At 33.4% G+C, this 60948-nt stretch overlaps 3 protein-coding genes across 5 annotated transcripts; 1 reads left to right on the forward strand and 2 right to left on the reverse strand.

Annotated features, from left to right (window-relative positions):
• Positions 1-12162: 12162 nt before the first annotated feature.
• LOC133677858 (uncharacterized) lies at positions 12163-23552 on the forward strand. Of its 2 annotated transcripts, XR_009835852.1 has the most exons (20): positions 12163-12545; positions 13515-13616; positions 15092-15174; positions 15317-15401; positions 15481-15567; positions 15694-15755; positions 16004-16194; positions 16285-16345; positions 17133-17310; positions 18497-18535; positions 18640-18701; positions 18830-18866; positions 19613-19662; positions 19780-19846; positions 20335-20410; positions 21681-21760; positions 21842-21910; positions 22712-22777; positions 22932-22986; positions 23084-23552. XR_009835852.1 is itself a non-coding variant. In XM_062099993.1 (18 exons), exons 1-18 carry the CDS (start codon positions 12471-12473, stop codon positions 22769-22771), a joined length of 1464 nt encoding a protein of 487 aa, XP_061955977.1. In that variant the 5' UTR covers positions 12163-12470; the 3' UTR covers positions 22772-22924. The 2 variants fall into 2 exon arrangements, 1 of the variants encoding a protein (XP_061955977.1); XM_062099993.1 differs by lacking the exons at positions 22932-22986; positions 23084-23552 and having other exon boundaries at positions 22712-22924.
• Positions 23553-50158: 26606 nt separating this feature from the next.
• LOC133677883 (probable xyloglucan 6-xylosyltransferase 5) lies at positions 50159-54326 on the reverse strand. 2 transcript variants are annotated; one of them, XM_062100017.1, is made up of 2 exons: positions 52566-54326; positions 50159-50631 (listed from the first exon to the last, which is right to left on the reverse strand). In XM_062100017.1, exon 1 carries the CDS (start codon positions 53956-53958, stop codon positions 52600-52602), a length of 1359 nt encoding a protein of 452 aa, XP_061956001.1. In that variant the 5' UTR covers positions 53959-54326; the 3' UTR covers positions 50159-50631; positions 52566-52599. The 2 variants fall into 2 exon arrangements, with proteins under 2 accessions (XP_061956001.1, XP_061956000.1); XM_062100016.1 differs by having other exon boundaries at positions 50159-50657.
• Positions 54327-57856: 3530 nt separating this feature from the next.
• Positions 57857-60208, reverse strand: LOC133678475 (pentatricopeptide repeat-containing protein At5g61370, mitochondrial). The gene has a single exon (XM_062100780.1). It carries the CDS (start codon positions 59963-59965, stop codon positions 58499-58501), a length of 1467 nt encoding a protein of 488 aa, XP_061956764.1. The 5' UTR covers positions 59966-60208; the 3' UTR covers positions 57857-58498.
• Positions 60209-60948: the final 740 nt, after the last annotated feature.

Here is a 60948-nt window from a genome sequence, read left to right on the forward strand (position 1 = left end):
GGGATAAAGGTAGTGATGCCTTTTAAAGTATAAATTTCATCACTAAAAGTCATATTGGAATCTGAGTTAGAAAAATCTTAATGGGCCAATATACAATACGAACAACTAAACATGATTAGTAAAAAGATATTGGCTATGATTTGCCACCATCAAATGTATCAAAAAATGATGGTCAAGGCATATGATAGAAAGTTATGACCAATGACATTCAAAGAAAATGACTTTGTGCTATAAAAGATTTTGCCTCATTAATTGAAGACTAGAGCAATTGGGCACCAAATTATAAAGGTCTATATGGTGACAAAAGCCTTCTTACAAAGGGTGTTGATTTTAACTAGGATGGATGAAATGGGTTTGGTTAGGCTTGTGAATTCTAATTTTGTAAAGAAATACCTCGATTATAACATTAAATTTTGCTGAAAAAAATTCAATGTTTCCTCTAAACAACATCTCAACATCTTGTTTAAAGGATTACAAACAAATTAAAGAATTAATCAAGCAATTACCTCTTTAAGGTAACCACACTAAGTTGAAAGACAAATAAAATCATACAATCTTATATTAACCATACATATCATGCCTCCCAAGTTGTGTTTAGGCAGTACGAATAATGGTGTTAGTGGATTCAAAAGTCATAGACTTATAAAAGGTAGTCTTATACAAGTTTAGACAAGCTACACTATATGAGGTCTAAACTTATTAGCCTTAATTGCTTGTGCTTGAAATGAAAAAAAGATCATCTTTGTTATCCATTTCATATAAAAAAAAATTAAATTGTATCCCTTTTAGTTCTTTTTTTTTTCAGTCTGAAAGAATTTTCTTCATGAGAACCCTGACTAAGATCACACTACACACTAGGGGCAAGTGAAAATATAAAAATTGAGAAGAATATCATGATAAATTCAAAAACAAATAGAGCCAAAGGAATCTAAACACTAGGGGGCATGCCCAAATCAAAGACAAACGACAAAGTTAAAGAAAAATAGTAGGCCTTATTAAGAAAATTGAAAGAGGAAAACAAGAAAATATGAAAAACAAAGGAGATAAAAAGATGCAATAATTTAAGTAAAGGACGATGATCCTATGAATTCATTTCTTTCATAGCAAAAGAACCTTAGCATACATTATATGCCTTTATGAAGTCCTTTTTAATGAAGTAAGTAAGCAAGCAATCATGACCAATAAATGGTGCTCTCAAACAAGGCAAATGACTTTTTCATAAGAGTTGTGACTTTATAGACATTCTGCACATTATTATTCATGCCAATAAAATTAATGCTCAAATAAAGGCAAACATTTTTAACAAATCTCAAGAATTTTTATGAGCCTCTTGAAATATAAACCAACATGAAGTAGAAGAACACCTCACTATATACCTCTATTGATTCCAAACTCGGGTCATACAAAATATCAAGTCACCATTCCCCTGACACTACCTAGGGAATTACAAGAAACTCAAAACAAAATTTGTTTTGAGTTTATATAAAAATACTTTATGTTTTTACAACTTGAGATAGTCAAAATTGAGAAAAAAAAACATCATCTTAAGCAAATGATTCCTTGGTAAATAAAAAAACAAAGGAGATAAGGAAAGACATGCTGAAAGCCACATTTCCTTGAGCCACTGTCATAGTATATTTAAGGGTATGATCAAACTAGGGCAAAGTCATGATCAAAAAGCAACTAGTACTTTTAAATGGCCAGCAGAACAAATAACTTCATGTAGTCAACACAAAGAAAGAGTAATTGCTACAAAAATACTAGGTTATGTAACTCATAAACACTTGAACAAATGACCAATATAGGAAAACTAGGGTAGGACGATGGGTTAAGCGAGGCCAAATTAGAAATCGCAACCCCATTATAAAAAAAAAGATAAATTACAAAAGAAGATGGCCTATATTTCATATTAGGTAAAGATATATGCATGTCATCTAACCCTAAAAATGTTTAGTATTTCACAATGTCTTTAATGAAGTCCAACAAGGCTCTAATGAATCCGAATAAGTAAAATGTTAAACAAGGTCTACCATAACTAGAAGCTATCCTTAGTAATGGTACCAAAGGAAATTGATCTTGTGTTGATGGACTACTAACCATCACTAAAAGTTATCCTTGAGTGATAATACTAAGAAAAGTTGATTTTGCATCACCAAAAGATATCTTTAAGTCATGGTACCAAGAAAAGTTGATCCTACATCGGTGGTACTAACCATCATTATAAATTATAGTTATGGTTCCAAAATAGTACCCTCTCATGTCGACTGTGTTGCTGAAGATCAGAGGGGTAAAAGGGAGATGAAGGGTTTAGAGGACTTATCATAAATCGATGGTTATGATTTTATCAAATCAGACACCCTTAAAACCTCTTAGTGCTTGCCTATAAAATAGACCCATAACCTACATAATGAAGGGGAAAAAAAGAAAAAAATAGAGGAGGGAAGAGAGTTGTTGGGGAGAGTAACTAAAAAAAAATGGAGAGAGGGTAGTGTGGGGAAGAGAAAAGGAAAACAAAAGGGAAAAAAAGAAGCCCAATCATGGCAGCTCAATCCCTAAGCTTTCTAGCCTTTTTTAAAGACAATCACAACTTAAAACGCCTTCATAAAGATCTAACAATAGTTCAACATTATTGCAACCACTCTAGAAGGTGTCAATAATGGCCATACAAGTGAGTGACAACTTGGTTTTGTGAAAAAACAATAAGAATGGAGGTGCAACAACTAAAAGTGGTGGTATGTGAATCCCTGACTTTGTTTTTTGGGTTTGAGAAGCCTTGGTAGACGTGGTGCAACTTAAAAAGGAGTAGAAGATTAGTGGCAATAACAGTAACTCCAACAACTCAAGTCCAGGTGAGTATATTCTTAATTGTTAAGGGAATAAAATCTACAAAGTGAAAAATGATGACTCATAGATTTTACATGTTCTTCTAGTTTCAGTTATAGTGTGTGAAGTCTTTAAAGCTTAACATGAATGACTTGCTTGTATGCCCATATAATGAAATGATAAGCATTTAAAATTACTCAAGACACTTTGAAAGTTAATGGGAAAAAAGAATTCTAAACTTGGTTGGCTCATTTGGGGTTTTGGAGGTGTATCAAATTGCTTTATTTAGCATTATAAGCTTTAGTAGTCTTTGTATGTTTTACCCTTTCTTTAACCTTAAAGCCTCATATAAAAATTCTTTTTTTTTTTATGATTACAACATGCATTCCTTGTTATATTGATGAACATGTGAGCTATAGTTGTTAAGAAAAACTAAAGGTAATATCTATGAGTGGAGTCATATTGTTAACCTATAAACATATATATGTTTTCTATGTATTTAAAGCATGTGCTGGTGAGTAGGCTGTCTTTCAAAATTTTAGTTATGTTACAAAGAATAAATTAGATTTACCATTATTTTATGACATTAACTTTTTTTTTTGTTAAAGTTCCTTTAATTTTTTTCACACACCCAAGCCTCTCAAACAAAAAAACTAAAAAAATAATAAATTCTTGCATTCTTTTTTAATTTACACATGCTTGGCTACTTATTGATAACATTTTAGCGTCTTTATGTTTTGATTTTAAAAAGAAAAAGGCAAAAATATTTTTCATATTGCATACATCCATTTTGAGTTTCATAACTTGTTTATAAAATCCATCAAGGCTGGCCCCAAAATAAAAGGCCTTTAAAAGGTAAACATTCCAAAACCCTTAAAAAATATCATCTTTTTTAAAATCATAAAAGCAAATACTTTGTTATTGACCCATGATATTCTATATAAATAGACTTATAGTCAGCTATTATTTTTAATATTAATGTGAAGTAGCCCTTCCTTTGGTTTTCAAAACATGCTTTCATTTTGAGTTTATACAGTTTAATATTCACCGATGACATTTAAGTATAAAATGGAAGTATTGAATTTCTTTTCAATTTAATATTCATTTGTGACACCTAAGTGTTAAACTAGAGTATTGATTTTCTTCTTTAGTCTAATATTCATTGATGATACCTGAGTATTAATCGGGAGTATTAATATCCCTTTTTAGTCTAATATTCATTAATGAAAATCAAAAGCATCAATTTTAGGAACTTTTGAATGTCATTGCTACTATATCCTACCTTGAGTAGATTAATCGAATAAAGGTACTAGTTGGATATTCTAGGACTATGGTACAAAAATCCTTATTCAGCAAAATATTTTGAGTGAACCCTGTTACTTTACGTTAAATAAACATTAACTAGGAATTATCCATGGACCACCATTGCATAAATAAAATATTTAGCAACACCTTCTTCTAAGATTTGGGCTAGGTTGAATGAGTCTAATAAAAGCCCACCCAATTATTTACTAACATGGCTTGATAAACTATCTATAGTCACAGGTCATGATCTAGAGTAAATGGGCATAGAAATGTCAATTCACCAAACAAATTAGGAGTGAAGAAAACAAACAAGATTTGAGAATGGATAAGCATAAAACTTAGCTTGTGTTTAACTCATTGCAATAAACCCAATAGATAGACCATTGATAGATTAAACACAATACATACCATTAGGAATAAAGACAAGTGGTAATACAACTAATTACCTTAGGTAGGATGCTTTAGAGTAATAATATCTTTCTTTTAGTATTACTAGTCCTTTACCTAATATCTCTAAAAACCAGTTAGAGATCTTAGTGACCATTTATTAGATGACGACTTCTCTTTCAATTTTTAACCTAAACATAACCAAGCTTTTGTTTATATAAGCTCATCATGATGTTAGGTGCGACAACATACAAAACTAATTTTTCAAGTTTCACCAAGATTAGAGATATGATATTAATGTTTGTAAATATTTTTACAAGTTGATCAAGACTTTGTTAATGCTTAATGTCCTCAAATTTGAAAAGGGAAAAGAAGTGCAAGAAGTTAGTATAATAGCCACCAGGAAAGCTACATTTCTTGCTTACAAGTACTAGTCCAATGATAATGGACCACCCAGTTTCATCCTAAAGTAACCTATCACCTTGGTTCCAAACAATTACCAAGCAATGGATTATAATTACGAGTATTATCCCTATGTTGAAAAATCACTTACAATCATTTAAACTACCATGGATGAAATGCAAGAAGTGGATGGTTTAACCCATAGTGAATGATGTTATACCCAATAAGAGTTTGAAAAGCGAAAAGAATGAGGGAAAGGGTTGATCAATTAACCAGTAGCATCGAATATGAAAAAGGCTAGTAGACGAGGAGGAGGCTGTAGACTTCTTTAAGCATCAAAGATGAAAAGGTTGTTCTAATTTTTCATGACTGAGAAATTCTTACCAATGCATTACAACCATAACACATATCTTATTTATATATTTCAAGTACAAATAATATTTGGTGTTTAAATTGTAATTGATAACTTCAAGAAAAAAGTTGGCATTGTTTCAAACATTTAGGAAATTGGTTGAGGATGACTTTATGGAAGAGGAATTAAGGTTTTTAAATCTACTATTATTACCACCACCACCACTACTACTAATTTTACCCAATTTTAGTGGGTTGAAAACAAAAAGAGAGGGATCTTTTAAAAGGAAGGGATGTGGCCGGGCAAATTAGTTTATAAGGAAGGTGGGACTAGGAGGGAATAATCACTCACATAATACCTAATAACATCTCATGGATGGAAGCCTAAAGGACCTTAACATAGGTAATGTATTGCCTTGATGTGCTAGTGTAAGGGAATAAAATAAAAGATAAGAAATTTGGTTGGATTCGTCTATAAGTACAAAAGGTATCTTAACTAATTAGCCTATTTATGATATGCGTGTGTCTACAAGTAATTAAGAACATAGATAAGAATGGATGACAATTTAATCTAAGCTAATAGCAACCCGAATGGATGAGTTTTTTTTCTAGATAGTTACCTTGCATGATTAGTAATGGATAAGGTATGGGTATTGTCAAATTCGATTATAAAATCAATTCAAACTTGACCCAACCCAATACACACACACACACATAATAAATAATTAATATATATATATATATATATATATATATATATATATAAGAGCTTATTTTTTCATTGTAAACTAAGACGATCACTGTGGATTAGAATAGTGAAATTATTATTTTACCCTTTTAAAAAATCATTAATGTTGTTAGGGGTAATACAATTTTTTTCTTAGGACCTATTAGTCATTATTTAATTGATATGGGGTAGATATATCTTTTAACATTTTTAAGCACAATGCAATGACTAAATTACCCTAAAAGAAAAGAAAAATTAAATGGTATCTAGAGGCTTTTTGTATTTAGCTTTTTTACATATAGTAAAATGACTCAATTACATTTAAAAGAAAATTTATTTGAACTAGTTTACTGTGTTTATTTGTATTTTCATCCTAGTATTTTTAGTTATAATCAAGTTGACTAAGAAACAATTTGATATTTTCATCATTATTTAAGAAACAAAAGTGGTTAGCGAATGTTGCACATGAGTGCCACGTGAGAGGGTATGAGGTTGCCAAACAGTGGCTTCTAAGGCAATGCTAGAATTGTCTCGATTACCCTTTCATTTTTAAGTGGCGCGTGTATCCAACAGATCTTTAGTTTGACACTGACAACCTTTTCTTTTTTTCTTCCCTCTCCCACTTGATTTCTACATCTGGCCCTCTAAATTCTCAAAACAACCCTTCAATTTATTTTTCCTTCATATTTGGTGCCTTTTCTTTTAATTATTATTTGTTTTATTTGAAATAATTTATAAAATTAGAATTTTTCTTCAATTTCATCCTCATTTAATTTTTTCATCCTCCACATTTGGTCCTCATTATTTTGATTGCTATTTATTTTATTTGAGATATTTTTAAATTTTAATTTTTTAATGATTTCATGTTCCTTTATTTTTTTACTTTATAAAACCCAACATGAAGCCACATTAAAGAGTTTAACACAAAAATTATTTGCATAAGATTTTTACCAAGTACAAATAACATAATATGAAAGTGTAAAATGTTAGTAAGAGTCAAATGAATAAACTTTAGAGAGGAGCATGTAGGGAAGAAATTGACTTGATTATCTACTCGAAATAAATATGAAGAACTAGCCATTTTACAGCACAAAAACACTACAGCATGAACTAAGCACATCCAAACAAGACCTAACTTCATTTATGAGGAAGTATAAATAGTTTATTAGAAAAGAGGGTGACTTTTCCTGTCACATTACTCCCGGCCAAAATAACACCTAGCAATCCTTTTTTTTTTGTGCAAATTTTCCACCAAAGTATTCTTTTGCATGTCACCCCTACATGATGTCAAAGTAAATAAAGAGTGAGTATGAGGAGAAAAGCCACAAAACAGAGATATTGAGAGAGAGAGAGAGAGAGAGAGAGAGAGAGAGAGAGAGAATCACGGCTAGGGCAGAAGGAAGAGGAGAAGAATCAACCATAGAGAAAACAAGAAGAAAAAAAAAGAAAAAGTTGTAAAAAAAACCCTTTAATCTTTGTTTAATTCGAGTTGTAAGAACAACTCTTCACTTTCCATTGTTATTTTAAGTAAGTTATGTTGCAAGGGATGAAAACCCCAAATAAAAACTTAGGGTTCTTATACATGATAATGTTTTGGAAACTAATGTTGTAAACAATAATTATTTAACAAGAAAAGAAAAAATTTTAAAATGGACATTAAAAACAAATTGATGTATACTAAGGTGAGAACCTTAAACTAAAGCTAGCCATAAGAGGACTTGAATGGGGAGGGAGAGAACTAAAAATAAACTTAAAAAAAGTACTGAATTTGAAGTGTTAGAACATGTATTTAAAGAAAACATAGGTTGGAACAGAAATTTAAAGTGTTGATATTCTTAGAATTTGTATGAATAAATGTTGAATCCTTTCTTAATTCTTGCTTTAGAGATTAGTACATGTTTTATGAATGTTAGAATATGTTTGTAATAAAGAAAATGAAGTAATTTAAATAAATAAACTTGTGAGAAAATGAAGTATGAGTTTTGGCCAAGAGAAGAAACTCTTGTTTGATGAAAGTTGCTTGAAAAAATAGAAATGATTATATTGAATAACCTTATATGAGGAGTAGAAATTATCATTGATGATGATTTAAAAAGAAGTGTTAATATTACCTTAATATGCATTGTTTAATGAAAAGAGTATGTTATGTTTGTGAGTGTGAGTGTGTGTGTGTGTATCATAGATATTAAATCTTATGATATATTAAATGAGATAATTGTTATCATCCTAACATATATTAAATCATGAATGTATACATATAAAAATGTTTATGGGATTTGAAAGTGATATTGCTTAGAGTGGATGATAGAAGGAATTGAAGAGAATTATCATGCTTCACCTATAGCATGTTTCGACTAACAAGAAAATAATTTGAGGGAACAAGGTTTAATGTATTTGTTAGGCTTGACAATTCATGATATTAACTAAAGAAATTAACATGAGTGTTTAGAGAGATTTCATAAAAGAATGGTCTTAATGTATAGGCACTTATTAAGAAAGAAGAACGAATCAACTATATGGAAGTATGGAACAATAGGAACCTTTTTATGGAATTAGATTAATTAAAGAGATATTATGTGGCTTATAGCATGAATGTGTAAGAAGAAAATAAGATACGAGAAAAAAAATATTTTTTCCTTCCTAGGATGGGTCACGATCAAATGAATAAAAAGGAAAATAAATGAGTTTTATGTTTTATTACCAAGAACTGAAAATTTAAAATGGTTCATTAGATGATGAATGAGATCCCTGTAAAAATCGAGTTTTTTAGTATTGTCATAGGAGATATCGTAGGATCTGCACAACAACTAGGAGTTTCTACTTGAGCACCTATGTCAGGTAGGCCTCCTAATCATATTTAAACAAACTACTTAAATTGTTAAGGTTACAATTAGTATAAAAGGCTTATTCTTTGTTATTAAGTTGCAAACAATAGAAATTAATTATAAAAGATAGTTAAAATAACCAATTTCTAAGATGAAGAAATATGTGATGTCAAAATGTTGATGATCAAAATATTAAATTGGTCGATTTTAAAAATGGAATTGATGGTGTCAAAACATTGACAACCATAATATTAAATTGATCGATTCTGAAGATGGAACTAATAACGTCAAAATGTTGATGATAAAATGATGACCAGAGTGTTAACATGATTAATTCCCAACATAGAATTAATGGTGTCAAAATATTGATGACTAGAGTATTGAAATAATTAATTCCTATTAATAGTGTCAAATTAGTGTCGACCAAGAATTGAAATGTGTCTAAATTGACTCGAGGATCTAGAATATCTAATAATTGATTATTTTGTCATAGACAATTGTATGATAAATTTGATGATTGTCTTATATATTAATTCAATTAACTCATTCCATGTATTACAATTATGATTCAGGTGCATCATAACTTCCCATGAAGTAATATATTAATTGTAATATGTCTTTTGACATGTAATATAAATCATATCCTAGCTATATTAAAAGTTATGTAATGAAGGCTTCACTTTTGGTTGTCATTAAGTAGAAGAAAGAGGAGAAGAATCAACCAAAGAGAAAACAAGAAGAAGAAAAAATAGAAAGTTGTAAAAAAAACCATTTAATCCTTGCTTATTTTGTTTGGTAAGAACAACTCTTCACTCTTCATTGTTGTTTTAAGTAAGTTATGTTGCAAGAGATGAAAACACCAAATAAGAACTTAGGGTTCTTATACATGATAATGTTTTGGAAACTAATGTTGTAAATAAAAATTATTAACAAGAAAAGAACAAATTTTAGAATGCATATTAAAAATAAAGTGATGTATACTAAGGTGAGAACCCTAAGCTAAGGCTAGCCATAAGAGGACTTGAAGAGGGATGAAGAGAATTAAATATAAACTTCAAAAAATGTTGAATTTGAAGTGTTGGAACAAGTATTTCAAGAAAACATGGGTTGAAATAGAAATTTGAAGTGTTGATATTCTTAGAATTTGTGGCTTAGCATGAATGTGTAAGAAGGAAATAAGATATGAGAAAAGAACATTTTTTCCTCTCTAGGATGGGTCACGGTCAAATGGATATAGAAGAAAATAAATAAGTGTTATGTCTTATTACTAAGGACTGAAAATTTAAAATGATTCATTAGATGAATGAGATCCTTATAAGAATCAAGTCGTGTGTAACGATTATCCTTATTGTATAGGAGAGACTGTAGGATCCGCACAATAACTAGGAGTTTCTACTTGAGGATCGACGTCAGGTAGGCGTCCTAATCATATATATTTAAATAAACTACTTAAATTGTTGAGGTTACAATTAGTGTAAAAGACTTATTCTTTGTTATTAAGTTGCAAACAATAGAAATATATTGTAAAAGAGAGTTAAAATGACCAATTCCTAAGATGAAATTAGTGGCGTTAAAATGTTGACGACTGAAATATTAAATTGATCGATTTTGAAGATGGAATTGATGGTATCAAAATATTGACAACCATAATATTAAATTGATTGATTTTGAAGATGGAATTGATGGCGTCAAAATCTTGATGATCAAAATGTTAAAATAATTAAATCCTAAAACAGAATTAATGATGTTAAAATATTGACGACCAGAGTGTCAACATGATTAATTCCTAACACAGAATTAATGGTATTAAAATATTAATGACTAGAGTGTTAAAATGATTAATTCCTATTAATAGTGTCAAATTAGTGTCAATTAAGAATTAAAATGTGTCTAAATTCACTCGAAAATCTAGAATATCTACTAATTGATTATTTTGTCAGACAGTTGTATGATATACGAGAATTAATGTGTTGTATGTTAAAAAATCTAAATTTTGGATGCATATAAAATTAATGATTGTCTTACATATTAATTCAATTACCTTGATGTTAACTAATTCCATGTATTACAATTGTAATTCAGGTGGATCACAACTTCCTATGAACTAATGTATTAATTGTAATATGTCTTTTGACATATAATATAAATCCTATCGTAGCTATATTAGGAGTTATGTAAAGAAGGCTTTATTTTTGGTTGTCATTAAGTAATCTTGTAATTAAATATATGATATATTAAATTAGGATTTATTGTGATGTTATCTCATCTCTTATGCCAATAATATTCCTTCTTATCATGCTAAACATGCATAAATTTATACACATGAGCATTTATATGTGCGTTTATTCCCGTATCATGTACCAAATTAATTGTTAGAAACTTATGTAAAGTATTGATGAAAAGAAAATTATATCATTAAAAGGAATTATGTTTTGTAGAATTTGAGAGTGTTTATATTTTTTTCTATCAGATTTGATTCTTATTTTTTTTTGTTATTTTTTTTAACTTTGATAATTTTTTTAAATTAATATTTTTTTTATTTCATCATTCAACATTAAATTAGTTATGAATAAACTTCTTAATTGATCTTAAATCCCAGATTTCATTAATTACGAGTTTGAAAGAGTAATCTAGATTTAGAAGATTCATATTGGTTTGCCAAGTAAGTTTTTTTAATTGATAATTTTTTTCTTCTAATTTCATATTTTCACATTAAACTAGCTAAAATCCTTTAACATTTATTTAATTTGAAATTGAGCTCCTTTATTTTTTATTTGATTTCTATAATGTTTTATTATTAATTTTGAAAATAACTTGAGTTATCTCAAGTTATTTTATTTGATAATCGTGATATTTTATTTGATTTACTTTAAGGGCTGTGACTCTAATGATGCGTATATTATTTTTAGTTTTGTCGTGTAGCGTTTCATAGTGTCATTGAAATGTTTTTAGTAAACTCTTTATAATAGTAGAGTAGTGTTCACAATAGAGATTGTAACAATCTTTTTTTTTTCTTTTGAATATAATATTAAAAACACATAATTAATTATTGCTGGTTTGTTTTTGTTCACTCAATTTACTATCAATGTATTTTTTAAAATTATATTATTAAATTAACTGAACTTATTAAATTCAACCAACTTAATAAATGTTTTGAATTTTCATGTTTTTTTTTAACAGTACCACCATATAAATATTTTTTTACATTTACAAAAATTTGGATCGATTTACAGTATAGTATATAGTATAATGCGGGCCAACTAACTACACATGTGAATGAATATAAATATTCTAAAATTATATTTTATAAATAACAGGAAGAATATAGATATAATAGATAGCTTGCTAATGACTTATGGGCGCCAATTGCCGTCCCTAGAGCCAGGAAAGACGTAGTCGAATTTGGTCCGTGCGTGAAACGAAGGATATAGAGAAGAACACGATGCTCTTCTTCGTTCAATCATCTTTATGACTACTTCTTCTTTACTTCCGTTCATTCAATTTCTTTTCAATTTTGCCCCTGCTCCTCATCCTCTTCCTACTACTGCTCCTCCTATTAAATTTCTGAAGAATAACAGCCAATCAATCAATCAGTATTAACTAAAAAAATAGCTCTCTCTCGCTCTGAAGAAGAATTGATTGCTAAACAAATGTCAGGTGAAGCGGCGGCGTCGTCTTCTGGAGTGGTTTTACAAGGACTCGACGATGTTGAGGAATTCATTTGGGTCTGTCCGTCTGTCTTCCTATTTTCTTCTTCTTTTTACAAAAAGAGAAAAAAGAAATATAATTGTTGTACTGTAATTTTGCAAGAATAATTAGTTTCTGCCAAAATGTGAATAACATAACATTAGATATCTTATATATATTTGAGATTTCTTGTTTTTGATAGACTACTGTGATTTTCCTTTTCCCACGCGTTTTTGACTGATTGCCTGCTGAGAAAATGTGAAAAAGAAAAAGGAGAAAATTGAAGTATAGTTGTTGATTTAATTTATTTTTTTTTTAGTTTTTTAGCTGAGAAAACAAGAATTCTGACCTGATCAAATATATCTGTATACTACAACTGTTGGTCTGTTTTTAAAGTGTTGTTTCTTTTCTTTTCTTTTTTATTTGTGGCAACAACGTAGCACGTGAATAATATAATATTTTCTTGGAAACCAAACATGTTATTTTGATTGTTTCCTCACTTAAATTTTCTTTTGTTTCTTTTCTTCGATAAGTGTTTGATAGTTTAGTAGAATCTGTGAAAGGACAATAAGTGTTTATATTGCTGAGAAATCCAATGATAAAAAATACATGAAGCAAATTTGATGTCTCTATTTTTCTAGGAAAAAAAAAGCTTGATAGAAAACTGGAAAATAATCTGCCTTCATTACTTACTCAAGTAAGGAATGGACATTTTTATTAATACAAGTTTCTGCTATTTTTTAGAGACAAATTACAGTTTCCAAACAGCTGTTCCTATGATTTTCTTCTTCTTCTGTGTGTGTATTGTGAAATCTGTTAGATAAAGGTTCTAGAATCTAGTTGCTGTCGGGCCTAAACTTTGCATCCAATTGGAGAGATAGGATTTTGTTTCATTGATTTGCTGCTCTTTCTACAAAATTATCTTTACATCATGGAGTCTGTATTTTCTTGTTGAATATGTAATACACTGTATTTTTGGATCTGAATGAGAGAATGTTAAAATGCAGGTAAATGAAGGAGAGGGTTCGTTGCCATGGGACCGATTCAGTCATGTTTTTGATCTTGTGCAAAATGGAAACAAGGCATTCCGGGAGAATCGTTTTGAGGAGGTGATTTTTTTTCCTCTAACTGTCTGTGCCTGTTCTCCACTTCCATTGTATCTCTTGAAGTTTCTTGGGGGTGTACTTTGCTCAAATGCTTCTAATGCTATGGAAAAATTGTCGAAGGTTTTTTTTAAATGATAAATGAAAAGGAAAGATGAGAAGGGGCAAGGTAAGGTAATGGGTGGGTTAAGTTAATTACCTTGTAATCAAAGGTAAGCTTTACTTATAGTGCAAAGAATAGTTGAATACTGATGGTTGAACAGTAATCCAAGGCATAGCAACAGTATTCTTTTTCAATTTATGCAAGCTTGTTTTGCGAGTAAATATGAATGTGTAATCAGTACAGAGAGATGACTTGTGAGTTTTGTGAGAATTGCATATGGAATTGTGAAACAATCACTTCAACTGAGACTACAGTGGTTTGCCATGGCAGCACTAACCCCTTATTCCAGGTTGCATTTTCTACATACATCTTTCCCAGTCCAAGTTGCCTTTTTTTTATGTTGCTCTTTTGTTACCAAACCTCAGCAGAAATGTTAGTCGAACTCCAGAGCTGCACTCAATAATGATATGATTAACCAGTGTGGTTTGCTGATGAAATGAAAGGAAAAATGAATTTTCTTTTCTTTTAAAAATAGTACAGTCAACAACATCCAAATTACCATTAGATTATTTAAGCATGTGGAGGATTTTTTCTGTTGTGGTTCTTATCTTTTCCCCCCATTGAAATTAAAACATTATCGTAGTCCTTAGTCCCAAAGGAAGAGGTACCAGGAACCATATATATGGAGTTATTTGGTATCTTATTCATTGGTTCTAAGGCTTTAGTAATGCTAGCAAATGGTGCTCGTTGTCAGGGAGATGGTGATTTGAGATTCTTAGTGGAGTAGAAGTGCAGGCAACAGTTTTTGTTATGTTTACCCTTTAAAGGGTAATACTAACTCAAATACACCCTGATGTTCATAGAAATTCTAAATATTGTTTTTGAAAAGAAAATTTTCAATTCTCTCTTTCATCATGTATATAGTTATGGTCATCAATACTAACTCAAATACTCACTGAACCTATTTTTCCTTTAGTTTCTATTCCTCTGTAGTGGAAACTAGAATTGTAAGAAATCATCCAAAGCTTGCTGCTTTTGTTTTGTCATATTTGGTGTATAAGGATGTACAAGGGTTAAGAGTTTGAGTGCATGATGATTTTGAACATTTGCAATTATGCATCTCCAAAGAGAATGAATCTGTCAGTATGGTATGCTCTTTTAAGAAATGCAGCCAGTTTACCTTAATCTGGAAAAAAAAAAGAACTAAAAAAAAGAGACAAACGTTAACTACTGAAAGAGGTTCATTTATTACTGATTTATCAGCTCTACTTGAAAATTAAATATTTCAAAAATAGGCAAATAAAATTTATATCTCGTGTCATAATGCTGTGTTAATGTACTACAAATACATTGCTGATAATTCCAGTCTCTTGCTCAGGCAATCAATTATTACTCAAGAGCCAATAACATTAAACCCGGTGATCCTATTATTCTTGGCAACCGTAGTGCTGCTTATAGCAGGTTTGCTTTTACTGATAAATTATTTCCTTTAATTATTTATTTGGTTGGTTCCATTTTTTGTGAAGGTGGTCATTCAACTATCTTCTTGAAGAATTTTGCTCTAAATTTTAATTACTGCCACAACAACCTTTTGTTTAACCAGGGTCAGCCATTTCCTGAAACAGAGACCTGCATCCACGTCTGAGGACACACCATTAAATGGGCTGGATCCTACTATACATGCTGAAGTACGTACCAGATGTTTCTGATCTAAATTTCTGCGCTATTCAATGTTCTGACTGCGAAAGCATGTTTAATATATTTCAGCTTGCATTGAAGGATGCCGAGAAGGTAATAAACCTCAGAAACAATTCAGTGAATCCATGCATCTTAAAGGCCAATGCTCTTATATTGGTAAGTGCAGTTTGTTCTTTATCTTTTCTGTTTTGAAGCGAGCCTAGCCTAGTTCTCTAGGACTCATTCTCTGCATATGCTTTCTCTCATTTTTGTGATTAACATTCAAACTTGGTGAATGGGCAGCTGGAAAAGTATGAGTTGGCTCAGGATGTTGTTCTTTCAGGTCTTCAGGTTGATCCTTTCAGGTATTATGTTTTTTACTTTCACCATCCCTTTTCTCTTCTTCTTTTGGTTCTCTTAGCACTCATGGTTTTCGCAGATAGGATACAGAGCCCTAATTTTCTTTATTAACTCTCAGAAAGTGGTGGAGATGTTGAGTAAAGAGTTTATAAATACTTAATTGGCTGTAGATTGGTCACATTATTATCTTTTCACCTATTTGATACAACATATACCTTTTATTATTCATGCTAAGTGTTCTGGTAATATGTAGCAATCCTCTTCGTGTTTCCTTACGGAATTTGGAGAGAATGCTGGGCAGTATGATGAGTAAAAGTCTTGGGAAACCAGAACGTAGTGATGAATTTGATTGCACTCTCTGCCTGAAGTTACTATTTGAACCTATTACAACTCCCTGTGGGCATTCCTTTTGCCGCTCATGTCTTTTCCAGTCAATGGATCGTGGTCAGTGTTTTGCTGTTTTATCTTTGTATTTTCAGCCGTGGCAATGCATCTATTTACTAATTTTTTTGCTAATGCTTTTTTAAATGCTAGGTAACAAATGCCCATTGTGTCGAACAGTTCTCTTTATCAGCCCTAGAACATGTTCAATCAGGTGAGTTTAGTCTCGGGTTATAATTGCTAGAAAATATATAATAGAGAACCATTCCCAAGTCATTTAATGGCTTAAACTTTTAGGTTTTGTGGTTCTTTGGCCTAGTAGTCATGACTCGTTACTTACCATGTCTATCCTCTATTCTAATCAAAATTAAATTAGCTCATGCTAGTGGTGTGCCTATGCAAGTTTAAAGCACATATGTTTTTCACTCCAGGGGATGTGTTAAAATATATGATGTTAAACCATTCTTGAACCTCACTTAAGCTTAAACCTTCATTTTGAGTGGTTCTTTATCAATAATAATTAATTACAAATATGAAAAATGGGAGAGGTTGGCCTGTGGAGCCAAAAAGCTTTAAACACTAACCCTCAATCCCAAACACACACATGGGTAATAGGATAATGAAGATCATCACTATTTGCATGACCATGTCCAAAACAATTTGTTGGAAAGTAGGTTCTTTCTCAAACTGTGGGAAAACCAGTTACTCTTTTCATTAATGGTACAGCTCTTAAAGAATTGCAACACATTTTCCAGACTTGAGTGATTGATTGTTTGAGAAATTGTTTTAGTGGTCTTATTTTCTGTTTGTCTTCTAAATATTGGAATACCAACACTTTCAATATTGTATTGTTTTATGCATATTAATATATTTGTATCATTTTCTCTTCATATTTAAATAATTGGGAACAACATTTTTGATGTTATATTGTTTTATTCTGATCAATATGTGGTGTGTTGTATTATGATTTCCACTTTTTATAACAATTAAACTTTTATCAGTGTGACCCTAAACAACATTATACAGAAGAACTTCCCAGAGGAATACGCTGAAAGGAAGTCCGAGCATGATTGTTTGACAAACTTTGGTGTTGATTTGATCCCTCTTTTTGTCATGGATGCTGTTATCCCGTGTCAGAAGTTTCCACTCCACATATTTGAACCACGATACAGACTGATGGTAATTTGGTTGTTCCTTTGCTTAGATAACACAAGATACCTGATCCTACCTGATATTATGCAGGATTTCAGTGCTCTTTTATTTTGATTTCTGATACTGGTTCTACTTTATAGTTTGAAGGATATTTTGTTCTCACACCTGAGTTTGGTTAAGTTTTTCATAAATTCTCAAGTTCCTAGCACAGTTGGACTTGAGTCATGTGCTTCTACCTTCTAAACAGTATCCTCTATGGAGCATATTTCTAATGGATAGAGTAGAGCATGGAGGGACAGCTGCTTTATGGCATCATCAAGCTGTAGGGACTATTGTGTAGATTTTAGAGGCACTAGGACTAAAGTCCAACAGCAGTAAAACCTCAAGCAGTTTAAATAATTTAACCATTGATTCTGCACATTATTTTCTGTTTTATAATGTATTTTGTTTCCAACCTGATAAAAAAGAATAGAGAATATGACCCTTATTTGACTGCAATTTTTTTTTTGCTTGACTATCACACATGTAATTTATGAACTCTTCGTTTGATTGCAATAGCACATGCAAACTAGAACTAGTTAACCATATTTTAAGCTGAACCTAACATCTGGAAAAAGTTAGGAACATCATGAGTAACAAGAGAATTGAAGCAAGAAATTTTCAGGTAATTGGCTATGTAAAATATCCTAGTGGTTTAAGTTACGTGGATAAAGATCTACCCCTGCTGTGCTGTTGCATTTCATTGTAGAGCTTATGTTTCATAATAAATGATGATTTTAGCATGAACCGTTCCATTATTTTGGAAGCTTTACATTTTTAGCTGCTTTTCAATGGACTTGGCTAGATTTGTAAAGATATATTCTTTGAAGAACTCATGCATCTTGTAACTTATGAATAATTTTATGTCTTTAAAAACCCCAATTTAGTTAGTTCATGCATGCATTTTGTTGGCACATTCTAAATGCAGTAAGCTATGTAGTTAGGCAGCGAGATACATAAAGATGGACTGTAATAAGACCTGCATCTTGGTAATAAGATTGATATATATGACTAGAAGTCCATATTAGTTGGTGTAAAATGATTTGAAGTGTTGTGTTGCTTTTCTTTATTTATTTTTTTCTTCTCTTCTAAAATAACTTGAAGCTGAAAAACTTTTGCATCTCTTTTTCTATTTTGGCCTGTATATAATGATGGTCATTGTTCTTTCTTTCAGGTCAGGAGGATCATGGAAGGAAATCATCGGATGGGAATGGTAGTAAATTATTGATTGGCTCTTTTTTTGTTTCCTTTTATATTAAGGTACATTAGGTTGACCAAAACCCCTCACTGTTCTGTACTTTGATGTGCATTATGTAGGTTATCATCGATTCTGCTTCAGGCTCGATAGCTGATTTGGCTTGCGAGGTGGAGATTACTGAGTAGGTGTTTGTACAGTTATCAAAGTGTAACCGTGTTTTCTTTTTCTGATAATTTTTTTTCATTTTTTTAGCTTTTGAATCTTTACTTCTGTTGTTGTTTTCTGAATAGACAAGTTGCTATCCTGTAGGTGTGAACCACTTCCAGATGGGCGCTTCTATCTAGAGGTGAAAATATCATCTCTCTTTTTCACATACAAACTATTTCATCTTATGCCTTTGTACTTTTCAAACAGGAAAATGCATCAGCATTTAACTCTAGCATTTATAAACTTTAGGTTAACTTCTTCATATTTCTTTCTTAGGTGAAAACGTTTTGTAGAAGTTGAGCTATTAAATATCCAAATAAAACCATATTTGTTATTAAGGGCACCTAGATCTTGGAAACGTTTCATTTACTCTTAATTATACCTGTCAAATGAAGACGAGTCTGTTCATTTTCCTTATTTGGAGCCAACTTTTGAAGAATATATTTATTGTGTTGAATATACCTCACATCATGAAAATTATCTGCTGCAATCCTATTTGTTCAGCCTTAGCCAAAGCTTCCCATGATAGGAGCAGATCATTTTAGTTGGCAAACTGATTCTATAAACAAAGTACACAATTTTGTCATGCTACAGTAGTAGAATAACCAATCTTCCTTCCTAAATATGATAATGGGAGAGAGAGTTCATGATTCTTTTGTACTGAAGGTAATTGAATAACACTTGGAACTTGTAATTTGATAATTCATGGCAGTAGAACCCAAACATCTGAAGAAGAAAAAAGTAAAATGGAAAGCAGATTTTGCTGCTAAAGGGTCTCATTCAATTAATGTGTATATTCCTGTCTGCAATGTGTCTAGCTGTAGTTTCTGTCTCCTTATGATTTATAATTTATCTGTTCATCTCATAAAGTGTAATTTCATCCAGGTTGAAAGTCGCCGAAGATTTAGAATCCTTCAATCTTGGGATCAAGATGGGTGAGCTGCATCTTCTTTTGAGTATCATATCGTCTATTTACCTTTGTTATGTTGGCATCAATACTAAGCTTTTTGCTTTGTAGATGAGGTTTATGTGTTTCTATTCTTTTTATATAGGTATCGTGTTGCAGAGATAGAATGGGTACAGGATAATTCACCTGAAGGGCTGGAACAGAGAACCAAAGTATGCTTCTTCTTCTTCTTCTTTTTTTCCAGCATATAATCTGTATCTTAGTCTAATCTGTGTTTGTGTGTCTCCTCTTCTTTCTTTTTTCTGGCACCCAAGTGACAATGAAAATGTAAAATCAGAATTGGTGGGTTAAGACTGTATATTACAGGATATTCGATCAGAAGGCGAACAGTAAAAATAAGCATGCTTACTTATTTGGCATCTAATCTCTCTCTTTCTCTCTGTGTTGTGCTCCCCTTTTCCTTTATTTTCTGGTTTTGAAGTGACAATGAGAATGCAAAGACTTGCTTAAGAGTGATCCAATCTTTAGCACTGCTCAATACTTTATTTAGGTGCTAACAAAATAACCAGTTTTCAGTGAGTTCTTCAACCAGCAATTTTTTGGAGCACCAGTATGAATGCAGGATGATACCAGACACGGACATTTATTATATGTTACAATTTGGTGGTATCTTCTTGGATTAATTTTTTCATGTTTCCAGATGCAGGAACTTACAAATAGCGCAGCAGAATATGCTCAGTCATGGTTAAGGAGGGCAAAGGAAGCTGCAAGACAAGGTAAACACTTGGGATCAAAGCTAGGGAAAAAATGCTACTGTGATGTTCTGTTTATTTGCTCCATTTCTTGTTACACACGGGTTGATAATGATGGAGGATTGATTCTTCAGTTGGAAACTGTTATCAATTCCATGCTTCTATAGATTACCCTGGCTTAAATTTCTGTTAAGTTTGTAACAGCTGCTGAAATTTATTTATCATGATTTCACTACATGCAAAATCTCATGCTAGTGTTGAGTTTGGAGGAAAATTCATCGATACAGATACTGAATAACCATTATAAGAATTGTATCCACACACCTATATATTGTACATTAATGTATTTATTTTGTACTGGAGAAAGTATATTATATGCTTACCCATAACTCAAAAATTGAATTTTCATGTCAAAATATCTATCCATAGACTCCTCTTCTGCATTGTTTATGGGGTTTTGTTGAGTAATGGAGGGTATAGTTACCCGTGCAACCTTCAATGTTTCGTTTAATTTTAGGATCAGAGGAACTATTAAGAGGGTAACAATTGCCATCCAAAATGTGGGTAATTGTTACCCTTCCCTTCTAATTATATATATATATATATATATATATATATATTTTTTTTTTTTTGTCTTTCTCTTAATTTCTTGTAGCAAAAGGTAGGCAAATGTTTGCCTGTGTTTTTCTCTTGCATCATTAATAATATTTTGATCTTTTCTCTCTGTTACTTCTGACAATTTGCCCTTAAATTTATTAACAAATCAAACATTCTCTAGAACTAGTTTTTACATCCCTAACAATTGCTCCTGTGATAAACTTGACCCAAAAGGCACCCTTAGCTTTTAAAAAGAAGGCTTCAAGAAAATTTTTAACAACTCCAAACTTGGATAAAGACTATATCATATATGAAATTCACTTATATCAGGTGTTTTTTATATTGGAATGCAACTACATATGTAAATCTTTACTGATTACAATGAAGATAATGGTTGGAATTTTTGGTAAGAGGTCATGGGAACACAAATAATTTATGAGTTTTCTAGATAAAATGATTGTTATCAAGGAATTTTAGTATTTCCCCTGAAGCTTCTTTCAAAATTGGTGTCCTTTGTTTTCGTTCACCTTGACTCCATAAATCCAGTATGGAGTATACATATATCATTGGGAAAAAAAAGGTTTTGAATCACATCATTATTGTTTGCTTATTCAGAGCTCTTCTTCTTTACTCTATCTCTCAATTTGCATCTCGGCAACATGCTATTTCAATTTATGATGTGGAATTTTGAATGCAGATCGAAGAAGACTTGAGAAATTTCTTAATGTGGAAGCAATGATGCCCATGCCATTGGATCCTGAACGCTTCAGTTTCTGGGTATGCTTAACTTATTTTATCAATACATATGGGGTTTGTCCATGATTTCACTGCAGTTTCTGATTTTCATTTTCGATTCAGCTCGCTACTTTAACAGATAGGAGACCTCACGAAAGATTGCAGCTCCTTCGTCTAAGGGATACAACAGAGGTACAGTATCTCCTTTCAACATTGAAATTAGGAGTGCATTCTACAACATAGGTCTGGGAAATTATAATAAACGAGTAGATCTGATGTTTCTCATTTGATGCATGCATTCTTTTATCAGAATTTCATTTGTACACCTTCCATGAAAAGCCAATTAGAATATTTCATGTGCCAGCAATCCATATTCAATGAGGGAGAGTGTAAACAAGATTTGTATACAGAATGTTAATACAAAATGTTAACTTCTCATATGAGTGGGATGATATCATTTTGCATTAAATGCAATCATCATTTGTAAGATTTTTCTGTTTGATGTTCTGTATTTTTTTCTTTTTGGTTTTGTACAAGTCTTCCACGTCAATGATTTATGTCATCAAGTATTTGGGATGGAAGGCATTAGGGCATAATATGCTCATTTTCATGTCTGCAAAAGTGAGGGAATCATGTTCCCTTATAGTGAGCGTGCATATTTTACCATTAGGTTTGAAGTAGGACAAGAAGGAGAACAGGATCATGGGTTTCAAATTTAGAATCAATACTAGAAACAAATGAAGGAGGAATTGAGGACCAGCCTCAACTCCAGTGCATGGATAATTTATTCTTGGCAATTTTCAGAAAATTTTAGAAATTACAGATATACTCGTGCAGCTGAAAATGATAGGAATATCCTCAACTCTTGGAATCACACAGAAAGACAAGTCTTGATGTTTTTGTTATTTTATGTTTTACTAGATGTGATAGATATCATTGTGAGAGTCTGAAAATGCTGATTAATTTTCCGTTTTTCTTTCTAATTCTTTGCAGAGGATAAGACGAGGACTGTTATATCTTAGAACAGCAGAACAAGGCTGCAGGATGCAGTGATAATAGGTGTGATTTTCATAGACGGAATGTTATGGAAAAATCATTTTTATATATACATATATCATATATTCTTTCACCCACATGATTGTGGATCTCATTCTTTTTGTATCAATATTTTAAATTGAAATCCATCAACACATTTTTCAAATGGCATTTTTAGGTTTCTCCTATTCGTCCCCTGTAGCATCTCAAGTTGTTTGTCTTGAAGAGAAATGGTAAGGAAATTGAGCTAATGAGAGACAAGTTTGAGTTTTTAGATCCAGGTGTGACTGCTACCGTATTTTGTTGGTGTTTTCACTTTGAAATTGCCAGGTTAAAAGGAGGTTGAGGTCGCTGCGAAACTGAAGGCTGCTTTGAGGGATTGATTTTGTGGATCTATAAGAGTTTGATCTGAACTTTGGGCCGAAACCTTCAACTTATTTTTGGTTGCTGAATCTATCGCTTGCGTTAATATTAATCAATTAACGTACTGCTTTCCGATACCTGTTTTCTGAAGCCAATGAAGAGGTACAAACTTGTGTTGATTCCATTTCTGAGAATGCTACTTCGGTTTCTTCTTCTTCTGGACTCCCTTTATATCGCGGCGCTAGGATTTTGACGGCTGATTGAACGTGTACATTTTACTTCACTCGTCCAGGGTGGCATTGGGTTCGTTTTTACCTTCACTCGTGTTAGGTCACAGTCAAAGCTATTACAATTGCTGAGTAGATAGAATTCTATGCATGGTGAGAATGAACCACAGTAATTGACTTTGAATAAGACTTGCTTTATTACTGCATAATGGAGGAGTTTAAATACATAAAGGAAATAACAACTTCTCCTGAACACGTAGCGACCTTCTTGGATTATCAATACCCCTTTCTTTCACCTGAACCTTGTCCTCAAGGTCCATGTTTATGAACTTATGGTCCTCAAGGTCCATCCGTTTGTGAATGGTAAGCAGAACTCATTTTTAGTTATATGCTTGACATCTTGAAAAACTCACTCTAGAAATGGCTAATAAATATTGGATCCTGATCCGTAATGATGGGCTGAGTTTTTCAGTTATATGCTTGACATCTTGAAAAACTTCACTATTCCCGTTATGAATTTTTCAGCCACCATTTTTGTGGTAAAGAGACGAGTTAAGGGTAGAAAATGTGCTGATTTACTAAGCCGATCGACAATTACAAGAATTTGTGTTCTTGCTATTGGATGATGACAGTCCTTCGATGAAGCTCATGGTGATGTCGTCCCAAACTTGGCATGGAATGGGCAATGGTTACAAGAGTCCTGCAGGTGATAGAGTTTCTATCTTAACTCGTTGACATATATCACAAGAAGAGATGTATGTAGTCATGCACTGCCTGATACATATATGGCCAATTGAATTGCTGGGAAAGTCATTTGTATGTCCGTAACACTCCTGAATGTCCATCAACTTGAGAATCATGGAATTCTTGCAAGAGTCGCTTGATTATTAGAGAATTTGGAGGTATTACCACTCGATTTTTATAGCACACCAGTCGATTTCACCTGGTGCAAGGAACACCAAGTTTCACAATTGTTGACTGCCTATTATGTCCATTTAAGGATGTCTAGCAACCTCCTCTTTAATCTCGTCCTATATAGGAGCTTGTGAAACAAACAAAGCCACTCTTGACAGTGCATCAGCCACTGAATTCTCCTAGCCTGGTTTTTAAATGATTTCATAATGATACCCAAGCAACTTTGCCATCCATTTTTATTGTTTTGGAGTTCTAATGTGTTGCTCCAATAAATATTTGAAGCTGCGCTGATCTATCTGGATATAAAATTGTCATCCTAGCAGATATGGTTGCCAAGTTCGGATAGCTTGCACAATGGCCAACATCTCTCTCCCATAAATAGACCATGACCGTTTGGACAATCTCAAAACTCGACTTATGAAGACAATTGGCTTTCCTTATTGAGTTAGAACAGCACCAATTCCATCTCCTGAAACATCAAATTCAATAACGAAAGGCTCATTAAAGTTAGGCATGACAAGTGTAGGTGTTGAAGTCATGGTTTGTTTGAGAGCTTGGAAGGCGGATTCAACCTCTTTTGACCATCCGAATTGCCAAGGTTTGTAAGTGGATGTTGTAGTTACAAACAAACTTGCAATAGTATCCTGTAAGGCCTAAAAAACCATGTAATTCAGAAATATTAGGCCTCGTTTGTTTGGTGGGAAGTGATTTTCTAAAACCACTTTCCAAACTTTCCTGTGTTTGTTTATCATTAGAAAAATTGGTCAGCGGAAAACATTTTCCAGTTAAAGAAAAATTTGGCTTGGTTTCTAGGAAAGTGTACTTTCTAGAAATTGTGAAAAATTTAGAAATATTATATTATTTACTGATTATAACAAATTTGGTCCTTAAACTTTTGATTACTCTATATTTTGTTTTGAATCTTTTTTTTCTCTTCAATTTCACCCCTTAGAATTTGATTTAATTTTATTTTTATATTAACTTTGATCCTCATGATTGTTATTTGTTTTTCTCTTATTATTTTTTTAATTAAAATTTTTTATCTATCAAATTTGGTCCTCATTCTTTTGATTGTTACTTATTTTATTTGAAATAATTTATGAAATTGCAATTCTTATTATATTAATTTCATCATCTTTCAATTTGTTTTATTTGTTAGATTTGATCTCCATTATTTTGATTGTTATTTATTTTATTTGAGATAATTTATGAAATTAGAGTTTTTTCAATTTCATTCTCATTCAACTTTTTAATTTGTAAGATTTGTTCCTCATTATTTTAATAAATTTTAAAAAAATATTCGTAAGTTATTTTCTAGCTCATTTTTCATGACATGACCAAACACTGGAAAGTGTTTTCCAACTTATTTTTCATGACATTACCAAACATCGGAAAATAATTCACTTTCCAGGAATTTACTTTTCAAGAAAACCACTTTTTAAAAGGAAACTACTTTCCAGCAAACAAACGGGACCTTAGTAGGCTTAAGCCAATTCAACATTGCATTAATTTTACCTTGATCAACTTTCACTCCCTAAGAAGTAACAATATGACCCAAGTGCTCCAACTTTTGTTTGCCAAATGCATATTTGTTGAATTTAATATAAAATTGGTGTTGCCTTAAAATTTCAATAGCTTGTTTAACATGTTCAAGATGTATGGTTCAATTGGAGCTATAAATTAAAATGTCATAAAAAAAAACTAGCATAAATTTGTGAAGGTAAGGTTGGAATATGGAATTCATAATGGCTTGAAAAGTGTAGGGTGCATTGCAAAGACCAAAAGGCATGACTAAATATTCGTAATGACCATTATGAATGTGAAAAGCAGTTTTAGAAATGTCTAGAGAGTGCACTCGTGATTAATGGTAGCCAGCTCTAAGGTCTTATTTAGTAAAGTAGAAGGCTCCATGAAGTTCATCTAGCATGTCATCAATTATTGGAATTGGAAATCAATCTTTGATGATTGCAGCATTGAGGGTTCTATAATCAATACAAAAATGCCATGTGCCATTTTTCTTTTTAACCAATTAAATAAGAGATGAAAAAGAACTAGTGTTGGATCTTATAAGCCCTAATTTTAACATTTCATGAACTGTTTTTTAATTTTAGCTTTTTGAAAATAGACACACCTATAAGGTCTCACATTGATGGGCTTGGTTCCTTCATTTAGAGTGATGCAGTGGTCAATCTCTCTTGTTAGGGGTAATTGCTTAGGCTCTTGAAAAATGTCCTCAAAAGCTTTTATCCAGTGTTGCATATCCAAATGTACATAATGTTATGGTTCATTTGCTGTGATTTGTAAGCAAATAAAAAACATAAAATGTCCTTGCCATAACTTTTTGGAAATCAAGGAAGCATGTTGAATGGGTTGTGCATTTAGTCCCTATAACTTGTGAGTTTGATTTTTCCACTGGAACTGCATTGTTAATTCTTTCCAATTGCAAACCATGGTTTCTAATTGCTCCAACCATTGTATGCCTAGCATCAAGTCTAACCCGATCAATGGTAAGGAATAGAGAGTAAGAGAAAAGGAGATACCTTGAAGTAAGATCGACACTTGCTCAAATCTCTCTTGGCATTTCAATGGATTCTTGTTAGCAACTTTCACGTTAAATGGCCTAGTTGGAACCACCAGTAATTGTAACAAATTAGCAACCTTCTCGCTAATAAAATTATGGGTGGAACCACTATCAATAAGGATAACCACCTCATAGGGTCCGATCTGAGCCATTACTCACATGGTGCTAGAAGTTGACCATCCTTTTAAAGCATGAAGTGATATCTCTGGTTCAATTATGGTTTCCTCATTTATCTCAGCTTCATCATTTGAACTGTAGCTCCCCTCCAACCAAAAACACCGGGGACCTTAACATTTATGGTCTAAGGTAAATTTATCATCACAATTAAAGTAAATGCCTTGAGCTCACCGCTTTTGCATTTCTTTCCAAGTGAGTCTTTTCATTCATAAGGCTGGTGTGGTTTTTGTTTGGGTTGAAAGGTTAAGTTATGGGCAGCTGAATTGTGGTGCCCGTGTGGTGAATGAGCTGGCCGTCTTGCATTCGTGCAAAGTTGAAAGCTTCCTTTAAGGATTGTGATTTAAACATTTGGATGCCTTCCGTAATTTCTTATTTAAGCCCCCCTATAAACATCTTTACCAGAGCTTTTGGTGTCCATCCTTACACCCTATTCCCTAGTCTTTCAAATTCTTTTTGATAGTCTCGTAATGAGCCAACCTGTTTAACCCTTGATAAAGCTTCATCAAAATCTTCACAATCAACAGGTTTGAAATGAGCCCACAGTTCTTCCTTAAAAGCTGCTCGTGTCACTTTTTTCCCTTCTTCGTTGTAGGTATGACGTAGCCATTGCCACCATTGATTAGCTTCATCTTTGAGATGGAATGACGCCAATAACACTTTATGAGCTGCCATGGTACAATGGTATTCAAAAAATTGATCCACTTTGTTGCACCATTCAGTTGGGTCATCACTGGAGCATTTTAGAAATTCAAGCTTTGCCAACTTAGAAGAGAACATTTGTCTTTCTACCTCTGTAGTCTCCTTAAACTCTTCTTCATTATTATACGAATAACCACTACGGCCATTAGTGTTGTTGCTGGATGCTTCTTTAGTTGAGAGCAAGGCCATATATAGCTTGTTGATGGCTTCCTTCATGTGATGTAACTTGTCATCAAGACCAAGTTTTATCCAACTCATATTATTTTGAAGTCTTTCAATTTGTTTTTCCAAATTTGCAATTCATTCTTTATTGGTTGTCATCGTAATATATTGCTCTGATACCAATGTTAGATCCCAACCAAAGCTATTACAATTACTGAATAGAAAGAATTCTACTTAGGGTGAGAATGAACCACAGTAATTGACTTTGAATAAGACTTGCTTTATTACTGCACAATGGAAGAGTTTAAATACATAAATGAAATAACAATTTCCCCTAAACTTAAGACCTTAAATATTTAAAACAAGGACTTCAACTACTACTTGCTAATTAATAGCTACCATTATCAAAATTATGCCAACAAATCCTCAACAGCTTGTTTAGTCATCCCTTGCATGTGTCATGCCATGAACCTTGGATTCTTGATAGGAACACGTAGCGACCTTCTTGGTTTATCAACTCGCTCCCTCATCTAGTATACAACCTAACCAGTGTTGTTTTCAGCATCACCACTGATGAGTTTGTCCTCTTACGTGACTTCTTTATGAAAGATAACTTCACATTGGTTTTGTTGGGAAAAAAAACTAGGAACAACCAGAAACCAGTTTTGCCAAATCAATTCACAAATTCCAATCCTTTTCCCTCTTTGTGCAATCAAAATCAGAACTAAACAATCAACAAGATAATGCAAAAAATCACATAAATCAACACCAAGATTTTTACATGGAAAACCCAATACGGGAAAAAACCACGGGACCATAGTCCACCTAAAAACTTCCACTATCAACAAATAATGAGTTCACAATTGTTCTTCCTCAGATTTAACTAAGGGCTACAACATTCATATCATCAAGAACAACCTATTCTTGGAATACAACAAGATTAAAGAGAGAAGTGTTTGAGAAAAACTCACAACACTGACAACCCCGTTTTCTATCAAACTAGCCAGCTTCCACATTACCAATCTTAGATCCAACCATTCAGAACGAAGAGTAACGTGTCTAGAAGATGCTTTCCAAATCTCAACCCAATCCAACAGTTAACGAGCTGGAAAATAAAGAATGAAGACAAACAGTTCAGCTGCCTCAACTTCCTTTATTTCTCTTGTGCTTTCTATTATGTTTTCTCTTATTAATTCACCACATCCGCTACAGTAAACATTAGGTTTTTAATTCCAAGAGACAGCCACGCTGTCTTTTGATAATTAATGTGGTGGTCCCCTCATTACATGGTGTAGGGCCACACACAACAAATCTCCCCCTCACGCACCATATGAGGAATTCGTCATACTAGTGATCAACTTGTAAACTTCAATGAAGGAAGCTCTACCAAGCCTACTTCCCTTCTACAAAACTCAAACTTCTCTCTCGGTAAAGGCTTGGTCATCATATCTGACACATTGCTATCAGTATGGATCCTCTCAATAACAAATGACTTCATTTCTATAGCATCTCGAATCCATTAATATCTAACTTCAATGTGATTTGATCAAGAGTGAAAAGTAGGATGCTTACTGAGATGGATTGCACTTTGACTGTCATAGTGCAACACAAAGTTCTCTTGAACTATACCAAGTTCATGTAAGAACTTCTTCATCCATAACAACTCTTTGCCCCCTTCAGTAAGAGCAATATATTCAGCCTTTGTAGTGGATAATGCAACATATTTTTGCAACCTTGATTGCTATGAGACTGCTCCCCTTGCAAACTTCATCAAGTATCCTGATATGGACTTTCTAGAATCAACATCACTAGCCATATCTGTATTTGTGTATCTATCCAACACATGTTTATTATTGCCAAAACATAAGCTAAAATTAGAAGTACCTTTGAGATACCTAAGTACCAATTTCACTGCTGACCAATGTTCTTTACCAGGATTGGAGAGAAATTGACTAACCACACCAACTGCATGAGCTATATTCGGCCTTGTATAAACCATGCCATACATCAAGCTACCAACTGCGGATACATAAGGAACCTTTTTCATCTCATCTCTTTCTTCATCACTTGAAGGACATTGCTTAGAACTTAGTTTAAAGTGGCTTACAAGTGGAGAACAAACAGGTTTGAAGTTGCTCATGTTGAATCTCTCAAGTACCTTTTGAACATATCTCTCCTGAAATAGCCAAAGTTTCTTCTTTTTCTTATCACGTGTAATCTTCATGCCAAGAATCTGTTTTGTCGGTCCTAAGTCTTTCATTGCAAAAGACTTGCTTAACTTTTCCTTCAAAATCTGAATCTTCTTAGCATCATGACCAACAATCAACATATCATCCACATACAACAAGAGAATAATAAAGTTTCCATCTGGAAACCTTTTCATAAATACAAAATGATCAAAAGTGGTCCTATCATAACCATGATCCACCATGAAAGAATCAAACTTCTTGTACCACTGCCTTGGAGCTTGCTTTAACCCATTTAAACTCCTTTTCAACTTGCAAACTAACTGCTCTTTGCTTTTTGCTTCAAACTCTTCAGGTTGCTCAATGTAGATCTCCTCATCTAAATCACCATGGAGAAACGCAGTTTTCACATCAAGTTGCTCAACTTCAAGATTCAAACTAGCAGATAAACCAAGCACAACTCGGATTGAAAACATCTTGACCACTGGTGAAAAAATTTCTTTAAAATCAATACCCTTCTTCTGACCGAAACTTTTCATAACCAATCTTGCCTTGTACCTTGGTTTTAAGCAATTTTCATCAATTTTCAACCTGAACACCCATTTGTTCTTGAGTGCTTTCTTACCTTTAGGAAGCTTCACTAACTCAAAAGTATGGTTTTCATGTAAGGATTTCATCTCTTCTTGCATTGTTTTCAATCACTCACTTTTTTTCTCATTGCTTTCAACCTGAACACCCATTTGTTCTTGAGTGCTCTCTTACCTTTAGGAAGCTTCACTAACTCAAAAGTATGGTTTTCATGTAAAGATTTCATCTTTTCTTGCATTACTTTCAACCACTCACTTTTTTTCTCATGTGACATAGCCTCATTAAAGCATTCTGCCTCTCTCCCATCAGTAACCAGCACATACTCATGAGAAGAGTATTTGGTGGAAGGTTGGTGAGGTCTAATTGACCTTCTCAATTGTGGCTTATCTGGAGCTTCTTGCATAACATGTTCAGGAATAACATCAATATCATCATTAGTTAATTCAGTATCACCAACTAATGGCTCAATAAAAAAACCATCATTATCATCATTTTACAAATCTCCCCCATGATTAGCAGGCATTAAAGGTAACTGTGGAGTAGGTCTTGGATTCAGATTAGATGGAATAAAAATAACAGACTCTGTTTTCTCTTTCTATTCAAAGTCTTCAATGGTTTGATCTTCAAAGAAGATAACATCTCTGATTCTAACAATTTTCTTCTCCTTTGGATCCGACAACCTATAGTCAAACTTATCATATTCAGAACCCAAGAAAATACACTACTTTGTCTTGCTGTCAAGCTTAGACCTTTCATCTCTTGGAACATGTACAAATGCTCTGCATCCAAACACTCTCAAGTATGCATAAGAAACATCATTTCCTTTCTATACTCTATCTGGAACATCAAATTCAAGAGGAACTGATGGAGAAAGGTTGATCATGACAACTGCAGTCTTCATTACCTCACCCCAAAAGGACTTGGGCAGCTTTGCATGAGAGAGCATACATCTAATTCTTTCAACAATGGTTCTGTTCATTCTCTCAACCACTCTATTTTGTTGTGGAGTCTTAGGAACTGTCTTCTCCAACTTGATACCATGTTCCTTACAGTACTTCTCAAAAGGACCTCTGTATTCACCACCATTGTCAGCTCGAATACATTTCAGCTTTTTACCAGTTTCTCTTTCAACTCTGGCATGGAAATCCTTAAAGACATCAAGTACCTGATCTTTGGATTTCAAACAAGTAGCCTAAATTTTCCTAGAGTGATCATCAATAAAACTAACAAAGTATGATGCACCTCCAATGGACTTATCAATCATAGAGCAAACATTAGTATGAACTAAATCAAGAATATGTGATCTTTTATATGAAGTTGATCTTTGAAATGCAACTCTATGTTGTTTACCAACTAAACAATGAGTACATGTGTTCAAGTTTATACCTTTTAATGGAAGGTAGTTTTTCTTGGCAAGGATGTCAAGGCCTTTCTCACTCAAATATCCAAGTCGCTTATACCATAAATCAGTAGAGCAATCTTCAATTGCATTCACCTCCCCTTTGATCACCTGGGCCTGTGACATGTAGAGACCCATCTTCTTCCTTTTAGCAACAATTAAAGAATTTCTGAAGAGCTTCCATTTACCATCTCCAAAATAATTGTGATAGCCTTCATCATCAAAAGTACCTATAAAGATCAAATGTAGGTGTATATCGGGCATATATCTAACATCTTTGAGTAACAACTTATACCCGGTATTGGTTTCTAACCAAATGTCTCCAATGCCCACAACACTAGCCATCCCTTGATTTCCCATCCTAACTTGACCAAAGTCACCAGCAGTGTAGGATGTGTAAAAATCACATCGGGGTGTAACATGGTAAGAAGTTGTTGAATTTACAACCCAGGCGGTATCCTGACATACAAGATTAACACAACCATCATCACAAACAATGGCAACATCACCATCAAATACAACTACAATCATACCATTTTCTTCATTCTTGTCTTCATCTTTGCCCTTTTTATCTCTTTTATACTTTCTATAATCTTTTTGAATATGCCCAGGCTTGTCGCAATAATAACACTTAATTCCCTTCCTTGACTAAGATCTCCCTCTTGGCTTCCATTTGCCTTTTCTATTGCCAGATTCTCTATCTTGCTTACCATAAGAACTTTGACTTCTCCCATGACTTTCTGTAACAAATGTATGAGACTCATGAGTGCTTGTCCCTTTCCTCCTCTTCTCTTCATTGAAAATACTATCCTTCACAGTTTTCAAAGTGATCTTTCTATTTGGAGTAGAATTGCTAAGTGACACCACCAAAGTCTCCCAACTATCCAGCAATGAACTCAATAGGATTAGTGCTTGCATCCATCGGCTAACTCAAGATTCATCAACGACAGCTGATTTAGTAACCCTTAGAATTCATTTATATGCACTAAAACATCTTCATCATCTTTTTACTTCAAATTCACAAGGTCTCTAATTACAAAAACCTTGTTTTATGCACTCTCCTTAGCAAAGGTTTCTTCCAAACTGTATAGCAGTCATGTTCTTGAGAAATATGACTAATGGACTTAGAAGATACCCATTTTCTAACATTAGTGGTAGCTTTTCTATTAAGCCCATTCCACCTTGCATCATCCATTTCATCAGGCTTTATTCCTTTACATTCAAGTGGTAAAGCCAAATCATTACAATATAAGTGATCCTCCACCATTGTTTTTCATAGAAAATAATTGGAGGAAGTGAGCTTTATCACGCCCGAATCTTCCTTTTCTATTTTAATTGTACAAGAAATTCAATCTACATAATTAGTGCTCTGATACCACTTTATTGGGAAAAAAAACCAGGAGCAACCAGAAACCAGTTTTGTCAAATCAATTCACAAGTTCCAATCATTTTCCCTCTTTGTGCAATCAAAATTAGAATCAAACAATCAACAAGATAATGTAAACAATCACACAAATCAACACCAAGATTTTTATATGGAAAACCTAATGTGGGAAAAAACCACGGAACCGTAGTTCATCTAAAAACTTCCACTCTCAATAAATAATGGGTTCATAATTGTTCTTTCTCAGATTTAACTAAGGGCTACAACATTCATATCATCAAGAACAACCTATTCTTGGAATACAACAAAATTAAAGAGAGAAGTGTTTAAGAAAAACTCACAACACTGATAGCCCTGTTTTCTGTCAAAACGGCCAGCTTCCACAGTACTAATCTTCGATCTAACCATTCAGAATGAAGAGTAACGTGTCTAGAAGATGTTGTCCAAATCTCAGCCCGATCTAACGGTTAACTAGCTGGAAAACGAAGAATGAAGACAGACGGTTTAACTGCTTCAACTTCCTTTATTTCTCTTATGCTCTCTGTTATGTTTTCTCTAATTAATTCACCACAACTACTACAGTAAACATTATGTTTTTAATTCCAAGGGATAGCCACGCTGTCTCTTGACAATTAATATGGTGGTTCTCTTGTTACATAGTGCGGGACCACACACAACAGGTTTTCATACCTCTTTAATGTTTCTAGTGATAGACTCTCCCTTATTTTTCAAGCCCAAGGAGAGATCTTTTGCCTTCGTTAACGCCATAGAAGTTGTGTCTGCTCCAGATGGTCTTATCTCTGATTTTGTATCCTCAGTTCCCCAAGGTGGAGGTTTGTATAAGCATACTTTTGAAGTGTGTTGTCGATTGAATGTTGGAGGGCCAACCATAACTCCAATGAATCATACCTTGTCAAGGTTCACCATATAATGCCTTTCCCCAAGGTGCTCGGAATGCATCCGTTACTTCCAGTGCCATAAAATACCCGCAAAGTGATGTTGCAACTGCAGCTGAAATGGAACAATCTGAGACGCTGCAACCGAACTTCAAGGGCATTGTCGTGTGGATGAGTGTTGATCATGGGTTTTCCTACTTAATCAGAACGCACTTCTGCGACGTTGCAAGCCAGGCCCTTGAAGACTTGTACTTCAACGTGTATATAAACAGCTTGATAGGTATGTCAGGTCTTGACCTTTCTTCCATCAACAATGCCCTTTCAACTGCATATTATACAGTTTTTGTGCTCAATGTCTCATCCATCAAGAGTGGATCCATCAGGATTCAGGTTGGGCGCGCATGCTTCCGGCATACAGACTGGCATGCCTAATGCTATTCTTAATGGATTGGAAGTTATAAAGATGAGCAACTCCGTGGGGAGCTTGGATGGTTTATTCGGTGTTGATGGATCGAGTGAAGGGCATAGAATGAAGATTGTTGCGGGTGTTGGCCTTGCAATGGTGGTGACAGCATTGCTCTTACTTGCAATTGTGTACATCTGATGGCCAAAGGGGCCTCAAGATTGGGAGAAGCAAAACAGTCGCTTCTCATCATGGCCCTTTCCTCTCCGCATCAGCTATTGTAGTTTCTCGTGTTGAGTTTCTTGAATATTATGCACAACATAAAAACTATGAAATAAAATTATTTGGAAATTTTAGAATTTGTTAGATAGATTTAAAATTATTTAGATATTTATCACCTGAAAATCTGATTTTCTTCGATTTTAAATAATTTGTTAAAGGTTGGGTTGTTGCAAACCACAAGCTATTCAATTGTACGACCTCCAACAATAATCCACACGATGAACCACCTGTTAAAAATCTCTTAAATTTATATTTAGAAGAGATAAATTGCTATGCCTAAAATGTTAACTCTAATTTTGTGTTTATGTAGTTTTTATTTCTAACAAACAATCAATCTTCTTTTTGCACTTATAAATAAATGGGCTTAGCTTTACATTTTTAGGGATTTTTAAAAATCCTATAAATAACAAAATATTTATTTGCTTCTTAAATAATATTTATATATTATTTAAGGATAATTTTAGAAATTTAATCAATCAAGTTCTCATTTTATTTTTCTAGATCTAGAAATATAATCTGTATATTAATTATATTCTAATCCTTAATTTCTAAATTATATTTTAATGAAGTCATACTTAATTAAATCATCCCAATTTTATTTCCAACTAATGGTTCTTAATGTGTGTGATCCATTAAGTTCCTAATATGTTGGCCCTAATATAAAAAAGAATTATAATTAAATAGAATTAAATAAATTAAATATTATCAATTCATCAATTAATTAATTTATATTTGAAGATCAAGTGCATCGTCTTGTAACATATCATGATCTCCCAAATATTATAAAAGTTATTAGTGGTTTGACTTAACCTTTCAGTGACCAGTTTTTCAGTGTAATTAATATCCTTTCATCAATAATGTTCTGATTTAACATTATACCATAAAGAGTATATATGTCATGTTAAATCATGTTTGTTCTCTACATAATAGTCATTAATCGTTTGAATGAGATTTGAAACTCTTTTTAAATCTCATTTCACACTGGCTAAGGATTTCTCAGTCAATATTATTTGATAACAGATAAAATATTTTTTCTAATTCATCTAGGGTGATGAATCCTCTTTTGATCACTCATTTACTTTTATATAGTTCATGCTACATCCAATGTTTGTCTTTTTTATTACCTCAATTAAGATAACATGTAATAAGATTAAAGTATAATATTCTTTATATAAGATGATTTAATGATCTCAAGTCTAAAGATCACATACACAACCGTCACTTGAGCTTTTTCATAGACATAAGTGATATCTTCATATGAAATTATCATGTAAATCAGTTCAGTGCACATATTTTATAATAAGTATCTACATATTAATTATAGGTATTCTTTATATCTCAACTTATGAAAACAACTGTTTCTTTCATAAAGGAAAGACTAGAATATGTATCAGTCTCTACGGTTCTAATGAATATCCAGTATTGAAAAAAGTATTGGCTAGGAATATTTTAAAAACAATGCTTTGATGCAATAAGAATCGTATAATTTTAATAACTCTATAATTTCTTTTATAAAACATTTTTGTCCTATAAATTTTTTCTTTATTTTAGATTCATTAATTTAATATTATATAAATATTAAACATAAATTAAATTTTTATTAATAATAAATATATATTTACATAAATATAATAAAATAACGTGTAACTAGCCGATTAAATATATAACCTATCAAATAAACTTGGTGACCAGCAAGAGCAGCTCGAGGAGATCTAGCGTCTTTGGTTCTCGGAAAAGCAAAAGTGGTTATTCCAGCTACTTTTCTAATCAAGGTCTTGGTCGATACTTCAGTTTTAGTGAATTGCAAAATGCCACACAAAATTTTGATGAGAAGGCAGTGATAGGCGTTGGTGGGTTTGGAAAAACGAGTTCCAGACAGAAATACAAATGCTCTCCATGCAAGCTGAGGCATCGCCACCTTGTATCGCTTATTGGCTTCTCAGATGAACAATCAGAGATGATTCTTGGTTATGAATACATGGCTAATGGACCACTTCGTGACCACATTTATGGCTCAAAACAACCTCCTTTGTCGTGCAAACAACGGCTTGAGATTTGCAACGGCCAAGGGGCCGGGTCTCGGGTTTCATGGGTTAACCCTGGTCAACCGAGTCAACCCAGGAAAATTAAAAAAAAATTAAAATTTTAATATTTCATATGAAAGAATCCATGTAAATATAGATTATATATATTATGAAGTTTAAAAGAATATTTTAAAAAGTTTTTTATTCCACATCAAAAAGATATTATGTTAAGCTTTTAAGTTAAAGTATTTAAACTAAAAACGCTTTTTATTCCACATTGAAAAAACATAACTTTTTCTTTGGAAACATAGAGTATATATACTAATAGGTTTTTTATCCCACATTCAAAAAACATGATTTTTTTCTTGGGAACATAGAGTATATATACTAATGGGTTTCAAATCCCACATCGAAAAAACATAACTTTTTTCATGGGAACATGGAGTATATATATGAAAGGGCTTCAAATCCCACATTGAAAAGATATTATGTTATCCTTTTAAGTTGAAGTATTTAAACCAAAAGGTTTTTTTTATCCCACATTGAAAAAACATGACTTTTTTCTTGGGAACATAAAGTATATATACCAATGGATTTCAAATCCTAGATATGAAAAAAAAAAAACGGGTCTCATCCAGGTTCGCTCGGGTCGCCAGGGTCCCGAGTCAACCTGTCGGGTCGCCTGGGTTCGGCTGGGTTGTTGCCACAACCGGTCTTTTATTAAACCCGAACCGGTGCAGCCACCGGGTTGACCGGGTCCCGGGTCAACCCGCCGGGCCGGGCCAGGTTTAATAACTATGCCTTTAAGCAAAGCTGAAATATGAGATCCCTTCTGGCGATCTTTTTTAACCAAAACCAAAAAACTATATTTGTAACTCGGTCAACCTGGAATCCCATCTGACATTTCCCTTTAACCAAAACTAAAATATGAGATCCCTTCTGGCGACCTCCTTTAACCAAAACCAAAAAACTATATTTGTAGCTCGGTCAACTTGGAATCCCATATGGCGATTCCCTTTAACCAAAGCTGAAATATGAGATCCCTTCTGGCAACCTCCTTTGACCATAGTTGAAACATGAGATTCCTTCTGGCGACCTCCTTTAACCAAAATCGTAATATGAGATCCCTTCTAGCGACCTCCTTTGACCAAAACCAAAAAATTATATTTGTAGCTCGGTCAACTTGGAATCCCATCTGGCGATTCCCTTTAACCAAAGCTGAAATATGAGATCCCTTATGGCAACCCCCTTTGACCAAAGCTGAAACATGAGATCCCTTCTGGCGACCTCCTTTAACCAAAACTGATATTGGTATTGCGGTTGGGTTAACTTGAGATCCCTTCTGGCGATCTCCTTTAACCAAAACCAAAAATCTATGTTTGTAGCTCGGTCAACCTGGAATCCCATCTGGCGATTCCCTTTAACCAAAGCTGAAATTGGTGTTACGGTTGGGTTAACCTGAAATCCCTTCTGGTGACCTCCCTTAACCAAAACTAAAAAATTTATTTTTATAGCTCGGTCAACCTAGAATCCCATCTGGCGATTCCCTTTAACCAAAGCTGATATCGATGTCGTTCTTCCTGATGGAAGGGTTTGAACCTTTTGTTTTCTTTTGAAAATTTCTTAATAGATTCTTCTCACTTTATTGTTGTTCCAGAATCAAAGTCGTGATTCTTTGCTATCATCAACTTAATGATTCTTTCTTCATCCACAATCTTGTTGGATTACATTAAGGATTCCTCTTGTAACCATTCACAAAACATATATGCAATGATTTATGATTAGATGTCATGCATGTATTCTTACCTGGTTTTAAAACATAGGTCCCATCATCTTCTTCTATTTCATGAAACTCTCTCTTAACATGAGCTTGCTTTTGTAGTCGTATGCTGGATTCATTTCTCGTGTTGCCTCTTTTTTACCTATCATATCTTTGAGAAGAAGTCTTCGACTTTTTACAACTAGCTTTTTTTTCAAAATGTATGATTTGTCATTGTCTTCTTTGTCATGCTTTTGTCAAATGCTTTAACTTATCTTTTTCAAATCTACGGGCTCTCATCCTGTTTTAAAACCACATAAAACTTTTCATGAAATATCTTTTATTGCCCTTAGTATGGGGTGTGATCCTAGTCCGAGTTTTTATAAAGAAGAAATTCATTCCGGCTCAAACAGGACCACCAACGATAAACTCTTTAGAGAGTGAAGGGATAATGAATTTTTCTTATTTCAAAATGCACATTGTTTGGATTGATAAACTTTGTTTTTATCTTGAAAGAAATTTACAGGTGATTATAGAGTGACCACTTAACCATTTATCAATTCATTATGCTATCCAGAGGTAAGGTTGTACTTCAGGGGCAGCTTTTCTTAAATTTCATCTTTGATCGATTTATGATACCTTCCTTGTAACCCCTCAACCTTGTTTAAAAAAATACATAATCTCATCATTTTTTTAAAGAAAAGGTGGGCTCAAAGACAAACACAAAATCTAGCTGACATCATGAGCCTTGATTGTCAACTAGAGAAAATAAAAGCAAACCAAAAGCAATGACAAAAGCATGCTAAGGCAAACAAAGTTGGTTTACATTTTGAAAAACTATTGGAGCTTTTTGGGTTACCCCATTCTGAAACTTCTCACCCTGAGCCAACTTGCGCACAAAGGTCTTGGCGGAGACTTTTTCTAGTGTGTGGACAGTTAATTGTGGTAATGCTTCATCTTCCTTCCCCACCTATGTTTTCTTGTCATCTCCTTCGATCTCACCTTCTTCATCATTGACAATTCTTAATTGAGGTTTTCCAATCCTTTATCCACTATTACTTGCGGTGTGACTAGGCAATGGATTTGAATTGATGTTGGGTGTGTCTTCAAATAAGACCCATCCTATCTTGATGAGCTCCAATAATCTTTTCTTGAAAGCGTAGCACATTTCAAGACCATACCCGGGAATACCAGCATGGTACTCGCAAGTTAACTCGGGCTTGTACCAGATAGGGAATGGTGGTTGTAGTGGTAATGTGGGGATATAAGCTATTTGTCCAATGCTCAGCGTTTGGCATACATGTCCTTCAAAGGCATGGGTAATGGCGGTAGTTGTTCTAAAATGTATCTCGTATTTGGTCTTTGGTTATTGTTTTGGTTGTTTGAATAGTTATTTGTTCGATTAGGGGAAAAAGGTTTGCTAAAGCTCACGTGGGCAACATGAGAGGTAGGTACTTGTGAGTTATATGAATCCACTCTCTTTCCCTTGTACCCACCTTCCAAATTATTAACGTCACCTTCCATTTTTCTTCCACTAAAACTCTTCGTCTCCAATGGCTCAACTATGCGTCCAGCTTTAATACCTTGCTCTATTCTTTCCGCTATGCGTACAACATCGTAGAAATGCTGAGATGAGCTACCCATTAGATGCTCATAATATGGTGCCTTAAAGGTATTGACAAATAAAGTAACCATCTTTGTTTCTATTAAAGGGGTTTGGACATGTGTGGCCTCATCCCTCCACCTTTGCGCATATGACCTTACTGACTCTTGGCTCCTTATCTCCATTGACATTAGACTTGTTCGATCTGGAGCGATTTCCAGGTTAAACTTGTACTGCTTAAGGAATGCCTCCACCAAATCTCTCCAGCTGCTAATCCTAACACTGTCTAACTTCATGTACCAGCTTAAAGCAGATCCTGCGAGGCTATCTTAAAAGAAATAGATAAGCAATTTATCATCATGGATTACTTATGCCATTTTGTTGCAGTAGGATCGAAGGTGAGTGTTTGGGCATTCCAAACCGGTGTACTTAATGAAATCTAGTATCCTAAAATCCTTTGGCACCACAATGTTTGGTACCATACATACTTCAGCTGCTCGCATAGGGTCAAACCAGTCATTACCCTCAACTACCCTTAATCTTTCTTCTAAAGCAAACAGTTTGTCCTGGTCCATCAAACTAGGAGATCAATTATTCGGGGTTCCCTCCGCTGTTAAGTCCACATTGATCGGAGCATGAGTTGGCTGGATAAGGGTGATAGGCACAAAATATTGTTCATTGGCCGAGTTTGCCCCCTGGTTTTGAGACGCTTGAGGGATGTGAGCTGCTGGCGCTCCTTCAGGTAGTTGTGCTGATGTTCCCTCCCCATTCTTAGCTCTTAGAAGTTGCTCGAGTAGGTCGATCAGCCGAGCAACTTTGTTTTTTACGGATTCCAACTCGGTATAATAATGTGACTCTAAGTGAGCTCTTTCTTCGTTCTCCATCCTCGATCTGGACAGGGTGTGGTGGACTTTGGATGTGGGACCTATGTTTCACGATCTGGAATGCATATGATAAATTAAAAAAAAATGCATGATGAAAATATGATGTGTATTTTTTAGAGTTGATTAATAACTTTTGTAATCCTTTAGGCAAGATTTCTGAGTCGATCTGATTACTGTAAAGAAGGGTTTGCCAAGTACTTATCATAGCAGCTTACTAAAACACATTTACAAAGAAAGATGATTTCAGCTCAAAAACCTGTATTGATGAGCTTGACATTATTAATCTTGATGCAAATGAAAGTAGGATACACATGCTAAGGACAAGCTTTTATTTATTAAGTGAGAATAGGTAGGTTTTCTATCTGGTCTTGAAGGGTCTCACATCTGCCTAGTGATGTTCTTCGTAAAGACAGTATGGGGGTGTTGCAAGGAATAGTTAAGACACGTATGCCCACCATTACCAAGCAGGCACTCAGATATGAGTTGGGTGTTTCACGCATCTAAACACTGACCAATAGTCTTAAGCCAAATCGCTAATCCCCCACCTAACTTAAGGCTTGTGTGTGTTTCTCAAAATCAAAGTAAGTGATGCATGAGACAGTTTTATAGAATGCATAAACAGTACGTGTAAAAATATAAAGCAAATACGCAAATAACAGAAGGAAAGACATTAACAATAAAACATACGAAACACAAACAAATCAAACAAAAACAAAGCTTAGTCTATAAAGTCCCTAGTGGAGTCGTCATTCTGTCGCACGTGTGCGGCGTCGCTGCGAATATGTTCCACTTTAAATATAAAATGTATGGTATCTGTCTGACAAATATGGGGAAACAAGAAATTCTTGTCGTTTATTGGTGAAAATGGAATGGGAATCGCCACCTAGTATTTTAGTTATTAGGAACCCTAACTAGTCACAGAGATCGGGTACGGAGACTGATTGCGTAAAGGAAAGATATTAGCACCCCAAATACGCCTTACCTAAGGTAAGCTGCATTGTTTGATTGTCTAATAAAAAAACTAAGGTGTTATTGTATTTCTAGTTGTTGGTCTGTCTATGGTACCAAAAAAAATCCTCCTCAGTAAGGAGGTTCTTATCTTATCACGTAAAAAACCTAACCGTTCTAACGTTTACATGAAAAATATATTTTTAATATCAGGAATACGTTTTACATGTAAATTTGTAATCCAGATACTAAAAGAAGACAAAAAGATTTTTTGAGAATTTTTAAAATATTGGCCTAGTTCTCATGGCTCTAACAAACTTCTTGTTACAGCTAAAGTGCATACTAATACATATATTTTTTGAAATTTTCTTTGTTGTATGAAAATATGATGTGATGATTTTTTTATCTTTATTTTGGAGAGACTAGGTCGTATGCATGAAAATAAAACTTTTTTATTATTATACTTTTTGATGTCTTAACGAAAACCGGGCATTTTAATACTAGATTTGTATCTTTACGGTATAAAAATACAAACCAATATTAGACAATTTTGATAAAAATATGCAGGAAAATCAACAAAATTTTTAAGGATTTTTCAGAATTTTTTTTATTTTTTTATATATATCTATATATATAAATAATACAAAAACAATATAATATATATAATATTAGGTGGGTCGGGCTGGGCCGGCCCAAATAACTAGGTCGGACTCAGCCCCAAAAGGGTTGGGCTGATCTCGGCCCAACAAAATCTCTCTTTTTAGTTTGGGCCAAACCCGGCCTAGACATCAGGGCTGGGCCAAAATCAGCCTCGCCCAAAAAAACAATATGGCTGGGCCAGAACCAGCCTGGCCCAGAGAAGAAAAAAAAAACCAAACAAATGTTGGGCCAGAATCAGCCTGGCCCAGCAACATAATTGACGGGGGGGGAATTATTTCCCCCCAATCCTCCTACATGTAGAACGAATTCTGCATGCAGGAGAAAAAGCAGCCACCGAAACAAAATGAAGGGGGAGTAGAGTTACCAGGCGCGGGGGAAGCGGCGCCTTGTTGGTCTGCCTACTTCGTTGGCGGTGTTGTGGAGGAGGCCGGTAGCGGTGTCGTGGCTCACGGATGGCGATTCCCAGCAGTGGCTACTATTTCAAACGGCGGTGCTACTGTTTTTCAGTGGTTTCCCTTTATCCTCCCGGTTTGTTTTTAATTTTCCTACCCCGTTTCAAGCTTTTCCTTCTTTCCTTATATTTCGGTTCCTCTCCCTTTCAGTTCGTTCTCTCCTCTCTTCGGTTCGTTTATGTTTTCTCCTGTGTTTTTGTTTTTTCTTTGCGTTTTTCTTTTGTTCTCCCCCCCTTTTTCTAACTGGTGTTGGATGGTATTTATAGGGCAAAAGGAGCGAGAGCGTCCTTATCGCCGCCCTAATGTTATGCATGGGGAGCGGCCACTTCCTGCCCTGCTGCGGTGCCGGACGAGGTGGCCAATGGGTGTTGCTGACAGGGCGCGAGTCTCGGGGTCTCATAAATGAAGGGGCATTTGGCTTCGGGTTTTTTACAGAAGCATGCAGAGAGAGAGGCATGAAGAATTAAAGAAGAAAAACAAAAGTTTCTTTCTTCCCCTGCTGCACGTCCAAGGGAAGAAGAAAGAGGAACAATGTTGTTCAAAATGACACCGTTCTGTTCTCTCTCTCTGTTTTGTTTAGCATGAAACGACATCATTTTGGACAAAACACGCCGTTTCATTTAAAATAAAAAAAGGTGCCAAAAGGCGTCAATTTCCAAGTCAGGCCTCAATTTATCCTTTGTTCTATTAAGTCCTCAAATGTAATTTTGATTTTAAGAATTAATGCAATTGCATCCCTGCCAACTTCAATCGTCGCTCCTATAGTTGGTCGGCTTTTTCACTTTGGTCCTTGGTCTCTAATTTATGCAATTTGACCCTCAATTGACCAATAAACTTTCAATTTCTTCAATTTGGCCCTTGATTTGGTTAATTACAGCCCCTCTATTTACACGTCTTTTCCAATTTGGTCCTTTGGTTTCGGATTTCCTCAATTAAGTCCCTAATTGGCCATTAAACTTCAATATTTATGCAATTAAGCCCCTAATTTGACCAAATCAACTCTTAAAAATTATAATTTGACCCCACAATTTGAATTTCCTCCAATTAAAGCTCAAATAGACTTAAAAATCAATTTTTCTTGCAATCAAACCCTCTATACATTTAATTAAACTTGCAATAAAATCCAATTAAGTTCATAAACATCCAATTTTGGACTTTTCTCTTCAAATTGAATTTTCTTTTCCAACAAGTCTCTCATCATACTCTTAAATTTTTTATCTTTGTATTTATATCCTCCTTAATCAATTTTTCTAACCATTTTCTGAGCGCTCTCACCTCCTATTATTTCTATAATTTCTTCCGGCTATAATATTTATATGTTTATTTTTATTTTTTTATTTTTTTATTTTTTTTGTGGGGACCCAAAAATGGGTTACAACAATTTACAGGACCCGTAATAAATTCAGCATTATCAAGGGAGTAGGTGAATTTGGCTGAGTGGGCAATGCAGTGTCATAGGAAGGGAGTGCTCGACAAGATAATTGATCCTCATATTGTCGGTATTATGAATGAACAATCACTGAAGTAGCATGTGGAAGCTGCAGAGAAATGTTTAGCAGAACGAGTTGACAGGCCTTGCATGGAGATGTATGGTGGAACCTTGAGTATGCCTTGCAACTTTTGGAGGCTTCCTCTCAAACTCCAACAGATCTTCCAGAAGACACCAATCACATTGTTGCTTTTGAAAAGCCAAATGGAAAAAATTCTGTAGGAGACTAATGTTTATGTTAGTGATGATTCTCAACTAACTGTCACTTCTCCTTTATTCTTGTTAATTGTTTTACACTAAGTGCATAACATGAACATAAATAATAGCATAATGAAAGAAAATAAGATATACAATTTTATTAATTGTAGAGTACTCTTAAATAGAGATAAGTTTTAGTTCAAAACAAAAACTATTAAATTTGAAAATTACATAACAAATAAATTAAATATAATTAGATTTATTCCTAAAGACTTGGTCTTCAAGTAGAGACCTTTAATGACAAAATCTCCTGATCTTCTGCAGCAGCAAAGTTTTTTGATCTTATGCAGTTTTTAAGGTATTCTTTCAACACTCCTCCTTGTCTTAATTGCTGCAAACACTTAGCTTGCTTATTAGTTCTTCAAAACTGACTTTCGAAACAGCTTTAGTCAAAACATCTACAATCTGGTCTTTGGTTCTGCAATAAAGCAGATAACTTCTCCATCTTTCTAAACTTCTTTTAAAAAAACATAACTTGATTTTAAAGTGCTTAGTCCTTCCATGAAAAACAAGATTATTGCAACTTGATTGTCAATATAAATCTGTGTTGGCTCAAGTTGACCCATATGCAAATCTGCAAGTATTTTTCTTATCCAAATTACTTGATTTACAACAGCAGTAGCTGCTAGATATTCAGCCTTAACTGTGCTTTGAGCAACCACATCTTGCTTCCTTGAACACCAAGAGAACATACCTGATCCGAAACTAAAACAATAGCCCGAAGTGCTTTTTATATAATCCACAAATTCTGCTTAGTCACTGTTAGAATAGCCATGAAGCATAAAATTTTGAGAATGAGAGAACTTTATTCCATAGTTTATTGTACCCTTGATATATCTTACTATCCTTTTTGCACCTTAAAGATGTGATTCACTTGCACAATGCATAAATCGTTAGAGCAAACTTACAGCAAATACAGTATCGGATCTTATTGTTGTAAGATACATCAAACACCCAATTAAACTTCTGTACTGATCTTTATCTACTTTGTTTGTTCCATCATTCTTGTTGAATTTCTCTTTCAGATTCATAGGAGTGCTTGTGCTTTTGCAGTTCTCCATGTGAAACCTTTTCAAGATCTCCTTAGCATACTTCTTTTGACATATAAAGATTTCACTGTTGCTTTGCTTCACCTCCATTCCAAGGAAGTACAACATCAAACCACGTTCTATCATCTCAAATACATTAAGCATTTCAGCCTTGAACTCTTCTATTAGTTTCTTATCACGTTTTGTTACAAGTAAGTCGTCAACATAGACATACAATAATTAAGTTTGTATTAGTTCCTTTTACATATAATGTGGCCTCACTCAGACTTTTAACATACTTAAGTTTATGTAGATGCTTATCAATTCTCCTATATTATGCTCGAAGAGCCTGTTTAAGGCCATATAATACCTTCTTCAAGAAGTAGATCTTCTCCTCTAGTCCCTTGACTTTAAAGCCTTTTGGTTGTTCTATGAAAATCTCCTCCTGCAAATATCCATTCAGAAACGCAGATTTTACATTTAATGGATAAACTTTTCAATTATTTTGTGCAAACAATGCAAATAGCAATCTGCTTGTATCAAGTCATGCTATTGGTGCAAAAGTTTCTAAGAAGTTCACTCTAAACACTTGAGTATAGCCCTTCACAACTAATCTAGCTTTGTATTTTTTTTATAGAACCATCTGCATTTTATTTGGTTCTATAAACCCATTTGACTCCTATGGCCTTTTTATGTAAAGGCCTGTCCTTCAGCACCTAGGTATCATTTTTTTTTATCATTCTAAGTTTCTCTTTCATTGCTTCAATCCATTCGTTGTTCTTCATTGCCTCTTCAAATTCTGCAAGCTCACAAATAGTAATATTGCTACTTTCATAAATCTCAAATAAGGATCTTATACCTTTGACTGGCTCATTATCAATATTGTCGTTAATAATCTCTCAAGTTGAAGATTCATGCTTCTCTGTTGATGATTCCTGATTCTCTTCTGGTTCCTCCCATTTCCATTGTTTATCTTTCATGACTTGTTAGAATTTTGTCATTTTGAGGTTGAAAAATTATATGAGCTTTTGATGGACTGTTGTATCCAATGAACACTCCAGGTTCAACCTTCTTATCCAGCTTGTATCTTTTAACCTGTGGCACATAAATAAAACAAAGACAACCAAAGATTTTTAAATGTTGCAAGTCTGGTTTGTATCCAAACCAAGCTTCAAACAAAGTTCTTTTCTGCAACACACTGGTTGACATTTTGTTTAACAAATACACTAATGTGTTTGCAGCTTTAGACCATAGTTTCTTTGGCAGCTCTTTTTCATGCCATCTAGTCATTTCCATAATGCTCATGTTTTTTCTTTCACTCATAACATTTTATTGTGAAGTGTAAGGTGTTATAAGTTGGTGTTCAATCCCGGATTCATCACAGAATTGTTGAAATCTTGCACTGGTATATCTTGCATCCACTTTGGTTTTCCACCCGTGTTTTATACTTCCAGAATACATTAGCAACTTTAAATTTGAATTAAGAAAAAAAATCCAACAAAATATGGAATAATCATCTATAAAGATTATGTAATATATGCTACCATTTAGTGAAGATGTTCTCTAGGGACCTCCAACATCTGTATGTACCAGTTAAAGTTTATGTGTTGCTCTCCATGTAGTTTGAGGGAAAGGATATCTAGCCTGCTTTCCATATAGACACGTTGCACCATTGGTTGATATGCTCTTCAGTTGTAAAACACCTCTTACAAGATTGTGTTTTTACATATACATTAGCCCAGCATGATGAAAATGCCCAAGCATTCTATAGTACAATTCGTCATTACATGTTTTTATAGCAAAAACACTATACTCCTCCTTCATAAGATTTAAAGTAAAACCTTTCGCTTTCATTTTCACTTTGAAAACATTGTTGCCTATGTTGTCTTTGATCAAGCACCATTTGTCTTCAAATATCACTTAGAAACCTTTCTCCATAAGTTATCCAACACTTAGCAAATTCTAATCAACGTCAGATACTTATAATTCATCTGAAATGTACTTCAAACCTAACAGATTGTTTATAACAACAATTTCTTTGCCTTTGACAATAATATAATTATCATTTTCAATTTTGACTTTGGAAATAGCAGTTATGTCAAGTTTCTTGAACAATTCCTAATTATTTGTTATATGGTTTGTGCAACCACTGTCAATTAACCAGGAATCACTCGAGTTATTTCTTGTTGAAAAACATGATGCAACAAACAACTGCTCCTCTTCAGGCTGTTGAGCAACAAGATTCGTTTTTTCTTCATGTTGTTCTGATTTGCGGATTCTTTCAATATGTCCAATCTAACCACATTTTCTACACTTGTGTTTGGTCTCCACAAATATTTTCTCTATTGGTGATTTGTTTTTTTTTTTACAATAAGAACATGGTGGATATGTCTCCACCTTGTTTCTGTAATTTTTAGCCTTTTTCTTCTTGCTGAATCTCTTTATCTTTGCCTCCTCCTGGGTATTAAGCATTTGCTTGAAAAGCTCCTTGCATTGTTTCCTCATGTCTCGTCAATCTTCTCTACTCTTATGCTTGCAAAGCATTTACCAATTCTCCAAGAGATATATTGGTTAAGTCTTTTAACTCTTATAATGAAGAAATCATAGACTCATATTTTTCAGGCATGGTTCCCAGTATATTTCGCACAATTCAATCATCTAAAAATTCCTTTCCAAGCAATCTTACTTTATTTATTATGCTTAGTAATTTGTCAGTATAATCTTTGATATTTTCTATCTCCTTCATCTTCTGCATTTTAAATTCTTTGATTAAGTTGAGAGCTTCCATATTTTTAGTTCTTTCATTGCCCTGATATTCTTTTTTAAGATAGTCCCAAATACCTTTTGCAGATTCCAAATTCATAATTCTTGTGAATTTTGATACTGCAGCATATAAGCAAGCTTTAACTTTGGACTTCCTTGTCTTCTTTTCTTTGTGAATCTTTTAGTTAAGTTATTGTTGGATTTACAGGTAAATCAGGAACAATTTATTTTTTTTCTATAACTTCCCAGAGATCTAAAGCTTCTAGAAGAACTATCATTCTGATGGTCCAAGTTTCATAGTTATCACTATTGAAGACTGGTGGTGAACCGTGTGAGATGATTGAATTAGTTTTTATTTCTCGTTTATTTATTTATTTATTTGTGGTTTGGTTTGGTTTGTATTTTGGTTCTCTCAACTCATAGGTCCCTCAAGATAATGTAGCTCTAATACCAATTTATTAATTTTTTACACTAATTGCAAAACATGAATATAAATAATAGCATAATGAAGAAAAATAAGGAGAACGATTTTATTGATTGCAAAACACTCTTAAATAGAGATAGAGTTTTAGTTCAAAACAAAAATTATTAAATTTTAAAATTTTAAAATTACATAACAAATAAATCAAATACAATCATATTTATTCCTAAAAACTTGGTCTTTAAGTAGAGACCTTCAACAATAAAATCTAGTGATCTTCTGCAGCGGCAAAGTTTCTTAATCTTCTCCGTTTTTAAGGTATTCTTTCAACAATTCTCTCATATTGGAAACTTTCAGGGAAGGTAAGAAACGAATTAAAGAACTCATTGAGTGGTACGTACAAGTCATTTCACTTAATTTGGCAGAGCTCTTGATGCATTGGAGCGAAATGGAGTACAAATAACTCTAAATTTGAAGTATATTTAATAAAAGCGAATCAAATCAACTTAAAAAAAAAAAAAAAAGATGTAGCATAAGTAGAATCTATTTGGATTAAATCAAAATTTAACTCAATTTTATAATGATTTTTATTTAAATCAAAAGTTATTTTTAACTTTTTATTTAAATTTTAACTCAGTTTTATAATGTAAAAAGTTTTAACTTTTTGGAAGGAAAGATATAATACAAGTAGAATTCATAAATTAAAAGCTACAAGTTTTTAAGTTTTTATTAAATCAGAATCTTAAATAAATTTTTAGATGAAGTCAAAAAAATATTCAAACCAAGTATATTTATAATTTTTCTATGAATAAAAAGTTAAAAAGAGATACCTCTAATTAATTTGCAAAAATATATCAAACGAAATCTAAATCTATGTATATCACACTGGCTACATGTGAGCTTGATTGTATTCTATCTGATGATTTCACCAGACCAATGAATATCCAGTTAATGTTGTTTGTTCAAAGAAAGAAAAAGAAAGTTCTTAAACAGGCACCCGAAAAGCATGTCTTTTTTGCAAACTCACAGCTTAATCTCTATTCCAGCGCGGTCGAGCAGGAGAACCCTTATCACACGAAGACAGACTTTTTTGCCTGCATGTCCTATTGAATTACAAGCTAGAGGTCTCTTCACCCTTTTTGGGCCATGGCTGCATGCTTCCAGCATCTGGCCATGGCCAGAAAACTTTCTATGGGATATAACATCCGATGAACATAGCCTGGCAACTCTTTTTCCAACTCTGGAAGGCAAAGCAGAATAGAACTGTGGATGCAGGATGGTTAGAAATGACATTACCTGGTTCCTTCTAGTCACCAAATACTTTTACCTGCCAAAACCTTCATTATTATATGCCTGAAAGAATAAATGTGCAGCATTAATTATAAGTCGAATGGAACAGAGGACTGCTGCAACTGAATATGACCTCCTCCAAGACAATAGAAACAACATCCTGCTGTTACCAGCAAATCTGCTCTAACGGACAGGGTAAAAATGAGTGTTATTAGTTATTGAAAATTGTACTTTCCTCGGGACTCTATCAAGTGTAGTTAAGATTCCCCTAGCAGATCATTTCTGAGACTGTTTTTGTAAATGAATCACGGAGTGGTTTGGGTGGTGGAAGATCTACCACAGCATCTCCAGTGGGAGAATCTTGCCGGCTTATTTAGATCCCTAGACACTTCTAGCTTTTTCTTCGGTTAAAATGTAAGATAAAGCCTCTCCAAATATTACAATGGTATTTAAGATGCATGGACATCCACATGTGACTTCGAGTATATAAAAACCATGTACACAAGATCTATCTTAAATTTTTGGAAACATTCTATAAGCATGTGATATACATTCACAGGAATATGGCTATCCAATGTGGGTATGTTGCCTTAGTATAAGTATTCAAGCTGCATAGGTTCGTATGAACCAATTTTTCACTATATCATGAGGGCACACAACCTTCAGGAATCTTACAAAAACTGCATGCATGTTTATGGACTTTAAAAAGAACAATAAAATCGGTTAATGTGCAGATCATAGTATAAAATAGATATTAGCAAAATGTTACATGGGTAATTTTCCTATTCAATGCATCTTCTAACATCCGATGTAGATTTGTATATTTTTGGAAAGCATCAATGGAATTGAAGTAACAACAACCATATGAAATATAACCACATTGAAATCTCCATGGATTTGTATATCTTATGTAACCACATTGAGATCAGTCTAAAATATGAGCAACCCAAATCAAACTCCTGAGAAAAAGAAAAGGGTAATGTTGAGATTTCCAAGGGCCGAGCAACTAAACAGTTGACACTGCTCTCTGAAGGATATGTTTGCAATCTACCATACTATATTGAAACTTTTTCACAGGAAAGCTCTAAGGTACTTAAGTAGTGCTAAGAAAACTCCAAACCACATGGCTTGGGAAAAGAATGCTAAGGGTAACAGACGGATGAATCAATGCAGGGAGTGCAGAAAAATAAAAGATCCCCAGGAATACTTAATTAAAGTTTAAATGTCCCTGTTTTGCTGTCAGTGGAGAAAAAAAGTAGCTCGTTTTGTCATAGGAAAGCTTTCAGGAAGAGGTGTTGATGACATGCGCCATTGGAAGCACCTTTGAGATGGAAAAGGAATTATAATTTAATTGATAAAATATTAATGCTACTGAAATACATGGTTCCAATAATAATTTCTCTTTTATAAACAGTAACAAAAGGCACTTTCAAATGAATAAACTCATGCTTTTCCAAAATACATTAAACTGATTTTTTAAAAAAAAAAAAAAAGCACCCGAGAAAGGTATGATAACTAAGCGCTTTTTGGAATTGTGGTGGGTTTGCCATTTTCGCTAACTGAAATGCGAAACTCCCACCAAAATTCTGTCAACAGATCCATATGCCAATTAATAAAGAACTTCTCAAAGAAAGAAAAAGAAAAGGGATGAATTTGCTGACATTTCAATTCAACAGAAAGGTAAGGGAGAAATGAAAGGAAAGGAAATCAAACAGAACATGCCATTGATAAACTAACAATAAAAAATGACAGGAAGATAAACAACAAAAGGGAACAAAAGACAGCAGTTTTGATTATAATTCCCCCCTTAATTGATCACTCAAACATAGCAGAGAAAGAAATTCAAGTTAATAAAAGAATTCTACCCTGTTGTTCTCGGAAGCAGAATGGCGACATTATAGAAAGCAAAACTTGATTAAACTGAAAGTGTTATCAAATTTAAACCAGCCTTTGACTGAGAAATTACATTACCTACAATTATGACATATTGAACACATTTCACTAGCTAGCTTCTTGATCCACTGTTGCCATGAACTGGACGCCGAATATCAAACTGGTCTACGTACTCCAATGGAGTCACAGTCTCATTCCTAATTCTCTTGATCTTAGGGCTCAACAATCCCCTATGACCAAATCCATACAGCTTAAGGACCTGGTTATCAGCAAAATTGAAAGCTCTCTCCATGCTTCTCAAGCACCGCCCAACCGGATAATCCCCATAGCTCCCACAAGGTTTGCACCCAACAAAATGGGTAACAAATGGCCACCTCTCATCACCCAATCCTGGATGATACTTTTCAATCATCTCCTCATACCGATCCACCAAACCTGCCCAATACCCGTGCAAATAATACTGATTCTCAATATAAACCTTATCCATCCACTGATCCTTCTGCGAAAGCAACAAGTAGATCAAAGCTGACTGATCATCTGCCTCAAATGCTGGCCTTCCCTTCAAATTGGCAGTCAAAATCTTGCCAGCCTCCTCTCTAATGGGCCCTTTAGGACCCATGGGAGCCCAGGCATCAAGCAAATCCAAACTCCACTGACAATTTCTAAACAAGAAACTCCCAGTATTCAAGGCAATCCAAGACTTCTGGTCAAACAACAAATCAGGATAGCCATGAATCACCAAATTATGCTTATCATACTTGGATAAGGGGATCTGAAACACCATATCAGTAAACATTGCATCACTATCCAACCACCAAATCCATTCGATTTCAGGGTGGGACAACATCAATCTCCTGATCATTGGCAATTTCGCCCAATACCCCGCAAGTTCCTTGTCTAAATGAGCCATATTATAAACGATCTCAATCCCATGAATCCTACAATAATCAATCTTATTCTTTATACCTTTTAACAAATAATGATCTCCAATCGAGTTATCACACGGGTTCGGTGGAGATCCGGTTAATAGCAAAATCCGAGGCTTGCCATTGACAAAATTTGGAAATTCTGGGTTTTGACTCAGCCATACCTTGCGTTCCTGGTCCCAATTGGATATTTTGGGGCCTAAAGTGTAGGTGGCATTGGGGTTGATCTCCAAGTCGGCAGGATCATCAGGGTCGTTGTCGGATCGGATCTCTTTCAGGACCCGATTTGTCTCTTCGATTAGATTCTTGTTCACAGCGTCAGCGTCGGAGCTACCGAGGTTTCCAATGCCGATAGTGCCACGTAGGACGAGGATGGTAACGAAGCCGCAGAGGATTGTGATTTTGATGTTGTTGAATGTCTTGTTGATCTGCCTCCCCCGTGAAAACATTGTACGAGCTCTTCCGTTGGCGGTGGTTGTGGGTAAGCCTCCAGCTGCTCCACCGCCGCTAGCTCTCTTTTGAGCAGTGAAGTTGTCTAGTCCCATATTTTTGTCTTACTGTCTCTCTAAATTCTAATTTTAGTTATCACTATTAGGGTGTGTTAGAGAGAGATCCCATTTTCGCTTTCTTCAATGTGGATGGATTAAGCTAGTGAAAGTAACAACAGTAGTTTATTCATAGATCTGGTCTGGAGAACATTTGATATTTTGAAAGTACGTGTTGTCTCTCTCTCCCTCTCAATGTTTTTTTCTCTACCAACTTCTCCTCTATCATCTAAAACCCTAGCTTAGCTTTGCTTAGAGGACATGGAGTTGGAGGTGGCCTTGGTCGTGCTAGTGCTGCTGCTGGGCGGAGGTGGCGATGGAAGAGAGTTAATGGAGGACAGGAGACTTCGTGATTATATATTTTTAAGAGCCGGCCGCCGTGATTTTAAGCTGATATTGTAAAAGCCGGCCGCCGTGATTTTAAGCTGATATTGTAAAAGCCGGCCGCCGTGATTTTGAAAAAATTAATTTAAAAAAAAAAAAAAAATATATATATATATATATATATATGAATTTTGATACAGTAATATTAAAAATTTATTTTAAAATTTTATTACTTTTATATTTTTATAAAAAAATATTTTAAAAAATAATTATTACTATAATACTAAACAAGTTAGAAAATATGTGCATTTGTTATGTGCATTTGTTGGATTTGGGAATCAGGTTGATTATATTTTTTTTATTATTTGGACATAGATATTTATTGTAAGTTAATTTGAATTAAAATAGTGTATTTTTTGCTTATATAATTGATTTTTTTCAACAAGGTATAATACCTTAAAAAAATAATTATTAATTAATTATCAATCATCAATTCATAAAAACCAAAAATACATTATAACATTATAATGTTATCCTTCTAATTTGTTTTTTATTTATAATTAGAATTCTATTTATCTGAAATATAAATTTTTTTCACCTTATTTATTATTTATTACAAATGTTAACAATATCTAAGTTTACTATTTATAACCAAAAAAACATATAAGTTTATATTAATGTCCTAAAATACTTCATATAGTACATTAATTATAATTACAATAGTTTTTTATTTAGAGAAAATTTTACCTAATTTATAACAAAATAAATACAATCTCAACTAAATAGCAATCATGTCTCGAATAAGACGAACATGTAAACAAGCATACACATAATAAATTTTATAATATCAAAGTTATTTACTTAACCTCAATAACAATTGAGTAAATCATTGTATCTCAATAATCCAGTGTAATAAAATTTTTCCTTTCCATTAAATGTCATACACAAATTTAGTTTTTAATATCAAACATCCTGATATTATTTATTATTCATAATCATGGTCAAGAATATCAATGTCTATATCAATTCCAAATCGACATCAATAGTTATTATCTCAATGATAACTAATTAAAGGTATGTCTATATCATTTTCCTAGTATCATTAGCTTCCACTTCATGGATAATTAATTATATTTCTAAATAATATCGACACCAGTGTAACCCTACTATCATCATTAACCTTTATAATTATATTTTCAATAAGTGATATGATATAGAAGATCATACTACCAATTAGCCATAAAATGTAAAATTTGAAAAATTATCTTTAAATTTGGAAGGTCTATATTTTGTTTAAAGAAGTACTACCCCTGCATGTAGAGCATTATAGAACATGGAGAGGTGCAACTTTTTTATCAATAAATGATTCGATATTTAAATAAGTCCTTCCATGTGAGCTCTATAAAAAATAATAAACCTAGAGATTCAACTAAGATATCATAAATGAAAGATCACTTCAAGATGATAAACCTAAAGACTTAACTAAGTTTTGGTTTCTCTAGTATAGCAAGAATTTGAGTTGTTAGTCAAATATATATAGTTAATTAAGTTAATAATAAACAATGTTGTTTAATATAATTAAAGAATAACCAAGATAATAAAAAAATAATGAATTTCATTAAAAAAATCATAAATTCATATTGCTAGAATTGTCAAAAAAAAATATAAAAAGGATAAAGATTGTCTATTACAATTACAAAAGGAGCCCAGGAAATGTTTATTTCTAAAGCTAATCTTCAATCTTTCCATCTAACTTCTATTTCTATTTGATTTGCATAGGAACTAGTTTTCATAATTTAGATTAAATTCCTTTTTATGTTGGTTCAATAGTGTTTAAAAATAATGTAACCAACGCAACCATAAAGTTATAGATAAAGAAATGTTTTTGCGGAGGTCTTGATGTTGGTAACTAGGAGTGATCATTTTCGGTTCGATTCGATAAAAAAATAACCAAACTGAAATTTAAAAAAAAAACAAAACTGAAACCGGGTCAAACCGACCGGTTTCGATTCGGTTTTTTTGGGCAAAAACCAGTTCAAACCGGTTTGGCTTGGTTTTTTCAGTTTGGCTCTAGTTTGGCTCGGTTTTTTTTTATTCGGTTTTTTCAGTTTTTTTATTATAAAACTGAAATCAAATCAAACCAGCTAGTTTTTTAAAAATTTTAATTGGTTTAATTGAGTTTTTTTTTGTTCAGTTTTTTTAGTTATTTTTTTTTATTTTCTCACTTTAATCAGTTTTTTGGAATTTTTATTAATTCCTATTGGTAACTGCGACATGGAAGATGAGTAGAATTTTTAGAATATTCACATGCCGATGAATTTCCTTGTCTCTTTATTGAAGAAAAACTGATAAAATATCAAATGCCTACACATGAACATGAAATAGAGAAATAACAACTAACAATTCCTTAGCGATTCTAGAAAGTTGAATCTTATAAAAAATTTCTTACATTTCCATTTCTCATTAAAGTATTGTTGCATTTTATTTAGCCAACCAAAATGGTTCATGGTAGTAATACCGGGACATGTGAGAGTAGAATTTTAAGGTGTCATCACTGGGATTAAGATACGAGAGTTTAGGGTTCTTGTTCTTTTTTTTTTATAAAAAAAATGTGGTTTCTATTGAATAAAAGTTTGAGATTTCATGGAAGAGATGAATGAAGTAGATATTAATTGAAAAACTGATGAGTTAATTATGATTTAAACGTCATAGATTTTGTGATTTTGTGAAACCTAAGCATCCCACCTAAAATTTACCAAGCACACTTGTTTGAAATGATTTGATTGTCTAGCATGCCAAATAGATACTAAAATCACATCATGGATTATTGATTTGTTTGATTGATCAGATTCATAATTTATTTTAATTTGTATTTTATAAGGTTATTATAGTCTCATAATCTAGGTTGCGAGTTTAACATATTAACTTAAGTTATTTTTTTGTTTTTTAATTAATTTTTGTCAATTTCACTATTCAATATTAGGTTGATTGAAAATTAAACTTCATAATTTATTTAGATTTGTTTTATAAGGAGTTATTATGGTCTCAAAATCAGGATCTCAGATTTGACAACGTAACTCGGGTTGATCCGGGTCGATCGAATATGTTGTCATTTTTTTGTGAATCAAACTATGTTTTTACCAGTTGTTGTCTTTAGACCTATCAAGTCAATCAGGTCATATCGGGTCAACCTGTGCATAATTTTAAAATTTTTTTCTACTTGAAAAATATAAGTAACATTTAGATGCTTCTTTAGCATGTTAACAAAAAATGATTCGATCTACTGCGAGTGCTGTCCAAGATCTAGTTAGAAATTAAAAAAAAATTCAATTAAAAAAGACAAAAAAAATTTAAATTAATTAAATTAACTTGTAAAACCTACAACTCAGATCATGAGAACTACATAAAAAACATATCATAATAAATTATAAAATCCAATCTTTAATAAACTAAATATTAAGATGATATAAATTAACTTGTAAAACCTACAACTCAGATCATGAGAACTACATAAAAAACATATCATAATAAATTATAAAATCCAATCTTTAATAAACTAAATATTAAGATGATATTAAAAATAAATAGTATTTTATAAGATATTACATAATAAAAGCTCCACCCTACTATTTACATCAACTTAGGATTGAGTTTCTAATTACAGTTTCTTAGAAAGAAAAAAAGAAAAAACATATACCAAAAAATTAGCTGATCAATCATCATCTCCGACTGTTACAACATATGATGGTATATGATGCCGGGACACATCACGCAGATAACTCACGTCAGTTCGTATTTGTATATATCTTCAAAACAGACTGTTACAACATATAATTCGTATTTATGAAGTTGGGCTATGAAAGGATGTCCGAACGTAATCTACTGGACAGTACGCTTTTTGGATCAAAGAGAACTAATCATTTAAAATAATGAGAAAGCATAATCTCTTGAAACTAAAAACTATTAAGAGATTTGTGATATGAACAAGACACTGATTTCTTAAGCAGTTTTCTCTTCTAATATATCTTCCTTCTTTTTACTTGTGTTTTTCTCGTTTATCTTGTGGAGTCTTTGAATTCTTGTCTGTGCTTAAGTAGTTAAGCTTGACCTCTCCCCCCTCTTGTCTGTGCTGTAAAGTTTTTAGGCTTGACCTCGTACTGCACGCAACAACAAAGCTATGATATGAACTGACATTGATTTTCTAAGAAATCTCTAATCATACTTGTCTTTTCCCCCTGATTTTCTTCTTCACCTTCCCCATTTCTCGTCTTGACTTGGGCTCGAGTCTGGGGATCTCGTTTCTGCTGAATTTCTCAAGATTGACATCTTCTTCCACCTTCCTTCTGGGCTTGAAAACCTCAGTGATAGAGGGATCCAACACATCACTGGAGCAGCTAACAGAGACACCCATAGCAGTGGCCTCCTCCCATAGCTCTCTACCCCTTTCAAAATCCCCACCTTTACAAAGCTTTGGTATCAAAATATCATATACAGGCCCATAACCACCCAACGAGCTTGTCTTCATTCGTTCAAATAACTCAAGGGCATAACTCACCCTCTCAACTCCACAAAGAACACCAATCAAATTATAGTAAAACTTACGATCTGGCAGCAGCCCCTGTCCAATCATCTCATCAACTATCTCATTTCCTTTACCGAATCTACCAGTCAGATACATCACTTTTGCAACAAGAAAATAACTAACCCAATCAGGAGCACAACCTGTTGTTTTCATTGTCTCAAGCATCCTATACGATTCCTTGACTCTTCTTGCTCTCCCAAGACAAGAAAGCAATGTATTGTAACTAATTGAGTTTGGCTCAATCCTATATGATCTCATTTCCATCATCACATTCAAAGCTTCAGGGACAAGTCCAGATGGATTGCGTTTAAGATTTCTTTCGCAAAGGCACTTGAGAAAAGTATTATAACAAAATAAATCTGGGATTAACCCATCTCCCTTCATCTCTTGGATAATCTTTCGAGCTTCCTTCACGTTCTCCTGCACGGACCACCCATACAAAAGACACCTATAAACAACACAAGGCTCTAAACCGGATATCTTATTATTCTTATGGTGCGAAAACACTCCTTGTGCTTTCTTAGCATGCCCTTTCGCACAAAGGGCGCTTATAATGGCAGTGACAGCAAAACCATCTTGTGGGCACTTGAACTTTTCCAAGTTCTTGAATATACCCAACGCCTCATCTTCTCTCCCCAGTTTAACCAAAGTCTCAGCTACAAGAGCAAAAGTTTGCGGGTCCATTACGCGGCCTTCCTTCCTTAAATCCGAAATCAAAATACGCATTCCTGTGTGATCCTTCTTCTCGGCCAAAACTCGAATGACATGATTGAAATCATCATCTTTCAGTTTTTCAGAATCCAAAACTTTATTGGACCATAGAAAAAATCTCAAGATTCTTCTGGAAGGAGCCTCATGTTTGCAGGAATTTATAATTTGTGTAACAAGAGGATATGTTAACTGACCTTTAAATTGATTTAAACGCAACTCTAAGTCATCCAAACCACCAATCCAGCTCGAAATAACTTTACACACTTCTTGCAGCTCAAGTGGCAGTTGGTTATGCTGCTGCTTTGTGGAATATAAAGGAGGCTTAGATTTGTTTGTTTTAATGTTTTGGAACAAAAAGCCAGCCCATCTTGATTTCCAGAAGCAATGCATCTTTCTTTTTCTTTGAGGAAATTCCTCGAACAACTGGTGTGTGTTAAAACTTAAGATCTGTCTTGCTATCCTTCTCGCTTATTTTTTTTAAACAGTATCTAGACTGGAAGGCCAGGATAGGGCTGGCCAGGAATAGGAAGTAGGGAGTGTGTCCGTTTTATTTGAACGAGTATTTCATTTTTTAGGCAGCAGAGAAGATCATCTTCCTCAAGGACCGAGGCTATGTTGGCACGAGAGAAAAGACTACTTTCTTCCTATATGATAAATAAAATTTAGGAAGGGAAAAATTGTTAAAAAGGGAAAATTTTGATTTTTTTCCCTCCTTTTTTTCACTTAATACTAATATATTCTTTTTTACTTTCACTTTACATTTTACACCGTAAAAGTATATTATCTAATGATTTTAAAAATTTAATTTTATTTCAAATTAATTTTTTATATATATTAAGAAGAAATTTTATGATGCTCTGGAAATAACCAGTGATATCTATGCTAGTGTTTGGTTACTGTTTTGTGACAGAAGAAATAAAGACAATGGAAACAAAACAGAAAATAAGACTGAGATAAAATTATATTTGGTAATAATGTACAAGATAAAATAATTGTTTATGTATTCTATTTGGTTATGATGGATAATACAAAATAAAATATAAAAAAGTATATTTTACCCTTAATATATATTGTTGTCAGACTTACATATTTTTAAAAATAATTAGATATTTTTTTTATTTTAGTTTATATTAAGTGTTGAAATTAACAATATTATAATAATCCTAGCTGTAAAACCAAGACTGACTTGACGGGTTGACCTAGGGTTTAGATTGGTCAGAGTTTATGAAAAATAAAAAGGGAGGATTAACTCGACTTTACTCGGTGAAAAACCTAGGTCAACCTAAGATAAAATACGAATAAAAAACTTGTTGACTTTTTTGAAAAAACATTGGTCAAAACAAAGTTGTTGTGATTATTTTTTAAAGAAAATT

Source organism: Populus nigra, chromosome 18 (assembly GCF_951802175.1).
Source record: "Populus nigra chromosome 18, ddPopNigr1.1, whole genome shotgun sequence".
Taxonomy (NCBI): Eukaryota; Viridiplantae; Streptophyta; class Magnoliopsida; order Malpighiales; family Salicaceae; genus Populus; species Populus nigra.

Coding starts and splice junctions, on each gene's coding strand:
- LOC133678475 (XM_062100780.1), bottom strand. CDS start 59,965: ATGCATTGCTTCTGGAAATCAAGATGGGCTGGCTTTTTGTTCCAAAAC.
- LOC133677883 (XM_062100017.1), bottom strand. CDS start 53,958: ATGGGACTAGACAACTTCACTGCTCAAAAGAGAGCTAGCGGCGGTGGA.
- LOC133677858 (XM_062099993.1), top strand. CDS start 12,471: ATGTCAGGTGAAGCGGCGGCGTCGTCTTCTGGAGTGGTTTTACAAGGA. Junction 18,702..18,829: donor TGCGAGGTGGAGATTACTGA/GTAGGTGTTTGT, acceptor GCTATCCTGTAG/GTGTGAACCACTTCCAGATG. Junction 19,663..19,779: donor CAATCTTGGGATCAAGATGG/GTGAGCTGCATC, acceptor CTTTTTATATAG/GTATCGTGTTGCAGAGATAG.